The sequence below is a fragment of the Lolium rigidum genome, chromosome 4 (assembly GCF_022539505.1).
Source record: "Lolium rigidum isolate FL_2022 chromosome 4, APGP_CSIRO_Lrig_0.1, whole genome shotgun sequence".
Taxonomy (NCBI): domain Eukaryota; kingdom Viridiplantae; phylum Streptophyta; class Magnoliopsida; order Poales; family Poaceae; genus Lolium; species Lolium rigidum.
In genome coordinates this window covers 181,372,953-181,444,192 of record NC_061511.1, presented here as the reverse complement: position 1 = coordinate 181,444,192, position 71,240 = coordinate 181,372,953, and the positions used below count along the sequence as shown (strand labels likewise).

General features: G+C 47.5%; 4 protein-coding genes across 5 annotated transcripts; all 4 read right to left on the bottom strand.

Moving 5' to 3' along the window:
* Positions 1-26,956: 26,956 nt before the first annotated feature.
* On the bottom strand, positions 26,957-27,660 carry LOC124649648. The gene has a single exon (XM_047189244.1). It carries the CDS (start codon positions 27,567-27,569, stop codon positions 27,192-27,194), a length of 378 nt encoding a protein of 125 aa, XP_047045200.1. The 5' UTR covers positions 27,570-27,660; the 3' UTR covers positions 26,957-27,191.
* A 2,659-nt stretch (positions 27,661-30,319) lies between these two features.
* LOC124646541 (RPA-interacting protein A-like) lies at positions 30,320-33,149 on the bottom strand. Of its 2 annotated transcripts, none has more exons than XM_047186645.1 (6): positions 33,039-33,149; positions 32,595-32,687; positions 31,777-31,990; positions 31,442-31,515; positions 30,789-30,905; positions 30,320-30,690 (listed from the first exon to the last, which is right to left on the bottom strand). In XM_047186645.1, the coding sequence occupies exons 1-6, from the start codon at positions 33,099-33,101 to the stop codon at positions 30,529-30,531; spliced, it is 723 nt and encodes a 240-aa protein (XP_047042601.1). In that variant the 5' UTR covers positions 33,102-33,149; the 3' UTR covers positions 30,320-30,528. The 2 variants fall into 2 exon arrangements, with proteins under 2 accessions (XP_047042601.1, XP_047042602.1); XM_047186646.1 differs by having other exon boundaries at positions 31,442-31,509.
* Positions 33,150-34,661: 1,512 nt separating this feature from the next.
* Positions 34,662-36,273, bottom strand: LOC124646540 (thioredoxin-like fold domain-containing protein MRL7L homolog, chloroplastic). The gene is made up of 4 exons (XM_047186644.1): positions 35,583-36,273; positions 35,288-35,369; positions 35,081-35,192; positions 34,662-34,996 (listed from the first exon to the last, which is right to left on the bottom strand). Exons 1-4 carry the CDS (start codon positions 36,269-36,271, stop codon positions 34,875-34,877), a joined length of 1,005 nt encoding a protein of 334 aa, XP_047042600.1. The 5' UTR covers positions 36,272-36,273; the 3' UTR covers positions 34,662-34,874.
* A 1,316-nt stretch (positions 36,274-37,589) lies between these two features.
* Positions 37,590-41,983, bottom strand: LOC124646539 (protease Do-like 10, mitochondrial). The gene is made up of 9 exons (XM_047186643.1): positions 41,563-41,983; positions 40,622-40,867; positions 39,770-39,965; positions 39,426-39,685; positions 39,037-39,164; positions 38,285-38,488; positions 38,087-38,137; positions 37,777-37,993; positions 37,590-37,679 (listed from the first exon to the last, which is right to left on the bottom strand). Exons 1-9 carry the CDS (start codon positions 41,981-41,983, stop codon positions 37,612-37,614), a joined length of 1,791 nt encoding a protein of 596 aa, XP_047042599.1. The 3' UTR covers positions 37,590-37,611.
* Positions 41,984-71,240: the final 29,257 nt, after the last annotated feature.

Sequence of the window (71,240 nt, the reverse complement as noted above, 5' to 3'; positions counted from 1 at the left end):
GCGCTCGCCTCCCACTCCTACCACGCGCATCTGCGCCACATGTACTGAAACATCATTAGCACAAACATCATCAGTCTGTATACTGGAATCAACACAAACTGGAACTGTAGCACATGCTGCAACATCCACATCAATAACAAGTGTAGCTTCATCCGGCTTGTCACCAACAAGAACTGGCTTGTCATCTACAGGCATGGCTGAAACATCAACAACATTAATGCTCGGAACATCATGTACCTCATGTTGCACTTTAGACTTGTGCAACTTCTTCTTACGCACCACTAACTCCACATCGGACTTGATATGATCATCACCCATAGCCTTCAAAGTCCGTTGTTTGCCACCATGCATAAAAGAATATGTATTGGCTCTCCCAGCATGTGTCGCATTACGATCATACTGCCAAGGACGCCCAAGTAACAATCCACACACCTCCAATGGCAACACATCGCACTCTATCTCATCAACATACTCATCAACTGTAAATGGCACACACACCTTGTGAGTAATCTTCAGCATACCATAGCTATTCAACCACTCAAGACGCTTAGGTTCAGGAAGACGCCATGTAGACAACCCAATGCTGCCACCATCGCCTTGCTTATGCCATTAGTACAGCTACCACCATCAATCATCAACTTGCAAGCCTTGCCCTTGATAAAGCACTGATTCTGAAACAAAACTCCACCGCTGAACCTTGTCAACTGTCTTGCAAGCATCACCTTGTACCTTCTTGAGTTGCATATTCAGCCCGATCAATGGTACATCCTCCTCAAGAGTCACAGTAGTGCTCTTGGTATCAGAGCCAGGTTTCCTCTCCTCTGAAGATATCACCTCGCCTTTAGTGACTGTCGGTAGTGGAACAACCTCCTGAATAGGGACTATGCACTTGCCCACTTCCTGTATTGCATGCACAACTCCGGAAGGCTGCTCACTCTCCTCCATATACGGTAACACGAAACCATCACGAAGAAAAGTTTTGAAGTCCTCCCAAGTACAAGCAAATTCTCCTCTATCAACTGCATCACACCAATAATTGTCTAACTCCTCGTCCACACGCCGGTGAGCGAGAATATATGCATCATACCCAGTGAACTTCTTATTGTATGTGCGATAGCGATTGAAACCTAATTCCATGTTCTTCTCCCAATCTTCATACTCCTCAACAGTCACCCAATGGTGCAGATACCAACTAAGTTTGGATACATGACATTGTATTCGCAGCCTGATATCAAGATAATCATTGAAAATAGCACTGGACTTCTTGCCACGCGAACACCATATACCAAAAACATCGCCTGGAAACGAAACCGTCGCGGAAGACTGCTGAACTGCCAGGCTGAAAGCTGGTTGCGCTGGCCTAAAAACTGGACGGGCCGGCCCAGCAGCCGGTTTGACCGGGCGGGTGATCGGTTGGTCCGGCCTGTCATCCGGTTTGGCCGGGCCAGCGACCGGAGGGATGGGCGAAACCCCCTGGACATTGCCCCGGTTGGCACCAGTTGTAGGGCCGGTTTTGGCCGGGCTGAGCCGATCGGGAGCCCAGTCTGACCGGGTCTGGCACTGGTTCGGCCGATCCTGTGTCCGGTCGGCCGGTCCTGGAACCGGATCCTGTCGCGATCTGCCTTCTTCTTCCCAACTCCAAACACCAAAATTCTCCATTTTGATACCTGGAACAGCCATGGATGATGGGCAAACTGCACCACAACAATACCAAACTTCCTCCAACCAACCTCCTTCGACCGAGAGCCAATCTCCTCCGATCTAGAGCCAATCTCCTCCAATGCAAACCAATCCGAAGAGATCGATCAACAAAACCTCGCTGTGAGCAACCCAGTAATCTGATACCACATGATAAGGGGAATCCCAGCAGATCCTCCTAGGGTGTTGCCCGATCTTTCACAGCAAGAATCCGGGATAGTAGATACTCCCAACAACGCGATGAACGCAGCCTGGAGAAGGGGAACGAATCCAGCAAGCAACAGATCGATGAACGATGCGCCTCAAACCTAAGCTAGACAATCCTTGATGAACACAAGAACCTTCGCATCGGATATATTAGATAAACGGCAGCGCCGTACCCCCGGAGGGATGATACACGTGAACACACGCAATGGTTTGTAACCTAAACTTTAGTCTAAACATGTCTACCTAAACCCTAGCCGCACCATCTCCTTATATGAGGGGGGTGGTGGCCGGCCAGCCCTTGTGGGCCTCTCTAACTTGGTTTGGACATGCCCAAACTAAAACTGACTCAACTTATTAAAAACCCTAATTGGCCCACATATGACCATTAAATAAAATAAGTGGAGTCCTGAAATTAGGATCCACATAGGCCTCCATGCCCGTATCATCTCCTGCGACAGGAGCTACCAGATGCTCCAGCATAAGCACAATGCATCATCAGTCGCTCCAGGACTTATCAAATTATCAATGGTGAACTTTACAAACGAAGTATATCTGACATCCTACAGAGATGCATATCACCCAAAGACGGTAGAATTATCCTACTTGATATCCACGAGGGTATTTGTGGTCATCATGCTAGCAGTCGAGCGCTAGTGATTAAAGCTTTCAGGGTCAGGTTTTCTTGGCCCACGACCACGCAGGATACCAAATATCTTGTTAGTAAGTGTGACACTTGCCAACATTTTGCAACTAAGCCTCATGCACCCGCTGCAGAGTTAAACACAATCCCTCTCGCTTGGTCTTTTGCTCAATGGGAACTCTACATGGTAGGAAAGTTACAAAATTTCTCCCGCGGAAGTCATGTTTACTTGCTTGTTGTCGCAGACGGACAAGTTCACAAAGTGGATAGAAGCCATGTATGTTACCAATCAAGGTGCTACCGCATGAAATCAATAGTCTTCAAATTTGGCGTCCCTCACGTCATCATAAAAGACAATGGCTCTAACTTCACATCAAAATAACTTCAAGATTATTGCAACGAAATGGGGATTCAAGTTAGCTACGCATCAGTAGTGCACCATCAGACCAATGGTCAAGTCGAGAAAGCTAATGGCTTTGTTTGCAATGGCAACAAGAAAAGGCTTCTACGACCTCTAGAGCAAGAACCAAGTGCTTGCTCTGAAGAACTACCCTCTATCTTATGGAGTATGCCTACAACTCCAAACAGGTCAACAACCTTTACACCCTTCTTCATGGTCTATGGTGTTGAGGTTGTGCTTCCGTCAGAAGTACGCTACAATGCACCTAGAGTCACCGCTTACGAGGATAATTGATCATCAACTACACTCGAAGATGATGCTGATGTCCTTGACGAAGCTCGAGACATTTTTTGTCTTTCTCGGACCGCTGTATATCAGCAGGGACTACGCAATTATCACAGCCGGAGAACTCAGCCCAAATACTTTTCTAAGGGAGACCTTGTTTTGCGTCTTAAACAACAAGGACATTTGAATAAAGCTAAATGTTTCTCCATTATGATCTTACATTTCTTTAAAATGCCCTTTACCCCATAACACAAAAGCTTGATTAGTTGATTCTGTCTAATGATTAAAACCTTTGTAATCTCGATTCAGTTGCAATTCAACTGGCAGATCGATAAGGTATATGAATCACAGATATCAGGCCAACGAAACAGTTTTGCAGGGTGGTATTGTGTTACTAAATAGTTACTTCACAAACTTTCATAGGCAATCACATCAAAACATCCCATCGGGAGCGCACACAAATCATAAAAACAAGATAAATCTTTTCTCATTCATCCAGAACAAAAGGGGCATAAAACTATCAATTACATCAAATAACTTTACTACATATTCTAGAAATCAAAAGGTTCTCTATTTAAAAGAAAAATGGCTCTGAAACACTAGAGCTTGAAGACGACGAGATCTGTGTCGAAAAGGAGTTGATGGAGAAGTACGCGCTCGAGGTCGACGAGATCTGTGTCGATAAGGAGACCACATAGATGTAGACTACTCCTCCACAAGAAGATAAAAATCACGGCACATGAGGTTGTTGAAGATCTTAACAGTGAAGTTGTAGGTGCTCTAACGATGGAAAAACATCGGAAGGAAGCCAGCTCGTGTTTGTAGCTGAAGGCGAACTCCTTCCAACCATCGTGAAGAACATGTGCCCTTATCCGTCGAAGTGTGTGGTCATTCTCCGCGTCTTTTGGCCAGTGCTAGACTCCCTTAGAAAAGCATAGCCAGAATCTTGCTTAGCAACAACATTGATGAACTTGTTAGGAAGCTCTAGGCGCTCCAAGGTTTCTTCCCTCACAAAAGAGAAGAACTCGAAGCCAGGGAAGTTAGAAGGAGTCTTCCTTGGAGCAAAACCTGGAGTAGGGATGAGGATTGGGGCAGGATCTGGCCTAATAACGGAGTCTTCGGCGTGAAGAACTTGTGGTGGAGAAGCAAGGCGGCGCTCTGGTGCAGCTTCTTCTTCATGTCCGGCAACAACGGACGCTGGCTGACTCCTGCCACCACGAGGATGATCGCGGTTGCGCCTTTCAATGGTCTCTCTAATAAGACGAGGAGGAATGACCTTGGGCTTATTCTTGATCCCAAGGGGACGACCACGATCGTGCTTCACTGGCGCTGCTAGAGGGTTAAAAGTGCCATGAAGGATCTGATCTTCCTCCATGACAGTCGAAGGACAAAAAAATCTATGGGGTCTTTCTTGAATAATAAATGGATGAAGGAGGAAGGAGAGGAAGATTTGGCATGAAAAAGACAAAGGAAAAAACTTGAAGATTTCTTCCTATATATACTAGTGAGCAAGATGAGGAGCACCATTGGATTTATCTTGGGCAACCCATACCATTACATATAGGGATTTCTATTTTCGTGCCCTCGGGTCCTTAGTTGTACTCAGTTTTCCCCAGCTCCTTAGTTTTTCCTCAGTTTTCCCCAAGCCCTTGTCTGTAACCCGCAGAAGGAGCTCGGACGGAGGATTCCTGTTTAGTTGACGTTGGTTGGTGTCGGCAAGTGGGGCCACCGTTGGTGCCCCGCAGTGGACACGTCTCCACTTATCCGGATCATCGTGGGACCCACAACTTGTCCACATTAGCGCGCCGGACCCACAGCTTACCCGTGTGACCGTTGCAAAATGGGAGCCCGAGCTAGCCCCGCGCTCGTGCCCGTGCCATTGCTTCCCCTTTCTTTCTCCGCGCCCCATTGTTCTTCTTCTCCGCCGGCGGCAGCCCTTCTCCGGCACGCGGGTGATGTCTAGTTTCTCTTCGACCTCCCGTTCTTCATGGCCGCAGTATGGACCCGTGCCTTTGACAAGATGCCTCGATCGCCCACGCCAGGAGCCTCTGAAGCGGTCGATTTGTAAGACGGACGAGAACGGCAACCGTGGACGTGAGTTCGTTGCATGCGAGAGCTTGCCATATAGAGAGGGGGATAAGGTTAGATCTCGCTCCAATTTCTCTGTTTTCTCTCGATTTTCTTGTTATTCCCTCGAATTTGGGATTTAGGGTTCACGTTGTTGTTTTCAGATCTTGAAGAAATGCGGGCATTTCGAGTGGATCGATGTGTACGTTCGCAGGCTTCGATTGCGGGAATCATTTGGCGCTATTGGGGGGTGCAATTTGGGAGGGGGGGACTTGCTGTAGAGAATGCGGCGGAGAGAGGAGCCGTTCCGATTAGGGACCTTCCGATTATGCCTAATGCTCCCAATGCAGAACTGGTGGAAGTGAAGGGAGAACTGAAGAAAATGAACAAGCGAGTTAAGGCAGCTGATCGAGTTGAAGAAGCAAGCTAATCTGATGGCTGGTTGTTTTTTTTGTTGTATAATTACGATCGGATTCTTATCATTGCTCACCGGGCGCTAGAAGTTGTTACAAGGGATACCTTGTTACAAATCCATTATTCGATTACATGTACTTGTAGTTGTTTTCAAAGTTAGTGTGTGCATTCACCGAAATTACCAACTATATTCCCTAAAAGAAAAGGAAAGCTAAAGATAGTTGATAATTGTTAGAGGGGTGACAAATAATGCAATCACCGAAATCCGCAAATATGTATGCCTCATGTTTATACCAAAATTATACCACTTTTAGGCCTTTCCAAAATACCAATACCATATCCCAAACTATATTCCCTAAAAGAAAAGGACAGCTAAAGATAGTTGATAATTGTTAGAGGGGTGACAAATAATGCAATCGCCGAAATTCGCAAAAATGTATGTCTCATGTTTATAACAAAATTATACCACTTTTAGGCCGTTTCAAAATACCAATACTATATCCCAAACTATATTCCCTAAAAGAAAAGGACAGCTCAAGATAGTTGATAATTGTTAGAGGGGTGACAAATAATGCAATCCCCGAAATCCGCAAATATGTATGCCTCATGTTTATACCAAAATTATACCACTTTTAGGCCTTTCCAAAATACCAATACCATATCCCAAACTATATTCCCTAAAAGAAAAGGACAGCTAAAGATAGTTGATAATTGTTAGAGGGGTGACAAATAATGCAATCGCCGAAATCCGCAAAAATGTATGCCTCATGTTTATAACAAAATTATACCACTTTTAGGCCGTTTCAAAATACCAATACTATATCGCAAACTATATTCCCTAAAAGAAAAGGACAAGCTCAAGATAGTTGATAATTGTTAGAGGGCTGACAAATAATGCAATCACCGAAATCCGCAAATATGTATGCCTCATGTTTATACCAATACTATATCCCAAACTATATTAAGTGGCAAACTCGTTATTGCATTCTCCACCGACAGAGAGAGAGAGAGATGGGTGGCCACGAAGAGAGAGAGAGAGAGAGAGAGAGAGAGAGAGTGAAAGTATAGAGATGGTAAACCTAGAGGGGGGGGTGAATAGGTTTCTACAAATTTTAATTCTTTCTTTGCAATATTAGGCTTTGCGGAATATAAAGATGAGCCTAATGCAAACTAGGTGAAGCAACCTATATGAGGATATAACTAACTCAAGCACGAAGGCTTTCACGTGCAGTTAAATCACAAGTAAGGAGTTCGGTTAGAGATAACCGATAGCACGCGGAGACGAGGATGTATTCCCGTGTTCCCTTGCTTTGCAACAAGGTACGTCACGTTTGGAGGAGTGGAGGTCCCACGAAGGATTCCCCGCGCCACGAAGGCTCACCCTATTCTCCGGAGCCTATCCCACGAAGGAATAGCTCACTCACTTGTGGTAGACTTTGAGGTAGCCTCCAAACCTTCACAATCTTGCCCGGAGCAAATCCACAGCCCGGATGCTTCCGGACTCCTCTTGCCCACCTAGGGTTTCCAAGGAACCCTAGGAAGCAAGCTTCTCAATGAATACAAGGGGGAATGAGATTTGGCTTGGTAGAACAGTAGATCGGGTCCTCCTCTAGTGATTCCCCGGAGGGATTTGAGTTTGGGTGGAGGAGGAGGGAGATCTGAGGCTTTTGGTGTTTCTAGCAATGGAGTAAGAGAGAGAGAGCTCAAGAACAGCTTGTAGTGTAGTGCCTAACTGTTCAGAGGTAGGAGAAGACCTATTTATAGTGTTCTTCGAAATACGGCCGTTGGTCACTTGCCACATCAGCAGTTTCTTCGAGAAACCCGGTCAACCGGATTTGGCGCCGGACAGGCCGGTCCACAGCCCGGTCAGACCGGGCCACGAGTCGGGCCGGCCGGTTTGCAACCGGAGCTGGGACCGGGACTTGACCGGGCAGGCTTCTGGGCTTACTGGATGTCGCCCGGATGTCACAGGCGCAGAACCCGGTCGCTGACCGGGCCGCTCGGTCTGGCGCCCGGTCAGACCGGGCCGTGGACCGGAGCGGCCGGTTCGAAACCGGGCTGGTGACCGGAACTTGACCGCGCGAGGCTTCGGGCTTACTCGGAACCTGCCCGGATGGCACCGGTTCCGGGTCCGGTTGGTGACCGGGCTGCCCGGTGCCGAGGCCGGTCGAGCCGGATCCGTGACCGGCCTGGCTCGGAAAAACTAGCTGATTTTTCGTCGAATTGGGGGGTCTCCCGTTGCCTTTTGTTCCATTGCTACACCATCATACCTCTTTGGCTAATACCCGAAAGTCATCTTGTAGGCATGTATTAGTCCAAATACTCTAGCACGGTGTCATAGATACCAAAATAATGGATAAGGGTAAAATACCCTTACAATCTCCCCCTTTTTGGTATACGATGACAAACCGAGCTAGAGTAACACATAGATATTATGATAAGCTCTAAACCTTGATTCCATATAAGATATTACGACAGCTCCCCCATAATGTGTGCACTTGGAGAATTTGCGTTTGAATGCAAAGTACACCATTTGTGGAATATGAGAAGCTCCCCCAATATCTTTAGGAAACAAGCATGGTATGGACAAGTATATCAACATATATAAGCATAAAGCATGATTATCCATAAAGCATGATTATCCTAACATAGAGAAGCACACATAATAGTCGTCCATACATATCCATACATGAATTATTCAAAGTAGCAAATGGTTCTTGAGAAATCAAAGCAAATACGCACAAGCCATATAAGATCCAAATAAAGCAACTCCCATGGCTTGTGACAATCAAGGAACCCCGTAATTTCTAGGCTCTACTCTCTTCTCCCCCTTTGGCATCGGAACACCAAAAAGGCGAAGAAAAGGAGAAGAGATGCTAGCGTCCCATCAATAGAACTCGTGCCCCGCGGATGGAGAGCTGCCACCACCATCCTCATCGTCATCCTCTTCATCATCATCCTCGCCATTGTCATCCTCATCACCTTCATCCTCTTCATCATCAGCAGGAGGTGCAGGAGCATATCTAGGAGGAGGACCAGCAAAGTACAGAGAAGGATCAAAGTTCTGGAACATCTCATCAGTGAGAAGAGGCATCTCCCAGTCTTGTGCATGGACAGGCTCCAACTCAGGGCCAGGAGGAGGGATAGGCATATTCCTAGCAGCCATGAACTCATTTTGGCGCCTCCTTGTCTCTTGGTTCAAAGAGAGACTTTGATGTGCAACATCATGGGTAGTTTTGCACATCTGCCATAAGCGAGAGAAGAACCGTGCGACACCACGCTGTGGGCGACGAGAGGAGCTGGAGCTAGCATGGTCATGGCGTGCCTTGGACCGGCGCTCAGAAGGCATCATTTCAGGAACATCCGGGATATCACCTTGGGCAGGTACTTTGAACGCTTCCAACTTGACCCGCTCACCTACAGTATTGAGAGGTGCGGGCACAACCTTGTTGATGAGCAGCTGAACGTACTGGGCAAGATTAGGAGTCAACCTCTCGCGAACACAGCGCCGTAACTCGCAGTAGATGAGATCACAGCCATCAATAGGTTGCCGGTGCTCAGGGAGACAGTAGTACATCAAGTTCAGATGATATGCACGGCATTCACTTGTATCGCCGGACTTGCTGATGAGAGTCTCACGGAAGAGCTTGGCAAGTAAGAGGTAGGAGTAGTACATCCCGGAGATGGTGGGAGGTCCAGATGTGGGTTCCGGCGGATAGCAACCAGCAATGTCCCCACGGTTGAACTTCTGCTGAGAGTATATCTTGAAGCCAGAAGTACGCCCTCCACCAAACCCCAAGGCTTCACAGAAATCAAGATAGTTGCAAGTGTATTTCTGTTTGCCAGTCATCCAAGTCAAATCCCCACGATCTCCCAAACGAGCTTGAGAGGGACCAAATCCTTTGGTGAAGGTGCTTGAGAGATCCCGATCTATGGTTGTGTGAAGTTTGGGGAGAATCTAGTGGTGGGAAGTGCCTAGGGTGTGGTGGAGATGGTGGAGGCGGCGGCCATGGAGGTTTGAGAGGTGGGGGATAATGAGGAAGAAGATCCCCAAGGGGTATCTTCCTCAAAACATAACAGCCCGCAAGGCCGGTCGGGCGCCCGGTCGACCGGGCCAGTGACCGGACGAGCCGGCGCACAGGCCGGTCCGACCGGGCCAGTGACCGGCCAGAGTCAGTTTTTCCAAAAATGTGTCATTTTGCCTCGTTTTGCCCATATTCTTTGTGTAAATGTGTGTGAGTGCTCATATGATGACATGTACATATAGATAGATAGATGATGATGAGATGAGCATAGACATGGGGTTGGAAAACACAAAGTTCTCTAGGCATACCCATTGGAGTGAAAATGCAAACAAGATACAAATAGCTACAATGGGCATGATTCGAAGTATATCAAGAATCATAAGAGCATTTTGAAATAGTTTTTGCAATAAGATCATTTGGCCTTATATAGTCAAATCAAGTTGTAATGAAGGCTCAATGAGGGGCGGGGATTACTCCCCCTATGTGAAAGCGCAAATGTCATGAGACCTCGAAGAGACATGCTTGGGTCCATATAATGACATTGGGTCTATTTATATTGCACACATAGGTATGCATCATACCAAGACATGGTAAGATGACTATCCCCATATGTGCTATGCCTCTAAGCTAGATAGCAAGATAAATGCAAGAATATAGTGCAAGAAGTTAATCAACCCAAGTTTTTAGGATCAAGAATACCAAGTTCTCCTCTCAAGTTAACAAAGCGGGCTTCATCCAAAGGCTTAGTGAAAATATCCGCCAATTGGTAGGTTGTTCCCACATGAGTGAGATCAATATCCTTATTGGCAACATGATCACGTAGGAAGTGATGGCGAATGTCAATATGTTTGGTGCGACAATGTTGAACCGGGTTGTTGGCGATCTTTATTGCACTTTCATTGTCACAAAGAAGAGGCACCGTACCAAGAGACACACCATAGTCTTTCAAGGTTTGCTTCATCCATAACAATTGAGTGCAACAAGATGCCGCGGATATGTATTCGGCTTCGGCGGTGGATAGGGCGGTGGAGTTTTGTTTCTTGGATGACCAACTCACCAATGACCGGCCAATAAATTGGCAAGCCCCGGAGGTAGACTTCCGATCAACCTTATCACCGGCCCAATCGGAATCCGAATAGCCAATGAGTTCAAAGGTTGACCCCTTTGGATACCATAGCCCGAGAGTAGGAGTGAGAACAAGGTATCTTAGTATCCGTTTGACCGCCACTAAATGGCTCTCCTTGGGAGCGGATTGAAAACGAGCACACATCCCTACACTTAGCATGATATCCGGCCTAGAGGCACAAAGGTAGAGCAAGGATCCTATCATGGAGCGGTATACCTTTATGTCCACATCCTTCTCACCGTCACATGAACCAAGTTGCCCCTTTACGGGCATGGGTGTCTTCATTGGACTCGCATTGGTCATGTTGAATTTCTTGAGCATGTCCTTCACATACTTTTCTTGAGAGATGAAGGTGCCTTTTGCAAGTTGCCTCACTTGGAAGCCTAGAAAGAACTTCAACTCTCCCATCATGGACATCTCAAATTTCCTAGTCATTAATAGCTCAAAAGCTTTGTTATGATTGGGGTTAGTTCCACCAAAAATAATATCATCAACATATATTTGACATATAAAGAGGCCACCCCTTTAACCCGCTTGGTGAAAAGGGTGGAATCGACCGTACCCATGCAAAACCCATCATGTAGTAAGAAATCCCTAAGGAACTCATACCAAGCACGTGGAGCTTGCTTGAGACCGTAGAGTGCCTTATGGAGTAAATACACGTGGTTGGGTCGGCATGGGTCTTCGAAACCCGGGGGTTGAGCCACATATGCGGTTTCTTTTAGGGGACCATTCAAAAATGCACTTTTCACATCCATTTGATATAATTTGAAATTGTGGAAAGATGCAAATGCAAGCAAAAGACGAATAGCTTCAAGACGGGCTACAGGCGCAAAGGTATCCTCAAAGTCCATACCTTCTATTTGGGCAAACCCTTGCGCCACTAACCTTGCTTTGTTTCGTATAACAATGCCATTCTCATCTTGCTTGTTCTTGAATACCCATTTGGTCCCAATGACATTGATGCGATGATCCTTGGGTCTCTCAACTAGAGACCATACTTCATTACGAGTGAAACACTCCAATTCTTCTTGCATGGCAATTACCCAATCCGGATCAACCAAGGCTTCATGTACCTTGAGTGGTTCAAAACTAGACACAAAAGCATGATGTTGACAATAAGTGATAAGTAATGCATGGTGTCTACGAGTTACCACTCCTCTTGAGATGCTACCAAGGACTTGATCCACTTTCATGTCGCTTGCCCTTGTAGCGGCCTTGATCTTCCGGATGGTTCCTTCATGATCAATGAATTCATCTCTTGCTAGTACTTGATCATGAGGGACCATTTGAGCTTGATCATGAGTTGAGGATGTTTCTTGATCGTGATCATGATCTTGCTCCATGGAATGAGGATCTTCTTCTTGTTCTTCGGATTGTGACTCATCTTGAGTAGAGGATGGTTCTTGAGTTGCACATGATGGTTCGGCTTGAGTTGAGCTAGGCTCCACTTGTGGCGTGCTTGAAACATCTACTCCATCATCTTGATCATCATTATGAATCTCCATGGGCCGGATGTGTCCAATGCCCATATGCTTGATGGCACTAGATGGATCATCATCATTACCTGCAACACATGGAACAACTTGCTCCACTTGGGAGCTATTATCCTCCAAGAACACCACATCACAAGATACTTCAATGGTCCCGGAGGATCGGTTGTAGTATCTATAGGCGTGAGAGTTCTCCGCATATCCAACAAATATACCCTCTATGGTTCTAGTTTCAAATTTACCGAGCTTTCCTTTGTTGTTCTTAACAAGGCATGTGCATCCAAAGACACGAATATATGTGACATTAGGCTTGTTACCGGTAAGGAGCTCGTATGGGGTTTTGTTGTGGAGGGGACGGAGGAAGAGCCGGTTGGAGTAGTGGACGGCCGTAGAGATGGCTTCTCCCCAAAAGTTGTGGGGTGAGTTGAATTCACTCAACATGGTTCTTGCCATCTCAATGATAGTCCGGTTCTTCCTTTCAACAACACCGTTTTGTTGAGGGGTGTATGGCGCCGAAAACTCATGCTTGATGCCCTCATCATCAACAAACTCTTGCATAGTGTAGTTCTTGAACTCGGTGCCATTGTCGGTCCTAATTGCCTTGATCTCGGATTCATACATACGTTGAGCTTTCTTGGCGAAGGTGATGAACTCTCTATGGGTCTCGTCCTTAGTCTTGAGGAGAAAGACCCAAGAGTATCTTGAGTAATCATCAACAATGACAAGTCCATACTTGCTCCCACCAAGAGTATCATAATGTGATGGCCCAAAGAGATCCAAATGAAGGAGCTCCAAAGGCCTAGATGTGGAAACAATACTCTTGATGGGATGCTTCTTCTTGAGTTGCTTTCCGGCTACACATGCACTACAAACACGATCTTTCTCAAAAGAAACGCCGGTTAGTCCCACAATATGCTCACCCTTTAGGAGTTGTTTAAGATTTCTCATGTTAACATGACCAAGGCGGCGATGCCACAACCAACCTTCGTCATGCTTGGCCGCCATTAGACATGTGGAGAAGGAGGGGCTCTCTTTCGAGAGGTCAACCACGTAAAGGTTGTTCTCCACATATCCAACAAGGACCAATTTGAGATTGTCACTCCTAAAGACTTGCACATAATATTTAGTGAAATATGAATTGTAACCGGCATCGGCAAGATGATATATAGAAAGTAAGTTATAGCCAAGGTGTTCAACAAGCATAACCGTCTCAAGGCACAAGTCCTTAGAGATTGCTACCTTGCCATACCCAAGTACCTTTCCCTTTGAGTTGTCACCAAAGGTAATGCTTGACTTCTTGTTGATATCTTCAATGAATTGATCAAGCACACCTCTTCCTCCGGTCATATGATTGGTGCATCCACTATCAAACACCCATTTTGGACCACCTGGAGGAATACCCCTACAAAATCAAGTAGAGGATTTAGGAACCCATCGATTAATGGGTTCCTTTGCAATGGCAACAATATCTTTTGGTACCCAAATTGAGTACCCTCTATAAGCATAGCCATTAGGAGGGCCAACATAGTTAGCATAAACATCACCATAATAATCAACAAATAATGCATAGTGATCGTTTGGCCTCGTGCGGTCACCACTAGTGGCTTTGCCCCTTGAGGCTTTGCCATTATTAGTGACCTTCTTGTTCTTATCTTGAGCGGGTTTCTCCTTCTTGTAGTTGTTCTTCTTGTGAGACTTGGGAACATATCCAAGTCCATACTTTTGATTGTTTGACCTTTGCTTACTCAAGAGGTCATCCAATCCCATCTTGTTCTTGGCGGTGGTGAACTTTGCAAGTTCCTTTGTTAACCTAACATTTTCCTCAAGAATAGATGCATGCTCACAAGAGGATTCATTAGGATGATAGTTGAGACCATATTTAGTCACCAAGGATTCAAGATATGCATTGGTCTCAACATGCAAAGAGAGTTCCTCTTGTAAACGAACATGTTCCTCAACAAGCTTAGCATGCTCATTAGTAAAAGATGTAGGAGAACTAGCATGCTCTTCAACAACAATGGGATCCTTCATTGATTCAAGTGCTTTCATGTAGGTTTCTTGGAGTAGGTCATGGTTCTCTCCAAGTTTCTTGAGCTCATCCTTTACAAGCTTGTTAGCTCTTTCAAGGTGGTCAAGATCCCTAGTGAGAGAAGCATGAGCAACTTCAAGTTCCTCCTTTGAGGAATGGAGCACTTGAGTCAAAGATTGAGCCCTATCAATAGTTTCTAGATCCTTAACTTTATCAAGTTCATAGGTTTCAATTTGTTGCTTAAGGCCTTGAGATATGCACCTTTCGGTTTTTAGCTCTTGTCTTAGGAGATTGAATCTCCGTTCCTTTTCATCCAATTGATATTCTAATTCCTCAATGGACTCATCCTTTTCTTTGAGAGAGTCCATCAAGAAATCAAACTTGACAAGAGCTTTACCACGAAGGGTGCATCTAACATTGTAAAGTTCCTTAAGCACACTTAGTTCATCTTGATTTTCATTTTCATCATCAAGAACACTAGATAGGGAAGGTGGGGGTTCCATTACCTTGGTTTCCCTTGCCATAAGACAAGAGCCAACGATTGAAGAGGAGGAAGAGTCATCGGAGTCATCCTCTTGAGTGATTCTTGCCATGAAGGAGGAACCAACATCATTCTCCGTGGAGTAGTCCTTGGAGTAGTCATATGTGAAGAGTGACCCGGGCTTGGAGTAAGCCAAACCGGCCACCCCGACCTCCTTCTCCTCATCTTCTTCTTCATCATCGGACAAGTACTCGGCTCCAACAAAAGCTCTTCCCTTGTTCTTCTTGAATCGATCGTTGATTGGGTTTGGCTTCAATCTTGGCTTGACCCCTTTGATGAATCTTGGCTTGTCTACCCTTTTCTCATAAGGGCACTCATTTGCAAAGTGGCTATCTTCATCACAATTGTAGCAAGTTCTCTTCTTCTTCTTGTCATTGAGAAGCATAGGCAACTTTCCCTTGTACTTCTTGGCAAAGAAGGCAAAGTCGGTGGCGATGTCACTAGTTGAGGTCATCTCCTCATCTTCTTCAATTTCATATTCTTCTTCTCCTCCATGGTCAGCTCTAGCCTTGAGGGCAAGGTTGTGTGACGCTTCATGATTGTGTGAGGCTTCATCAACACGGTTCATTGCCTTGAGCCTCTTTCCGGCTTTGGCCATGTTTTCATTGGCGGCCACATAGGAGACTAGATCATCGGAGTTGAGATCGGCACTCTTGGTCATGATTTGCAAGTTGAGTCCAAGGTTGGTGTCTTCTTGTTTGACGGCAATCATAGCAATGACCTTGGATTTTATGAAGGCTTCGTTCATCTCGAATCCGTCATTGTACTTCTCAGCACCAAGACCCTTGATCCTTACTTTCAGAGCACCAAGCCTAGCATAGGCATCGAATACGGATTCTCCATCTCGAATCATGAACTGGTAGGCCTCTTGCTTTGTAGTCTCATAGAGAGATGATTGGATCAAATCGGTTCCCTCTTGGAGTACTACGATCCGATCCCACAACTCTTTAGCGGAGACAATGTCATCAACTTGATCTAGAAGCTTGCGATTGATGCCGCTTCTAATCTTGTCACGTGCGGATGCATTGAGTTGACGGTTGTAGAACTCGGTGGAGGTCAACCGAGTAGGATCTTGTGGCTCCCGATGTCCATGAACAATGAGCTCCCATAGCTCCACACTGCAGCTGCGAATATGAGATTCCATAGCAGATTTCCAATGAGGAAAGTGAGTTCCATCGTAATGGGGAACGGTCCCACTATGGTTTATATGAGGCATGGGTGAAGTGTTTCTGGGATAGCTATGTTCGACCTCATGGAAGGATTCTTTAGAAGCCGAAGCCCCACTAAGAGTTCCACCCGCAGTTAGGTTCTTAAGCATGGCAGTCATTTCTGTCATTTGGTTTTGTAGCTCATCCTCCTTTTTCTTCTTCTCGGCATCATATGCCAAGAATCTAGATTTCATCTCTTTAACCGAAAGGTTAGAGTCGTCATCTAGACCCTCGAAGAGTTTATCCATCTCACTCTTAAGGCGGTGAAGCCCTTAATAAGAGTCCAGGCTCGATACCAATTGAAAGTATAGAGATGGTAAACCTAGAGGGGGGGGTGAATAGGTTTCTACAAATTTTAATTCTTTCTTTGCAATATTAGGCTTTGCGGAATATAAAGATGAGCCTAATGCAAACTAGGTGAAGCAACCTATATGAGGATATAACTAACTCAAGCACGAAGGCTTTCACGTGCAGTTAAATCACAAGTAAGGAGTTCGGTTAGAGATAACCGATAGCACGCGGAGACGAGGATGTATTCCCGTGTTCCCTTGCTTTGCAACAAGGTACGTCACGTTTGGAGGAGTGGAGGTCCCACGAAGGATTCCCCGCGCCACGAAGGCTCACCCTATTCTCCGGAGCCTATCCCACGAAGGAATAGCTCACTCACTTGTGGTAGACTTTGAGGTAGCCTCCAAACCTTCACAATCTTGCCCGGAGCAAATCCACGGCCCGGATGCTTCCGGACTCCTCTTGCCCACCTAGGGTTTCCAAGGAACCCTAGGAAGCAAGCTTCTCAATGAATACAAGGGGAATGAGATTTGGCTTGGTAGAACAAGTAGATCGGGTCCTCCTCTAGTGATTCCCGGAGGGATTTGAGTTTGGGTGGAGGAGGAGGGAGATCCGAGGCTTTTGGTGTTTCTAGCAATGGAGTAAGAGAGAGAGGCTCAAGAACAGCTTGTAGTGTAGTGCCTAACTGTTCGGAGGTAGGAGAAGACCTATTTATAGTGTTCTTCGAAATACGGCCGTTGGTCACTTGCCACATCAGCAGTTTCTTCGAGAAACCCGGTCAACCGGATTTGGCGCCGGACAGGCCGGTCCACAGCCCGGTCAGACCGGGCCACAGACCGGGCCGGCCGGTTTGCAACCGGAGCTGGGACCGGGACTTGACCGGGCAGGCTTCTGGGCTTACTGGATGTCGCCCGGATGTCACAGGCGCAGAACCCGGTCGCTGACCGGGCCGCTCGGTCTGGCGCCCGGTCAGACCGGGCCGTGGACCGGAGCGGCCGGTTCGAAACCGGGCTGGTGACCGGAACTTGACCGCGCATGCTTCTGGGCTTACTGGAACCTGCCCGGATGGCACCGGTTCTGGGTCCGGTTGGTGACCGGGCTGCCCGGTGCCAGGGCCGGTCAGACCGGATCTGTGACCGGCCTGGCTCAGAAAAACTAGCTGATTTTTCGTCGAATTGGGGGGGTCTCCCGTTGCCTTTTGTTCCATTGCTACACCATCATACCTCTTTGGCTAATACCTGAAAGTCATCTTGTAGGCATGTATTAGTCCAAATACTCTAGCACGGTGTCATAGATACCAAAATAATGGATAAGGGTAAAATACCCTTACAGAGAGAGAGAGAGAGAGAGGTTGCCACGAAGAGACGGATAGGGGTATACTGCCCGTTAGATCAGTGGATCAACGGTTCGTGGAGTTGATCCGTGTGACAACGGCTCAACCAATCAGGATAAGTTTGGGCTTCTCGAGCATTTGTGACAGATACTTGAGGGCAAAGCCGAGTAGTACTAAGAATCCAAGGGCACATAAATAGTAAATAGACTAAGGGATTCAAACAAAAGAATTACAAAATGAAAAATGTGTGTTTTGTACAATATAATTCATATTGGGCTACATCAAATTATTTGCAATTCAAATATACATGAGTGTGACAATTATGGCATCATTTAGACAAACTATGTTTTGGGAAAGATGTTTTGCAAAGGGGTTTGGGTGGAAAACCATGCATCTTCATAGCTACACTAGTGATTCGAGAAGTGGCAATTTGTGGTAAAACTTGATTTATATATGTTTGTTAAGGTTTTCTAGGTGGCGAGGTTGCGTAGGAAGACTCCATGAGTAGTTGCCACTATGTTTTTATTTTTTGGATTTTTTGCGCATGAAATGACTCAATTAGCTATGTTAATCTCATTTGTTGACTCTCTGTTGACCAGCTACTTGAGGGTAAAACTGAGTATATTGCACTTGCCGGTCTAAGTCCTCGAGGGGAAAAGCGAGTACGGATAAAATTTCTGTACAAGGCCCGAGGTTATAACCGAGTACACCAAACGTCCCGGGGTTAGACTCGTGTAGCGGTGCACGCTGCAGCCGTGCATAGCGGACGCGTGTTGCGGTACACGCCACCTTCGTCTTTATAGAGCCCCTCTTTCTCTCCCTCGACGCACGTTCTCACCGGCTCACCGCAACCGCCTCTCCTGTCCCATCATCTTCTCCACAACCGAAGAAAAAACCCCGAAGAAAACCGCCGGCGATGGAGAAGAATGAGATGCCCTTTGTCGGCACATCGGCCGCCGCCCCCGTCCGAGCCCCCGTCGTCGCTTCCAACGCAGCGGCCGGCGCATCGGCCGCCGCCCCGTCCGAGCCCCTGACGCTGCTTCCAACGTAGCAGCCGGCGCATCGGCCGCCGCCACCATCCAGGCCCCTGTCGCTGCTTCCAACGTAGCAGCCGGCGCATCGGCCGCCGCCCCCGTCCAGGCCCCTATCGCTGCTTCCAACGTAGCAGCCGGCGCATCGGCCGCCGCCACCGTCCAGTCCCCCATCGATTGGGACCCGTACGAACCAGTGCGATGCACGACGCGCCGGAGAACCCCTACGACACCACCATCGTCGACAACGAGCCGGAGGTAACCCTTTGTTCCCTTGTTCTTATCTCATTTCAATCATTTTGTGTTAGATCTAGCGTTATTACGGTTCGTCTGTTCCTAGTTCAATCCTTTTTGTTAGATCTTGCGTTATTACTTGTTCGTCTGTTCCTAGTTCGATCCTTTTGTGTTAGATCTTGCGTTATTAGTGTTTGTGATTTGCTTTTGTTTAAGATTTGTGCCGATGATGATGAATATTTGGGCATAAATTGATTCGAGGGTTTGGTCGGTAAACAATTGGTGTGTACAAATTTGTTGTGCATGATCTTTGGTTTGCTGACTCAAATCCTGGATATAAGTGTGTCCAATGTAACCGAGGCTACCTCTTTTTTTCGAGCCCATATTATCATGCATGATTTTTGTTCACTCTCTGTTCCATCATCGTTGCAATTGACTCCGTGTTTTTGCACGATCTTTGGTGCTACGTGACGGATGCGGAGCGGCGACGTCGACAGCGACGACGAGTCCTTCCACACCAAGACTCGTCACGTCCTCGGGAGGCTCGCGGTCCGGCCATTACGATGGCCCCTTTGCTCGAGGCATTTACAAGTGCCCCTTCGCAACGGAAGCTCCGCGCCACCGACTTCAACTCCCTGGTGAACCATGCTGAATCCATTGGCAGTATGTGACGCTAGAGTTGGAAGGACCGTGAACGTGCATGCGTACATGGCCAAACACAAAGCACTTGGGATTCACTGCGCAACCTCCAAGCGAGTCACACGCGCTACCCGGAGGCGTTGAACGTGCCTACTGCACTCTCGTATGTGACTCGCTCTATCCGTAGAGCAGCTTAATTTCATGTAAAATGTAGCTTATGTTGGATCTATCGGTACTACTTTTGGATCTGTCCTGAATATATCTATGCTATGTTGGTTGCTTTGTATGCAGCTTATCCTATATTTTCTCTCCGGATTTGTGCCCTAGATTTCCTACCTGATTGGGTAAAAACGAAGGCATAAAGAAATGAATGGCGTTAAAAAACAGAAGGAGAAGCTGCTCTAGATTTGCTACCAATTTGGGCTATCAAATATGAATGAGATCGAGCGATAGAGAGGAAAAAGGTACATTGAAAACTGCTAATCTGGGTGAAAGAGACAGAAACCACTTGTGCCCCCGTCCCGGACTCACACGGCTCCACACGCTACGGCCCCACACGCTACGGCCACACAAACACGGCCTCGTCCTGTCCCACGCGGTCCCTTCCTACCAGCCCCACACGACGCGGTCCCACACGATGCGACCCCACAAACGACACGACCCCACTCGTCAGCACGGAACGGTCAACTTAACGGATTCCTTCCGTCCGAGCTCCTTCTGCGGTTCAGACAAGGGCTTGGGGAAAACTGAGGAAAAACTAAGAAGCTGAGGAAAACTGAGTACAACTAAGGACCTGAGGGCATGAAAATAGAAATCCCTTACATATATGGAAACACATTTCAGCACAAGAAATGGATCGTTTTTCATTAATCACGCCTCTGCAAAAATCGTGTATGCTCCATTTTCTGCAAGTCTTGTGCGGTCAAATCAGCTCAGTAATTGTGTGGCTTAAAGGGCCCCACAAAGGTCACATCCCATCAACTACGTAGGGCAGTACTCGATGCCTCGATGTCATCCCTGACGTCATCATCCACATATTTTGTTAGGAGTGAATAATCAATAGACTGCACCATAAGCTTGATTCGAGTTCCTCCTCGAGTGTTGTAAGATTGAGTCGAGTATCTCCTCGAGTGTCATAAGCTTGAGTCGAGTTTTACTCCTCGAGTGTTGTTGATTTGAGTCAAGCTCCTCTTTTTGTGATATATACTTGAGTCTATGCACAAATGCAAGCACTTTCCCACAAACTCGGAGACTGCTTCCATCGGGAGCGCTGGCCGCGCCGATAAAAACTAGCAGCTTTTTATAACTTGATGATTTCCTCTACAAAATTCTGAAACCTACGAGTGCACATAAGCTCGATACCTTACACATAATACAACATCGAGTATGTATCCTATAACTCCTCGACTACCCGCTGCGAGAACACATCTGGATGATGCGTCCACGACGTAAAGATAAGTCATTTACATCTTATTTATTATCCTGGCACTCGCCTCCGTGGCACTCTACCGGTTAATTACCATTCCTAAGGCATGATGAAAAATTCTGACGGACGCATTGGATGCCCTTACACTAGGAGGAGCTCAAATCGGTAAGACCTCCGCGACACGAGTTGAGTTAGACCTAGCATATACCAGACTCGAGTCCGGGGACTCGAGTTTGTGTAGATTGCGCTGTTTTTGCCCTACAACAATTAACTAGTCATGATCTGTCGGTTGTACCAGGCGTGTTAACCAATATCCCTACGACTCTAGAAATACACTAAGTGTTGACCTGTTGTGCATTCGATCGAGTCTCTACGCGAGTCTTCGACTCCCTTACACACTTAGGGGCTACTGATGTGGACACACTTATTGGGTACCCAATAGTATACCTGGTATGATCCAAAGAAGAATATACATGATGGGCCTTGAAGCCCAAGAGAGGAAACATCACTCACAAGGCACCCAAGGCCTAGGAGATGGACATGTCAAACCAAGGAAAGCTCATAGAAGGAAGAAACTAATATGTATACGACTAGAATAATGTGGTACCCGACACCTGGCCTCCGATACAAAGGCCAGGAGGGGCCTTCGAGCAAGGCTAAGCAATCCAGAAACATCCACCATACGTAACACAAACCCTAGTTTCACTAGAGCATAGCCAAACTCGGCGACTTTGTAATCTCATCATCAATACAAGCAACAAGCAACACGTAGGGTTTATCCTTGGGAGGCCTGAAGCTTGGTAAAACCTTGTTGTCCAATGTGTCTTGCCATGGGCGGGCACAGGATATTTGGAATGGGTATTCAAAGTCAAATAAAAAACCAATGCAAATCTGAAGGTTAATTTTTTTTTCAATATAGAGTACAGGCTACAGCACAACGATCGGCATATTGTTCAATATAAACCATGATTTAAACAGAAAGGTTCAATCACAACACCATCTCAACATAGTACATAAATTGCATGACAAAGTTTTCAATACTAAATAGAAAGGTTCTGAAATATTCTAGAACAATGGCATCATCTCAAACTAGAGAAATTACATAATAATAGACAAATTCAAATCACAACTTTGCGGCTCTCCAAGGCTTGGAAACATGATATGATTGCATCATCCTTAACTTGGAAAAAGAATTCTTTCTCAAGATATGTAACCAAGCAATCATTCAAGTATTGGCCTCCCATCTTGTTCCTCAATTTATTCTTCACATAGTTCATTGAAGAAAAAACTCTCTCAACAGTTGCAGTTGCAACAGGAAGAACAAGAACCAATTTAAGAAGCTTGTAAACGAGATTATAAGTCTGGTTCTTCTTCGTCTCAACAAGCTTAATGGAAAGATCTGCAATATTTTTTACTTCCATGAACCTTTCATCTCTACGCATGTCAGCTATGAAGTTTGTGAGTTGAAAGGGAAGACGCATTAATTCCATCTTTGAGAAATCTTTGGGATAAAAATGAGCAAGTTTAACCAACTTCTCCTTATCATAAGCAGAAAATGAGCCAGTAGGATTGAATGAAGCCATACAAACTAGTAACTCCGTGTTTACCTCATCAAATCGATCATTGAACTCTCGAATTTGTCTATCAACGACACCCAAGAACATATCCACATGGAAGCGATGCATATTTTTGACATTTTTGAAGAACCTTGCAGATCTCCCAACTGGCTTATAGAAAGCATCCATGTCAACAACTTTGACTCTATACTTCACACAAAAAGAATTTACCTCTTCAAGAAAATCTTTCCATCCACTATCATGTCGCAAGTTCTGAAGCTCTTGTTGTGTAAATTCAATGAGACCCATTGCATTGACAATGTCCTGGTCTCTCCTTTGCAAGGCTCTGCTCAAATCATCTGTGATGCCAAATATGGCCAACATCAATTTTGCCATGAAAATAAATTCATAAGACTCAAATGATGTTAACATAGTTTGTGCAGCTATAGCCTCCGTGCGCATTGTACTCTTCTCCGATTTTTATAAGAACTTTTCGAATTGAAGGGTACATGGCCATAACATGAGACACTGTCTTATAGTGAGAATTCCACCGAGTATCACAAGGCCTTGCCAAACCCATCTCTTGATTCAAACCTTGACCAGATTCAATTTCACCTAATTGCAATGCTTCAATAATACGCTCAGCTTGCGCCAATCGAAGCATTCTTATTTTTTTGCAAGACATGCCAAGAACATTGAGCAAATATCCAAGTTGTTGAAAGAACCAACCACAATCACCACATTGCTTAGCAACGGCAACAAGAGTTAGTTGAAGCTGATGAGTAAAGCAATGTACATAATAGGCCGAAGGAGACTCATCCATAATTAGCTTCTTCAAACCATTGACATGACCCTTCATGTTGCTCGCTCCATCGTACCCTTGCCCGCTTACCATGGAAAAGCTTAAAGAATGATCCATAAGTAGAGCCCCAATTGCTGTTTTAAGTGTCAAACATGTGGTGTCTTGAACTTCAACGATCCCAAGAAACCTCTCTACTACCCTTCCTTTCTTATCAACATACCGAATACAAAGAGCCAGTTGTTCTATTTGGCGTACATCACTAGATTCATCGGCAAGTATTGTAAAATAATCGCTCGCTCGTCGCCTCACGATCTTGTTTGTCGCTGGATCGGTGGAGCCTGACGAATACCAAACGACTGAACCGCTGAACAAATCTGTTGCTGCATTTGGGGCTTGGGCCTTGGCCTAGATGGTTTGGTGGGGTTTGGTTTTGGGGTCCGTTCGGTGGAGATGTTGTGAGCTCAACACGTTTGGACTTTGGAAGGCACGTTCCTGGAGAATAAACACGAATTGACCATTTGACCAGCCCATGCCACGTTCATGCATCCAACATACATACCTATGATATGTATACGATTTTTTTTGCCAAAAAAAGTGGGTATTCAGCTGAATACCCATGAATCTGTTTGTGCCCGCCCATGTGTCTTGCGTGTGTACACCGCCAAAATCACCATCATGCCTCTATCTATAAACCCAAGTCCATCACGTATGAACATTGCCATGCATGGTTACCCCACTCCACCGGGAAGGGATGCATGAGCCATGGATCAACCTTGACTATTTTATACATGGACCGGCTATGAGAGGACTGGACGGTGCAACATCGTATCTTTGTCGTCATGCGCGTGTTTATCACCACCGAGGCGCTCGCGTAAGCATGTCCATTACCATGTTTAAAGCAGGCCTAAGACCAGAGGGATACAGGGTTGTATCCTAGCCGTAGGCCGGTGCAAAGGGCCCCTAAGTGCCATGCCTTGCAAGGAAAGGACGTTCCCCGGGAAGAAAAGGAAGCTGGTCTCATGGACCAAGGTCAAAAGATGAGACTAGGCAATGCTAGATCCTTGTATCGCATGCCCTCTCTTTGTCCGTTATCATTTGCCACCCCCTGTGGCACGCATCAGAGGACTTCACCTCGTCACACTCCTAGGCAAGAGCACTTTGACAGCGCCTTGTTAGCCACTGTTGTATTGCCTTCAAGTTGGAGGAGGATTTAGTTCAAAATCTCCAAGTTTGAGAGCAGTAGCTTCCTCCACTACACCATGGAACAAACATAGAGGCACCCCTACTGCCGGGAAAAGTCACCTTAAAGGGCAATGTAACTGCCGCCATCGGAGCCAGAAGTGTAAGGAGAGCAGAGTGATTGGGTTTGGGGAAAGGACTATCAGAGGCGACGAGAGCGGCGCAGCCAACACGCCGCTACTAGATGGCGGCGCTGGACGGGGAAACCTATCCAGGTCGCCTCGGGTGAGGTGTATTTGGATAAGTAAAGGGTGGTTCTGAATTAACTCACATCTCTACGGAATTTTTTCCAGTATCCACGTCCCTTATGTTTACTCGCCTATATCCAAGTTCCACCGTTGGCCTAGCCACGTATGTACCCACAGATAAACTGCCCTCGAGAGTTTGCCTCGGCAGTCCGCTTGCCCAAGATGTTCTAGATCTTTCTCGGCAGGTTAATTTCCCTAGATTTTCCACTAATACCGGCAGTTTGGCTGCCTCAGTATACCTTTACCGGCAGTTTTGAGATCACCTGGATAGTCTCGCCCCGCGTCGTTCCCCAGGGCGACGCCTGGGCGAACCCTAGCGCCGCCAGCCGCGCCTACCCTCCGTACCCCTCCCTCCGCCGCTGCCGTCGGTGCTGGCCACGGCGGCGGCGGTCCCCGGCGCCAAAGGGAGTCGGGGGGTGGTCGTGGCGTCGATCTGTTGTGGCGGGCTGGGCGGCCGCTGCTGCGGGGAGGCGAGCACGGCATCGGGGGCGGCGATCCCCTGGTGTGCGGCGGCGGCTGCCCCTTCCATGGCTTCCGGCGATGGGGGGTGGTGGTGGGCTGCGGGTCTGGTTCCCACACGGATCCGCCGTCGGTTCTCCTGACGGCGCGAGGAGGGGGCAGTGACTTTGCGAGGTGTGGATGGTGTGGTACCGGCGTCCAAGACCGCGTGGCGTGGCAGGCCCGATCTTTGATATGGGTCGCGTGGGTCTCGGATGGTGCGTTCACCGATTCCTCCTTCGTTTTCGCTGGCTAGCAGATGACGGTGAGGGGGCCTGTTCATCTGTTTCGTAGTTTGAAGGTGGTGGTCCTAGGGTTTCTCTTGCGCGAAGATGGAGACCTCCTGAGGCCTGCTCTCCTTGATCTAGCCGGATTGTTGAGTTCCGGAAGGCGCCGCTGGCGAATGTAACAATGTTTTTTTGCCTGGAGTTTGCTGGATCGGGTGGTATTCGGTCGTGCGCACCCATGTTTTTATTCTAGCCATTTGGTTCTGGAGGGAGCGACGCGAAGCTCTGTTCTGTGTTGACACCAAGTGACATTTTGGTCCATGGTGAAGTCGAAGAAGAGAATATCATGAAGGCCGGATCGGAGGTCTAGCTAATGGGGAATTAAGTCTCCGCGTTGTTGAGGGACTTGCTTGGTGTTCCGGGCTTCGCAGCAGTGGTATGCAAGTGGGGGCGGCAACACAGGTGAAGTTCAGAGTCCTACCTTTCAGGGTGAAAATCCAAGATCTGGCCTTAACTGGTTGTGCTCGGCAATGACCTTGTTGGAGGCAATGTTTTGAGAGCGGGGACTATCTTCGGGGTGAAAACCTAAGATCTTTGATCGGGCGACGACGACGCCGGTGCACTTGTTTCCTTCTTGGAGGCGTCGCTTTTGGAGAGTCTGTATTTCGGGTGTTGTCTTGGTGGTGGATGTATTCTTGTTGCTAGGCGCTAGAATCTTGTAGCGGGACTTTTGTTTCTTAGTTTTCTTTTTCTTTTTTTTTGGCTGTGTGCATCCGTACTGCCATTAGGGTGTTGCGTTGTTGCAGAGGCTGGGTGTAATTGGTATCTTATGATATTAATATATTCCTTTTATCAAAAAAAAAAAATGTTTGGTCCATGGTGTAGTGCTCCTTTCTTAGGCACCCTAGCAAGGAGTGTTCTCCCGGTTCATATCTGTCGATTTCATCTCCCGAGCAATATTAAACGAGTAGAGATAATAGCCTCATGACGGCCTAAACGTTGGTGAAAATCCTTCGTGTGCATACTTGCCGTCCCCTTCACCGAACAAATAAAAAAAAGGGTAGTGGCCATGCTCGATCCACAGTCTTCTTCCTTCGCGGCTGGTTTTCTGCCTGATTGGGAGCGACGACAGAACGTGCATGTTCTGTTTGCTTTTCGCTTGTGTCCGATCGTTTCAATACATTTTTCCTTGATGGAGAATCATTAGAAGAAACACTTGGACGTGTATATGCCTTTGCTTGAAAGATGAAACCGACGGAGAAGATGAACTTTTACAAGCGATAACTAAACTAGGCTAGCAGCTAAGAGGGGTTAATTAGCTGTTGGAAAAAGCACGAGAAGATTACACACGCATATGTAACGCAGAACTGAATCGAGAAGCACATGTTCATTTTACAGTCTCCAACACCAGCCATATTACCGAATCAACCGTATGTACAGCAAAAACTTACACTGCACTTGAGTTCGCCAATCAACGTATACTACGTATACATCTACGTACGGCTACGCCTACACGCACGGGCGTGCGCGCGGTTGGTCACGCGGCGCCGATGCAGGAGAAGACGCGGACGCTCCTGGCCTTGGGCAGCGGCACGCGCAGCCGCCGGTCCGGCGTGCCCCCGACCTGGCCCGCCAGCTCCTCCAGCGACCGGTTCCGGCCGTGCCCCTCGGCCGCCGCTGCCGACGACGAGGAGGGCCCGGCGGCGCGGATCGGCGACCGCAGCTCCTGCTCCAGCCACCGCCGCCTCTGCTCCGTGTCGCCGAGGTCCACGGCGCCGTGGTCGTCCTCGTCCTCCGCCTGCGCGTTGTCCGCGCCGGCATGGAAGGCGGGCCGGCTGGTGCTGCTGCTCCGGCGGCGGTCCTTGATGGCCTTGTAGAGGAACGGGAGGAGGCCCTCCACCTGCGACGAGCTCATGGTCGAGCAGAGGTGGGAAGATGGGGTGGGGTTGGTGGGGAATGAAAGGACGATGGGTGCGTGTGCCGGTTCTGACCTCTTTGTCGGGGGATTCGTTGGGCGGGCCGTTTTATACCAAACTCCTCCGATGTCCGATCCATCTTCTTTCCATGCGTGTTGAAACGGTAAAATCTGAACCAAGGATATCTCCAATCTGGATTTTCTTTCGAAATGAGTTGTCCCAGCCTCTCCATCGCAATGATTCGTACGGCCGCTTTTATTGGATATAAGAAAACTCAGTCTTACAAACGAGAAATTGATATGATAGTAAAATCTTCTTTGCGATACATGATCATCAGTTCAGAATTTTCGGACTGACGGTGAAGAACAGATCTCGAGTACCTGTCACCGGCGTTTACTTTCAGAAAACATCAATGGCGGCTTCTGGCTCGCTTCTCTTAAAATACGAATTCGCGCGTATGTATGTCGTGTTCAATGCTCGCAACAACATGTAAATTCATCCGTATAATACAGAGCGTTATCTGCTCCATCACATCACAAGAACGCGTCGGCGCCCTAGTCCTCTTGCGTGTGACGATTTGCTTCTGAATGATGTCGCGTTCCAATAATTAGTACTCCGATGCGAACTGCGTAAATTCATTCGCATAATACAGAGCGTTTAGTGATTCCATCGCAGCGCAGCACGCAGGAACCCGTCCGCGCTGCGTGTGACGCTTTGCTTCTGAATTCTTTTTGGTTCGCTGACGCCGCCACTTGGACAAAAATGGTATGATTGTTATTATGGTTTTAGGTCGAAACCTGATTGTTATTATGGTTTTAGGTCGAAGCCAGCTGAAGCTTTCCTCCATGGTTTGGTGATTTGGTTGGACGACTTCTCCTCCAGAGAAGATGTCGTGAGATTGCTGAAGAAAATAATGGTTCTTTATTTTTTCTTAGCGTGCAGAGTAGAAGAGCATATCCATTGCTTGCCGTGGTAGGTTACAGCGCACTATGAGCTTCTCGTCCCCCACTTCTTTACATTCGTAATCACTTACCATTACAAAACGAACAAGTCGTGCGCTGAAATACAGTCCAGTTGCAAGGAAGGAAATAAGGTTTCAGAAACATTACTACTCCAAACACATAGAATCGAGATAGGACTCAGACAGTCAGATGTGCCTCGTTCAAGTTTTAGTTTGGAATCAAACGCCGAGGACAGGACAGAGTTCTGCTATATGCAGTACAGCTAACTTGGCTAGCGATAGCTCAGCTACTCCTTACTGATACATTTGTTACACAAAAAAAGTGTGGTCATTTCCAGATACAGCTCTACTACGGAGTAGATGACAAAATACATGTTGTAGTGCCACATGGTTGGTACCATGCTTAATTATGGTGCTATATGGACATGTATTAAACTATTAATACTTATGAGAGCTTTCTTTTTTTAATCTACTTGAGCGTGGCTTTTGTTACATGTTTACGTAAGATTTTTCATATTTGAAACATTAGAATGATTTGATGAATAGCGGCCATATCTATAGCTAGGCCTCACTGCGAAGCCGCGAAAAGCAATTAACTTTGGCCTCATGATCAAGATATACTACTTGCAAAGGTTGCCAACTCCATGTCTCCGACGACTTGCTCAACTGCTGCCTTCTTGAGTCTTTGAGTATAACGGAAAGGGGCAGATGATAATACCAAACTGACAGCTTTATATCAATTTAGATATGGAATCAGCACCAAGCCGGCAACGTTATGATCTGGTACCCAATTGCCATGGTGGGCGCTTGGAACATTGGAAAAGGACAAGGAAACATGCATCCTATTTTCATCTTTGTGTGGAAAATTGAACGACAATTCTGCGAAATTCTTCTGTTCCAAACAGCCACCAATGTCTCGCCGCATTCTGGGTGTAAAGCAGGATTTCAGCTCCCAGAAGATGACTAAGCTATTTGATGAGATTTTGGGATTGTCTGATGAACTCTGAAGGAATTGTATTCCATTGGCCTTTGCTCCGAATATTTTTTATTTTCTTGTCGATGATGCATTTACGCTTCAAGTTGTAAATAGCTTGCAGAGCGAAGTTGTTAGCCAACAGGGGACCTCAGCAGGTTTATCCTGTACACTGTACAGTCAGCAATGATAACCACTCTGAAGACCTATATGACAACCACTGTATAACAGAAGAAAAGTGGATCACACAAGATAATGGACATTATTATATACGTGGAAGTAATTTCCTGAACATATACCGCTATCTGCTTGATGCATCATCTTGTTTATATGAATCATCTTCTTTGTATTTTCCTCCCGGTGTGCCAGAAATTTATTTAACTGGATATTTTTTGTGTCAGCAAGATTATAACCTAATCATTTTTCACGCTATCATTCATCATTATGTATCCTTATATATAGAAACGGCTTTGGTGTTCTAGAATGAAATAGCTATTGTCAGACATCATGACATGCGCCAGAAAATTCTGTTATGGCCGCACTTATATGTGTCCCGTGGTTGTCAAAAAAGGACATTGCCTTGGGAGACAAAAGGAATACTGAGCAAGCCTTTCCAATAACAATATTATCATTGACCACAGCTGACAGGAAAAAAAAGTTTCAAAACTCAGCGAACTGGAAATATATTACTAGCTAGCAACAAACAGCTGGGTTCACACAGTACTCCATTCCATTACTACAAGGCGGCAAAATTCTATCAGTAGGACGATGTGGGTGTAGAAGTATCACGAAACAAACAAGGTGCCAACGAAATATTGACGAAAACTACCTGCCTAATCACACTGCATAGCAAGTCTTTACAAGGCAAAACAAGGTAGGCACACATGCAGTTACATTTTATGGCTCCTTATTGTTTGGACACCTCAGCATACCACAGGTACAGCAAATTTCTAATAGATAGCTCGAGAAAAACTACCACAACCTTCCTATAATGTGTGTCATCGCATTAGCTTCATCGCAATATTTACATCACCACCTCAAAAGTGCTGCACTTATCGCACTGTATGCAAAGTGCATTCAACCCAAACATGGTCTGTAAGCAGAACTTGGGTGACAATGTGCATCCTCTGTCTAAATGCTCAGTATGCACATTAGCCAACCGTTCCCGTAAGAAATCCAGGTCTACCTGATTAAGAAGATTGAATTGATCACGTTCAATAAGATGGTTTCACATAAGAGACTGAATGTGTCAGGGATAACTGCAAAGTTGCAAACGAAAACTACCTTATCTTCTCCAAGGTCAAGCCGTATCTTACAGAGAGTACAGTATATGAGATTATGAGCCTCTCGTAGCTCTCCTTGTTTGCATACTGGACACCAGAGCTTAGCATTTTCGGCACCCTGACATGATTATAACATACATGAAATCTTTTTTATTGACATTGAATTTTAATTGACATAATAAGCCGTGCTACATCTGTAATCCAAACAAAAAATCGATACAGAATCTACTCAGTAGTTAGTACTACTTGATGTTCAAACTTTGGTGGCAAGTTATGAGTAGTTTCGATATGATGTGAGTTATGATTTATGCCTGAGTCTAGTAACAACCAGAATAACAATACATTGACAAACTGCTTCAGTATACAATATGCTTTGGCTATCCAAAACTGAACAGGTCACCGGGAAATCTTCCCTACAAGTTTGCCATAAATTTTCACTGAAAATTTGGCAATTATGTAGTAGTTCCTCCCATAAACAGAAGTACAGAAGCAAGGAGGAAACAGTTTAATTCAACCATGTCCATAAAAAAAGTAATGGCATGAACAAACATATATTCTGCATAGAAAAAAAATCATGAGGGAATACAGGAAAAATATAAATAAGATTTTTTTTTCAAAATAAAGTGATGAACTAAACGTTGCAGAAATTCATACCTCATCATTTAATTGCAAATGATCAAAAGCAGCCTGAGCTAAGTATGCATCTTCCTCGTCAAGGGCCTCTATTTCTAGACAAAAGACAATGTTAGCAAAGAATTTTAGAATAATAAAAAAAATTGATTCACAAACTTTGAGCATCCATGGAAATTGAGGACATTCTCGGTAAGGTTGTAAAGATATAGGCATAGGGATGCGAGAAACAGTTGATTAGGTTGTTGTTGCAGTTAAAAGTTCCAGCGAAAGGTGAACAGAGCAAGTTGCTGGTCAGAACTTGAGCTGTTATTCAGCACATCAAAGAAAAAGTAGCAAAATTTGTACTAAAAAGTAACCTTTCCGAATTAATTCTTCCCGGAGATCCTCATAAAGAAGTCTTTCCATCTCAAGCAATATGTCTTCACTATCAAATTCAGCAGGCTCAGCTTCCTGTGGTCCTTGATATTCCCATATCATATCAACATCTTTGTCCTCTTTTCCATCCACACACTGTTTGAGTTTCTGTACCTCATCAGAGATAATGTTCCTGACTGCAGATTCGACCGTTTTCTGTCAGTCGACATATGTAGATAATCAGAGACAATGTATACATAAAAAGGAAGGAAATTTAAGACATGTATGTATTCGCCATATTTATCAATTGGGGTAGTCACACTGTACCCAATTTTATTATCGTGGCCAGCTCCAGTATGTCAACTTTTTAAGAAAGAAAAATATTCTAGAAAGTGATGATAACTAGTGGAACCAGAATAGACCTAGGTTGTCAATGAGGCATGCAGTGTATAATCAGGAAATGCTGTGTTACAAGTCAATACATCATATAAAAGTAGTAAACAATTTCAAATTTGAACAAGACAAGAAAGGGAAAAAGAGCTATACAAAAATTTAACAATATAATCGCCACAAAACTTTATAATTACCAATTATTCAATTCTATGGTTATACTGCAGGGTAAAACAAACTGTAAGCGTTCGCAATTGGTGCCATACTAAATTTCGATGAACCTTTCGAAATAGTAACTTAAACTTGGGCCTTGCACTAATGTGTAAAGGAACATACTTTGTATAACTTAAGTAGTACTAGACTAGAGAGGAGCATAAGCTGTACAAAGATGGACAGAATATGAAAAAGGAATGCACCACATTTAGGATACCTTGTCATTAGCAGGTAGCTGCCCTTGGATCCTGACCTTCCAGAGCAACTGGACTCTCTCATTTTTAACTCTTTCCAAGCAATTCGTCCTAAGCTGCGGGTAGCATAACAGGGTATAAGCACAAGTTCAGAATAATTCCAGTTGAAGAGCATAACAGTTAAATAATAGCATCCAGCACTCCAGTTCAATGAAACATTTCATGCAGATGGCACCCTACAGGCAGTTCAGCCAACAACCTAGTACATCACGATCCACAAAAGATAGCAGAAAAATCTTTAATTTTATGATACAGATGACACCCTGGATGCAGTTCTAGGGCACCGACCCAGTCCGGCAATCGACCGAGCACCATATGAGCAACATAACCCTTCAGACACACCGGTGTGGTATAACGACATAGAACAAACTGCCCCGCCGGCGAGACCAGCTGGGAGTGGAACGAACCTCCTCTCTCCACTCCGGGCGGCGGGATTTGTTGGGAACCCTTCTGTGCCGAGCCGAATCCATCGTCGAAGCTCGCGCCGACGATCGCTGCGAGACGAGGCGCCCGCTAGATCGACCCCCTCCCGCGTTGCTCTCTCCGTCGCGCCGGCGATGAAGCCGGAGACGCGCACGCGCGTGCGCCTCTCGTCGCGGCGCAGGCTCCGGCAACGCCTGAAGAAGATTTGCCTTCGCGACGAAGAACCAGAAATTCGCCAGGGATGGACGGAGACGAATTCTCTTCAGGCTCTTGGGCTCGTCCGGCGGTCCATGATTCGCTCTGCGTCTGAGAAAAATCCGGCCCAGTTGGTTTGCCAACACAATGCTAGCCCAAGTTGAAATAACTATTTTTACTGCTTAAAATGGTTTGATTTTTTTTGTATCAACAAGGAGGCCATCCCCGGTTCCATTGATAAATTAACGACTGCGCGAACACATGTGTTTCTGAAAAAGAAAAACATCTAGAAATTGGAGGGAAACAAAAAAAAAGTAGGATAAATTAAAAGAACATATACAAAACCCCTTTGGCTAGGAGATGGCATCACCGGCGGGACAAATGAAGGCAGTGGCGTAGCTATGTACAAGTCAGGGGGGCCCCCCCCCCCCCCCCAACTTTTAGAAAATTAGTGAAGAAAAAAATATTGCTTATAGTAGAAATTTTTGAGCTTTTTACCCACACACCACGATCATAGTTTTTTCTGGTTTGCCCCCCGTATTTCCTGGCAAGCTCCGCCACTGAAGGAAGGGTAGACTTCGGTTATTCCATGTACCCAGCATCACCACCTTCTTGGAGACGGGGAGGAGCTGTGATCATCTTTGTCAACAGACATTGGGCGAGGAGGATCCACTAGCCACTTGTTAGTTCGAAGTTCTTCTTCAAGAGCTGCAACACATTGCCAAAGAATCATGGTCCATGGCCATCGATGTGTTTTCCTTGAAGATAATTCGTCACCTTTTGAGTGAATTCGGCACCATTATCAAAATCTGATGCAAGTTTGGCCAAGGTTGCCCATTAAATATCATTTCTAAACTTTCAAATACACCAGCACAAACCGAATTTAAACTTGTATGTTTTTCATTTACTACCCAAAATTTAGCAATTGACATGAAATCATATCCTAAACTCATCCCAGAGAGACGACATGGCAAGATGAATTGGCTACCGACAGTGGACACCAAGCTGAAAACTTGGTGGATATCGAGATCATGTGCTATGCCAGATTGATGAGGTACGTGGACAGCAATCATACTGGTTTTCTGGTGCATTTGGCGGCATCAGAATGACATAGTTTGGCGGCATTGGAATGACATGGTTTCCACCGGCACTAGGCCAACAACAGATGTGATCAAGGCCAAGATAAAGGAAGAGCATGATGCATGATACGTGGCATTTAGTAGAAGTCATACGTGGTGTTGCGTTTAGCTTTCCTGAGCCGTTGCCCTTATGGTTGCAGGTAAGATACTACGGTTTATCTGAATTCGCTACCACCTCATGTTGGTAGCATAAACAGCCGGCCTCCTCCCTCCGGCATTGCTTTTGTCATCAACACTCGATTGATACACTTTTCAGAGTATATTCTCGAAGAAAAAAAAAAGCATCACTTAAGTACTGAACATAACAAGCAGATGGTGACGTGGGTATCCAGCATTACGAATAGAATCATCCCATAAACTCTTAGGGCATGCATGCCACATGTGAGACTCAGGATTCCTGCTAACAGTAACTCTACTGATGTATGTAAACTCGAAAGCTACACTGATGTAAGATACTAACACAAACTACCATGTTCCACTCTGTTTTCATGACATCAGAGGGACCTTCTCTTTCCCCTGGCCGTCTGATTCGCTCAAGCAAGGTGGTCTGGCCGCTTTGTAGTAGAAGAAGGCTATCATCCTCGCCAAAACCTCGGCCGAACGGACAGCTAGTACAAGTGATTTTGGATCAGCGAACTTGGCGAGGAAATTGACGTATTTAAGGAGTATTCATCTAAGAATGGACAAGGTACCTTTCTCTCGGTGTAGTATCCTCCCTGCATTGGTGAAGAGCAACTCAGGGAAAGTAGACACCTTCAGGGCGGCCACAAGGTCTGGCTCGGCGCAGGCATCCACTGCTACACACTGTGGGTGTAAAAAGAGCAACCGGAAGTCAGAACGTGACTCTGAAGAGCAGACGGTGAAAGATTTACGAAAGAAAGTCGTAAAGAACAATGTACTCTTGGTGAAGGCAGATCATGTTCCCAAAACGTCTCAATTGCTTTTACAAGCTCGTTTCTTGCCATCACATTCTCCTGTGGTCTACAAGAACGAAAAATATTATGGTAATTATCGAAGTAATACTGCACACTCTGAAAGTTTCATGGGCTATTGTTTGGCCAAAAGGATACTTGAAACATCAAGTGTGGCCAACTAAAGTATCTTGCACGAATTGACAGAAGCATACATTACATACGTAGAACACGTGTAACATTTTCAGCTTTAATCACTTGACTTGGGAAAAAGAAAGCATACCTCTTGTACCGGTTGTGCACAAGCACAATCAACGGGCCAAAGTCGGTGAACACGGTGTCGTCCCAATCCTTGGTCTTGACATCCCTGACCTGCGTGATGTAGTTATCGTCCTCCCAAACGATCTCCTTCTTGGTGCCATCCCCTGCATCATCGTCGTCAGCGGCGTCATCCCTCTTCTCGGCCTTGATGGTGATCTTGTCGAAGAACTGGCCGAGGCCGAAGCCCATCCCGTCGTCGGCATCCTCAGGCCACTCCGGGTCCTCCTCCTCGACGACCAGCTCGTACTTAGTCAGCAGCTCCCTCATCTTGGCCTTCTTCTCCTCGGGGTCGGTCAGCTCCTGCATCTCCGGCATCCGGTCCATCATCTCCCGTATCTTCCTCCGCAGCTTCTTACGCTCCTCGTCCGTCATGGGCGGAGGTTCGTCGTCGTCGTCGTCATCGGACTCGGAGTCGGAACTGGTGTCGTCTTTGCGCGGCCCGCCACCAATCACCAGACGACCGGCTGTCTTGGGTTCGCTCGCACGGAACTCCCAGGCGCTAGCGGCGAGCACGAGCCCCACGCGCGGCCTGGACCCTGGGCAAGAACCGAAGCTGACGAGGCGCACTGGGAGAGCGCGCGAATTGGGGTGCTCCGCTCCTTTGAGGCAAAACGTCGAACACGTCGCGGGCAGGGAGCAGCGAAGCGCCATTCTGTGCGTCAAGTGCGCTGCGGCTCCTTCTCTACTCTTCTTGGGTGGGAGACTCAAAGATGGCTTGCTGCCCCGCTGGTGTCGCGAGAACTAGCTTTCGAAACTAGCGCGGGAGCGTCGGAGGAGATTCTTACGGTGGTTTGGATGCCTAATCTGCTCCTCCGGCTTCTGTCCTCGGTGAGATATTTGTTTCGCCTGCTGGTTGAACCAACCGGTCGGGTGAACTGAACTAGACTATGAGAGGGGCGGCCGGCCCCACGCCACTGCAGTTTTGCACTCAACAGGATGAATCTATGCAGTCTTGTCACTTTTGCGCACGACAAACCTGTAGATTAACATTTTTGGGTGAATTTTTTATTGCTATAATCTCGTAGCATTCACAATGTTTTTGAATTTTGCAAAATTTCTAAAAAAATCTAAAATGATAAATAGGTACTACACAGAACTATACTAGGAACTGTTTCACAGATTCAGAGTTTAATATGAGCAGGTTTGTAGTTCATTGTTCTCACATCATATCATCGTTTAAGGTCTATGACGGTTCTTATCATTCGTTTCACGGAGCGAAGAACACAACACTGCTACACACTCGTGTCCTGAATCCAAGGAACGAAAGGAGTACTGAAGATGCACATCCTTCTGCGGCCCTAATAATGACCAAAAACGCCAAATGAAGCACAATGAGCTGCAAGACACAAAGCACGGCCAGAAATCGCTCATAAAGCTATCATCGGCCATGATGCTAACGAACCAGGCTAGCAGTTCATCCTTGAAAATTTCCAAACTATGGCGACATTTTACATGAACAAACAAATATGTACGCACTAAAGACCGAAGTTCTCAACTACTGCAACTAGGGCTGCAGGGTAGAAAACGTGAAAGCGCTGGGCTGGGCTGTGAAATTTCTGTCCTCCCGCATCCTGTTCCCCGTTGCAAGTCTAACTGGAACACTTAAATACAGGATTCAGATAGAATATTAAGAACATGGAACAGATCCAAAGAAACTGTTAGAACATTATACCAACCTGGCAGGAGTCAAACACTCAGGTTTTCCTTTCTCTGCTAAAATTTTCTATAAATTGTCTCAACATGTCAGCAAAACTTGTACAGTTTGGAACAAAGTGCCTTCGACTACTGAAACTCGTGCTTCCTATGCTACGTTTTCATGATGATACATAATATGAATTCAACACAGGGTACCGCAACCCTTACAGTGAAAAAAGAAAGAATGATAAATAGTTGGGGGGAGCAAAGAATGATAGTGTTACATCTTAGGCTGAAGAACTTGGATTCTTCTTATTTGCTGAAGACCCCCCCTTCTTCCTTCCGTCAAAATTGAGTCAGCCAAACAGGAGCCGCCGCAGCCAGAGGAGAGCTCCAGGCAGTCCTCGTCCTTCCGCATCTGCCTCTGGAAAAACAACCGAGCTAATATCGGTTCTTCCGCAGGAAGCTGTGTAGCTACGTCTACAAAATGTGTCAGTTAGTGCCGGACGCTTCAGTCTCACCATTGCTTCCTTGTTCATCGAAAAGGTCACTCGACATGGCTGATGGAATCCTGTGCCGCTTCAGGATCCGAGATGTGGCAAGCTTCGCGTTCTGAAATTTTAGAACGATGACCCGCTCATCATCCAAATCAAATCTCAAGTTTTCTTCAGTGCAGCCCTCCACAATACTGCACAGATGTTTCAAGTTCTCAACCTCAACACCATTCACCTTCTTCACCTGATAATATCATGAAGCCTCGTCAGCTGAGATAACTTTAACTATCATTAAGGGTGCGGTGTGTGCTAAAGGATGTGTCTAATAGAAAAATACCTGCAGTTCAGCCAGCCTTTCGTAACCGACATTAATATCATCCATGAGGACCTGATACACAGATTTGAGTAGTAGATCAATTATCATGAAAATATACAGGGTAAGTGACTGATGGAGTCTGCTATATTTTCCGCACCTTAAATGGGGTAAATGGGGTAAACTGAGGCATGAGGAGATAGTGAGTTAGTGCAGTAGTACCTGCGAGAGTATTACTAACTGTTGGCCAGCCTTCTTTGGAAGCTCTCTCAATGCCCGTTCACAAAGTCGGCGTGGCGAAGTGTTGTACCAGTCTTCTCCAAATTCATGGAGATAAGGCTGGGACAGCGGGATAAAAACAAAACCAGCAAAGATGTAGTAGCTGGGTACTTTATCAAATTGATGTACAGGGACTAGAGGTTGCAGCTGCATAAGAAGAAATGCATGTATAAGATCACTTCACTGTCTACATAGAGAACGAAGATCAAGATAGGAAAAAGTGCCAGCAAATGATGGATGCAAAGCCTAAGCCTGGGGGTTAGTGTGTAACAAATGAATCTACTTTTTTGGGCTACTATTTAACCTGCACAAGTATGAGTTTGGGCAGTCCATAAATCCAGTCAGACCCAGACACCAAGTCCTGTTCAATTAGCTGTAGAAAAGGTCTACAGGCTCAACTCGCTGGGCTAATATAGTGAATTCGGTGTGTTACAGACTTTTGTGGGATGAGTCCTAAAATAGGTAATAACTGATTGGATGGATGCTACTTCTGTAGGTTTGTTTTAGAGTTTATTTCGATCAAGGTTCAGTCCATTGAAATGTTTGACACTGTGGAAACTAAGTACTAACAAACACTAAACAGGGAGAACATCCCATCCCATCAATCACTTAGTATCCACAACCCCTCAAACAAGATGCACCCTGGTCAATCAAAAGCTCAGATAAAATGTATAAGTAGCATTTCATGGTCTTACAGGTCTGAGTGTCACAGTCAATTCATGCTCTTTGCCATCTCTTAGCACTTTGATAACTGATGTTTCTTCAGGCTTCTTCATGGACACAAGATGATCAAAGGTGATTCTCTCTCTATTACGAAATGGAACTGCAAGCATTAAAAGAGATTATGATCATCGGTTATTGAAGCTGAGATGCTAGTATGCTTCATATTTCAGAGTGGCACATGCATAGACTCATCAATCAGCAATGCAAAAATATGTAGCATAGTATGCCAAATGACGATACTTAAATAATATTATAAACAGAATGGTAAGATAATTAATGCATCCAAATATATAAACATATAGAAAACAAAAATTTGCAACACAAAATACCGACCAATGCATATTGGGAAGTTTAAGCTCACCTGTCCCGTCATTCGCAATAGGCACGCCATCAAACTCAAGAAGGATATCGTCTTTCTTCAAAACTTTGTAAGCATCAGATAGAGGATTTATTCTACTCACTAACACTCCAGTCATTTCAGGCCGCATACCAAAGCACTCTCTTATTTGGATGTTTTCAGTGGCCTGGCAAGATATTCCAAGAGAACAAAACCCGGAATATTTACCACTCTCTTCCACTCCAGAAATGAAACGGTTAATTATGGGCACAGGTATAATATACCTGCCAAAAAAAGGTTAAGCACAGAATTCGGGATAAAATAAAGATTCAATTGGTGCAAAGACAAAAAAAAAGTGGAGTGCTCACCCAATATTTTCCGCTCCTGACAGATTTTGGAAAGCAACTCCAGCCACTTTATCGCCCATGATTGCAGGCCCTCCACTATTGCCTGGATTAATAGCTGCATCTATTTGTATAGCCATGAGCTGAGTCGCACCATGGGCATATTGTGTTGGTTCAACTCTAGAAACAACCCCCTTGGTGACAGAGATATTGTCTCCACCTGCACCATCAAAACTCCAGAATAATTAAGTTGTCCACATTTTTATATGTTTCAAGTGTCTAAGTAGATGACCAGTTAATGCTAGCAGCAGCAGTACAGCATCGGAACCAAGCTGAGCTGAACAAATTGAAGTAATAGCGAACCTTTCTGAAACGGCAGAAACTAGGGTTACAGTTTTTTAGATTAGGTACCGGCTCAAAACAGAGATATCCCAACAACATTGCAATCTAGGATCAAGTAGTAGAATCTAAGACCCTCAACCCTTAAACCATGAATCTAAGACCCCACCTGATTCTAACAAAGGTACTTTTCTTAAATGTAAAGTGTATTTCAGCTAGTTTCAATTAACAGCTTTATTCCAAATATAAAGTCCAATCAAACATCTTTTCATCATATGATAAGAGCTTTATAACTAAAAGACCTATTTGCAGTTAATAATTAGGATCGGTAGAATTGGTACGATCATATATAAATTACATTTGTTACCCAACTACGTTTTAGAACCATTACAATATTAAGATCCCACAATATGACTAATCCCTAATGCACAGTCCTAACTGGATACTTGTGGATAAAATCATACAGCTAAGAAGTTTGAGGACTAACTATATACTACTGCAAAAAAAGATATCAGAATGTCAATGTCAAACTCATACCCTGAGGGTAGCCAACCACAGCGACGGCTTCCTGCAAAAACGGAATGTCTCCAAGATCCAAGCTGTTCATCCCCTCCCAAAACTCCTCACTCTCAACTGTCAGAAGAGCCAAATCACACTCGTGGCCAACAGCCTGAACTTCGGCCTTGTACTTTGTAGGTGACCCATGCTTCCTCACAAGAACAAAAGTATGATCAGCTACCACATGAGCATTTGTGACGATCCTTCTTCCAGATATTACAAAGCCTACAATGGGGATGGAAGATTAGGAGATGAACCACAGAACAAACTCCATTCCAATGTCATTGGAGGCCCAAAAACAACCAACCTTTCACATTATGTCATTTTCTGAAGTCGTTTTCTATGTTCTATGTTTTTTCTTATATCGTGTATATTTTAACAGTATACAATACAATCCAGTAGTATAGTGGGAAATCCATGTACAGTGACTTCTCATTAAATCAAATTCTCCAGTTTCCCCATTCTATAACATTTACTTAGTGCATACACCTTATACAATTAGGAATAACACCAGAAATTTGCATACAAGATACTCTTTTTGTCTGACTGAATCAGCAAACTAAGTCAATCCCACAGCAAATTGACACTATCTATCTGTAAAATAAAAAATTATATTCTATTATCCATGTCCATCACTCCTAGCCACCTACCACAGTAATGGGATTCAGTTATCCAAACATGCTCCTCCGACTCACTCCAGAGGGCAAATTGCATACAAGATACTCCCTTTGTCCGAATGAATCAGCAAAGTAAGCTGATCCCACAGCAAATTGAAACTATCTATCTGTAAAATAAAAAATTATATTCTATTCTCAATGTCCATCACACCTGGCAAACTACCACAGTGGCGGGATCCAATTATCCAGACATACTCCTCCGACTCACTCCACAGGGCTAAACTGCCAAGATCGGTTGCTTACCGGAGCCCATGCTCTCGCGCTGGGACTTGTTCTGCCACGGCAGGAAGTAGTTTGGACCGCTTGACACCGTGAACACCTTGACCACCGAGTCCAGCGCCAGCTCCACCGCCGCGAACGCGTCCGTGTCATGCCGCGCCGCCGCAGAATCCACCTCCTCCTCTCCCTCGGATTTCTCCACCTCCGGTATGGCCGGAGTGCCTAGAGCGCCGCATTCCCCTAGGCGGACAGAGGGTGTGGATGCGCAGGAGATGGTGGACAAGCGGCGGCCAGCGAGGCGGGGGAGGGGGGCCCGGGTTCGGAGGATTGGCAGAGGAAGTGGATGTGGAGACGGCAGGGGCGAGGGGTGGAAGGGGAGGCGGCGGAGCGAGCGGGAGGAGGAAGAAGAGGAGAGACGGCGGAGCAAGCGGACGGAGGCGTGCATGGCGGCGACGCCGGGTACTGCCGGCGAGGGTTCGGAGATTTTTGGTCCGCGGGTTTTGGGTTTGTTAGGTTTGAGTTTGGGCTCGGGTTGGGCTCAAACGCCCACTTCTCTTCTTCCTGCTTTAATGTTAGAATATGATGATGAATTTATCTTCTAATTTCCCCATTTGAGTTTCGGAATTGCTCCACACACGACAACACACATACGAACCACGTACGATGTTTCTCCACAGTACTAATTTTACTCTGGCAAACCAAGCTAATCAACATCAGCCCCGCTACCCTACGCCAAGTCCCAGCCCGATACAAAAAAAACACTCGTAATACTTCCTGTCTTGGCTTCTTCACAGCATCTCCTGCCCCTGCGCGCCAGACAAAGTTTCGTTCCCACCCGTCTCAAAGCCCCTTTTCGTCCGGCGCGGTATAATACGGTGTTCGGCGTCCGAGCCCGTTCCCGCTACACGAGCGACGCCGGGCACGCCGGACACAACGAAGCGAGACGAGGAGACGCAGGAGCGGACGCGCCAGCCAAACAATGGCGGGTGGAGGATGGTCGTCAACGGCGTCGGCGTCCCGCCGCCGCCGCCGGGACACGGAGCACTGGAGGGACACGATCAGGGCCCGACGGGCTTGCCTCACTGTCGAGAAGCGGGCCGATCCAACCTGGGCGGCCACTGTCAACGACGCCTGGTGGGTCGACTACTTCCAGGCGTAGCACGACGTCGAGATGAACAACACCGCCCGTTAATCCGAGGCGCGGCGGCAACAGCGGCGCCCTCAAACGATAAATCCGGCGCCGTTTGGGGACGCTTTGGGGGACGCGGCTGGAGATGATCTCAGCATCGTTGTATCCAGCTCCAGCCCGACACACTGAATATCTTGGTGGTTTTTAGGGTATGTTCAGCGGGTCGACACAAACCGGCGATCCAAATAATCCGATTCTATATGTTTGGGTCGCTTCACGGATAGATTTTCGATGGTTGTTCGGTCTGCCAGACATGCCTGCATAGCGGCGGCGCGACCTATTCGGTCCATGCTGACCATTTCTGACCCAGACATAAAGAAGACTGAATTCAAATGAAGTTCAAAATCCCGTGAAAAATTCATAAATATTTCATTCATTCTAACAAAATTTAGTTAGAAAATAATTTTGAAAAATCCTAAAAAACCTAACTCAAATTTCCGACGTCTTCTTCGTCATTAGAGACGAGGTCGATGAACCGTCGGCAGTGGTCAACGACGGCTTTGATGGTCGTGCCTGCTACCGCCAGTCAGCTTTCTGTTGACGGGTCGCTTCCATGTGGGCCCACGTCACTCGTAGGAGGACACACGCGTTGTCCGCGACCTGTCCGTGTAGACGCATCGGCTTTCTAAATTTGGTGAACTGATGGGTCACGCCGGACGGGTATGGGTGACCGGTCTGTTTGTCCGCGTGAACCGATTCGAAAAGCCCAAAACATTATGGATCGCTCCACTGAAGATGCCCTTGCGAAGCTGATGATTAAGGAGCTACCGAATTCTCATGGAACAAATGAACAAACTTTTTCATATATACACACTTTGATCTTAGACTTGGTGGTGTAGCTTGGCCGGCTTTAATTCTGAGTAGGAGTAGGCAAATAGCAAAGGAAGGCACATGGTCTTGTTCGCCCGCGTGAAGTGAGCTTGCTGTCAGGCTGATCGTACAAGGTTCGTACAGGTATTGTCGTACGTATAGCAGGGCTCTTTGAGTTTTAAACATTGAAGAAGTTTCTTCAGATACACAATCACACATTCGATGTTCATCGCATAAAGTGCATATATGTTCAGCGATATAGATGTAATGGTTTAGTATACTTCTGAATGTTTAATATTCAAGGCCATTATACTACAAAATAGAAATAAAGACTAAGCCTAGTATTATGAACTGTTATAAAATACTAAGTTCATTAACCATAAATTAAGTAAAAAATATATCCTATAGGGTTTTAAAATGAAAAGTGTCCTTGCCTCCCGAGCTTCAGTGCTTTTTTCGTTTTAAAAAATTAAAATAATATTTATAAGTTTCAAGAAAATATAAAAAATGATATAGCCTAATAATGAAAAAATCTAATAAAAATGAAGATTTGGAAATATACATAGCCAGATCCACACTTTTTCATTTCTGTACAAGTCGGAATGTAAAGTATTTGCAGTTCACATTTTTTTCACGTTGTGAAATTAATCCTTGCCTAAAGCCAGAGTTTTAAAAAAAATGAAACTTGTAAATTCGATTTTTGAATTTTAAAAATCAATAGATCATTGGTGTTCTAGTGCCAAAGATTCATTCGTGTGATAAATCTTGGGCTACATCCGAAGTTTTATACAATTTTGAAAACCTGTAAATGCAATTTTTGAAATTCTAAAATTAATAGATCATTGGTGCCCAGGAGTCAAAGATCTCCACTTGTTTTTCTCTTTTTTTTTTTGACAAAAAAAGTATCATGTGGGGATGTGGGTGAAGACTGGAAAACCTATCCGTCACACGTCACAAATTTGGGCCAAGTTTTTTTGATAGTTTATCATGTGGGGATGTAGCAGGTGAAGATTGAAAAGGATATTCGTCACACCTCACAAGTTTAGGCCCAAATCTTTTATAGCTTAAAAAAATAAGCCACCCTCTCCCCAACTTCTTCCACCATAAAGGCATGTACATTAAGGGAGCTTAACGAAGGGCTTAGATTTCGGTTTTTGTCTAAGTGTCGTTGCTTATTTGTACTAGAAAATGCCTAACTAAGCACCTCATAGCCTCATCTACAAATAAACCCTAGTGCTTAACAAAAAAGGTTGGTTTATTTTCCTAAGTACACCTCTCATTGTACATGGCCTAAGCGGCTAAGCCGCCCTAACTTATTAGTTGGAGCTTCTAAACTAGATATCCCATAATGAATTTAGAAGCCCCAGGTAATAGGCTAGGTGGCTTAGAGAGAAGCTGGAGAGAGGGTAACCTATTTTTTAAGCCGGTAAAAGAATTGTGCCCTAATTGGACATGTCATTTTTTGCACCTGAGAGCACATGCTCCTGATTTTTGAAATGAATTTTGAACTTATTATAAAATGTCAAAATAAAATATGAAAATAAATGTCGCGAATACATCTTGATATTCCGTGTGTTCACAAAATCGTTTCGTGAAAAACTGATATTTTTTGTGTCATGTGTAAAAGAAAAAATTGGTGTTAAAAATAAGCTCTTCTCAAGACATCTTCTTGTCTTTTTACACCGGACACAAAAAATATCGGTTTTCCACGGAACTTGATATGCGAACATAGAATATCGATATATACACGATTTTTTTTGTTCCGAACTTTTTTAATATATTTTGAAATGGTTTTTCTGGAGTAGGATCATAGGGACCCAAGATCAAAAGCGCATTTCCGGCTTTAATGGGCTTCCTTTGCTCTACCAAAGGATGAGTCCATCCCCAGCCCAAGAGCCCGAGCCTTTCCTGTTCGTTCGCTAATGTTTCTCGTTCAAGTCACCTCCTCTCAGCAATGTTCCTTTGGTTCCCCTACACGAAAGCAACATTCCATTGGCAAGACGGAAGTCTCCTCAGTGTTCAGCTTGTACCTAAGGCTACAGCTAGTTCAGAACTTCACACATCTAGGATCTAGCCAAACATCCATGCGGCCGGCAGCTCAAACAGTTTTAGCTGGTGCCGATGCAGCTGCAGATCGGCTTCTGACTTTCATAGTTTTTCGACTCGAGAGGGCGAAAACTTCGCCGGGCATTATTGTTCCCCAGGAAAGGAAAGCCAGATACTTCCATGGATGTTTGCTCGACCGACCGAGGCGTCGTCTCCGATCAATCGAGCACCACACATGTGTGGGCAGCAAGCAGGCAGGCACCCCGATAGTCCGATGGCGATGGCACGGAAGTACACTTGTTCGATGTGTGCTACCGGAGCCGCAGCCCATCCTACTTTCTGGAAGGCTATCATTGCGTTCGAGTTTCATTCAACGAGTTGGTTTTCTCTGGGATAGCGTTAGCATATGTGACGATCAAATCAAATGACCAAGGATGTACATGTCTGTACATTAATTATGTACCATCATTACTGCTTGACAGATTTCGTGAGGTGGTATGGAGTAATCGTTTAGATTGGCAGGCCTCCTTTTAGCATAAAATTGTTAGGTGTTTTTGTTTTTGTTTTTTGTTTGTTTTTGTTTTTGTGGAATTTGGTTTGAGAGAGAGAGAGAGAGTGTGTGTGTGTGTGTGTCTTTGTGTGATATGTTTTGTTATGCTTCATCTGTTTTTTTTTTCTTGACAACTTTATGCTTCAACTGTTTACGTTAAACCAGATCAAAGATGCTCACAATGTCATGATTCCACAAACGACACGACTAATCTTCAAAGTCAATGCAAATGGAACCTGACCTCGCGTCGCTCCGCACGGGGCGGCTCGGGGAACCCTAGCCGCCGCCGCCACCGGGGCTCCCCTCAGCTCGGCCCCCTTCGCCGCCGCTGCCGCTGGCCGTCGCCGCGGTGGCGGCGGGCGCCCTCGCCGCCAAAGGTGTCAGGGCGGGATCTCGCCGTGGAGGCGTGGGTGGAGACGCGCGGCGCTGGCGTCGACCGCGGGGCGCGTGCTGCGCAGAGGTGTCGCGGTGCGCCGGGGCGGCGGCCTCGGGGCGAGGTCGCCGTGGACCTCGCGGCGGGACGGGCGGAGGCCGGCGGCATGGTGCGTGGCTGCTGGCGGCGGCTCGGCGGGCCCGATCTAGGCTTGGCCTGGGCCGGTCGGGCAGTGGCCGTTGCGGGCGCTGCGTGGCCGGTGCTGGGGAAGGTGGTGGCGCGTGGCCATGTGGGGGCGGCGGCGCTGAGGGTGGCGGGGCGCCGCCGGGCCGGATCTGGGCCTTGCGGGCCGGCTCCGGGCGTGGGTGGTCTGGGCGTCGCGGCTGGCTGGCGCGGGAGGCCCTGGCCGTGGTGGTGCTGCAATGGTGCAGTGGTAGGTGCTGGTGGAGTTCCGGGGGCGGCTGCCCCGACAGCGGCGAGGTGTTGGTGGGCATGGTGGAAGAAGGTGGTCCGGTCTTGGGCACGAAGCGAGGATGGCGCGACAAGTCCCGAGCTAACGCCTTGTCTCGGTTGCTGGCCGGCCGGCGGCTGGCCGAGGCCGGCGATGGCGGCGGGCTCGGGCGCCGCTCCCTTCTTGAAGGCATCGCCGAGGTGACGTTGTGGCTTCTTGTCTGGGTTTGCTCCGGGGAAATCCCTAGATCCGTCGTGATCGGTCGATGGCGGCATTCTTGTGTCGTCTTCCCTTTTGAGGGCATCGATTTGGAGCTGCTTAGGCCAGAGGGACCCGTGGAAGTTGGATGGTGTTGGCGTCATGGGTTGCGTGGCGACGATGACAATGGTGAGCGGATCGGAGTTGCGGCATGTTCTTCGTCACCCCTGCCGTGATGGTGAAGTCGGAGCTGCGAGGCGACTTGTGGCAACGATGCCACTTGATTGGTGCTTGCGTCGGTGCAAGACGTGCAACTTCTCCTATGAAGGTCACAGTTGAAGTCGGAGCTGCCTCCTCCTCGGCGTGCTTGGGGGTCGACTGTTTGGCACAGGCTCACTTGGGTTCCGTTGTCGTTTGCGGCGAGGGTCTCGATGGCGGATGTCTAAAGTGAAGTCGGAATCGCTATCTCGTGGAGGAGTGACGACGATGACGCTCGATGACATCCTCAACGGGTCTTTCTCCTCGATGGCGTCTGTGCTTCGTGTGGGTAGCCAGGTTGGCGGGGTGCTAAGTGTGTGTTGTTGGTTTTCGCCCGATTTTCTCCAAAAAATTGGGCACTTTCTTCTTAATTAATAGATTGAGGCAAAGCTTTTGCCTCCGTTTCAAAAAAAAAAAAAAAAAACAAACGACACGACTTACTTTATTCTAGGCTGCAGAAAAATGACTAAATGGTTGGGCCTCAATATAGCTGTGTTCATCTGCAATTAATCCCAAGCATTATGTTAAAAGTAAAATTCAAAAAGCATTCCATGTTCTCAAAACAATATACACAAGTTTATTTAGAGTGTGTTCATGATTGACGTTTAGTTAAACAATAATTGTGCACTCCCACTTAGTAAACGAATAACCCTCAAAAATTGGTTGAGGTGATTCAAGATCCGTGAATAAATTATTTTCATTGATGTGGACATCACTGATGACAAATATCTCAACCGGTATGCCAACTTGCCAATTACAGCACCATGTAATTCTTGCTCATCTTTCAACAACTCGTTCCGAGTTCATGACAATCACACCTCAACGTCAAGACAATTAGGTGTCGCTCGTAGCCGTCTCATGCACGATAAATCGTTCATTCCCATGTGGGCATGGCGCACCCCAAATTATTGTGCACGTAGTCGTGCTACACTCGGGAGAACACTAATAACTTGATATTTTTATGAGGATTACACCGTATTGAAACAAATATTGCGCAAAAAAAGTTCATGCATAAAAGGAATTAACATCACATGTAATTTATAATTGTCGGATATCTTCTGCATCTGCGTAGAACTCCTTCTTCGTAATGGTGCATAACTTGTTCTTCACCTACAGCGGGGAACTCCTTCACCTCGTATGGCAAGACCACCGCCCACCGGGGACCTCCGATGAATGATCATCATCTCCATGCCACCAAGACTAGTGCACCGACATCTCTCTTTTGTCACTTGACCAGGGTTTTCCCTTTTTATTCTTGGTATGTGCACGTACTAATTTCGCCCCAAAAGTGGAGAGAGGGGAGGCTGTCAATTGAGTGTGTACGTGAGCGATTGAAACCAAGACAGCGATTCAGCAAGTACATGAGTACATGCTCGGGACATTTTAACACGGGCCCGGGGAACAGGAACTAACAAGGGATGGGGAGATGGGACGGCACATCGCCTCGCGCATGCAGTACATATGACACATCCGATCGCCGATCGGCCATTCATTCATTCCGATCTCGGCCCCCAACAGGTGAGAGAAGAGACATGTTTGAACAGTCAGAGACAGGGAGGGCATGGGCGTATGCACTGCAGCGAAAGAGATGGAGAGAGAATGGCGAGCTCAGGGCATCTCCAACGGGCCGACCCATCCCGCGCCCGCGCGTCCGGATGGGTCCAGCCGGACAAAAACCCGGCACAACGCGGGGACGCACCGCAAAAGCGGACGGCCGCGGCGTCCGGAACGACGCAAACCCGGCCCAAATCTGGGCCGGGTTTGCGTGGCCGCGGATGGCACGCGGCGTCCTCGCGTGTCCGCCCTTTCCGCGTGGCCGGCCCACTGTCGCGTGCCCGGTCCTATTAAATGTGGACCGGGGAAGGGACGGCCCCTATCCGGTCCCCACTTTCCACTCCGGCCGCACGCGCGAGCTCGAAGCTTCCGCGCCGCCATGGCCCCGAAGCGCGAGTTCGAGCCTTCCGCCAACGACCACGAGGCCGGCAGCAGCCGGCAAGTCGCGCCGCCGGCGTTCGCAATGGGGCCGCCGGCGCCTCCCAGACGCGAGCGGATCTACGTCACCGTAGCGGTGGCGCGGATGTTCGGGACGCCGGCGTCCCAATGCCGTGGGGGACGTGCACCTCCCCACGGCCGGCACCCGAGCCCGGATCGGGTTCCGGTGCCGCCCATCCCGGCGTCGAGCCGCGCCCGCTACGCCGAGATCCGGAGGCGCCGCGCTCGGCTGCCGGCGGACCTCCGGCAGGACCCCGCGTACGGCGACGCAAGTCCCAAGCCGGGACTTGTGGTTCGAGGTGGAGCACGATGCGCGGCGGCGCACATGCTTCACATCCGCGACGGCGCGGCCTCGCGCGCAGCCAGGCACAGCTGCTAGGCGGGCTGGCCGCCGCCCCGGCGGCCTCTACATCAACGAACCCGCGCCCCAGCCGCAGCCGCAGCCGCAGCCCCAGGAGGAGGAGAACGACCCGGAGCTGCAGGCGGCGCTCGCGGCGTCCCGCGAGCAGCAGGACCTCGACGAGCTGGCCAAATGGCCGCACCTCGCCCGAGACGCTGCGCACCTCCGCGCCGGAGGAGGCGGCCGGGAAGGCCCAGGAGGACGCCCAGGCGGACGCGTGGGCCTTCCTCGAGCTGGCGCGCCGTCAGGAGGAGGCTACGCGTCAGGCGGCGCTCCGGGAGGAGGAGGAGCGCCGGGCCGCGCGCCTGGCGGAGGAGGAGCGCCTGGCGGAGGAGCAGCTCCGACAGGAGTCCGCGCGGAGGGCACGGCTGCGCAGGCCGGCGAGCCCGCCGAACGCGCACTCCGCCTGGGAAAGGGCGCAGTGGGAGCCCTGGCCGGAGTCCCCGGTGCCCTCCGGCGTGTCGAGCCGGAACAGCGCGTCGCCGCCGGGGCGTCGTCGTCATCGACGCCGACGATGACGAGTACTACTGGGGGTAGTACTGCCGGCGGCCACCGTGCTCGCAAACCCTGTCTAGGGTTTTTTTTTTAGTTTAAAGCCCATATAGGGCTTTCTTTTGTGTAAAAATTGCCCAAAATAGGGCTAAGTTTAATTACCCACTAGTTTAATTTTAATTTTGGCTGTTTTCCTTTTTTATTTTCATATGCGGTGCGTCCGCGCGTTGGGCGCACCGTGTGACCCAAACGGACACGCGGACGCGGGGCGCTGTCCGGGTGTCCGTTCGGCCACCCAAACGGCCTAAAACGGACGGCCCAGCGCGTCCGTTTGGGTCGCCCGGTTGGAGATGCCCTCAGAGCAGGTAATAATGGATCTCTCTCTCTCTCTCGCTCGCCAAGTCATCTCTCGTCTCGCCGGCCCGCCATGCCTCCCTCCGTTTTGTCCCCCGCCGCCGTACGTACGCCGCGCGCCTCCCGAAGTCCGAGGGGTCGGGGCCATGGCATGGGGGAGAAGAGATGCAGTGTTTCTGCTATAGTAGGACGTTGACGAGTCAAGTCATCGTCGATCGTCTTCTTCCTGTGGATGTACGCGTACGCTGTTGCGCGCCCAGGCTCAGCACGAGCATGACACAGGCACGATTTCCGTCCATGGGCGACAGCGATCCGTCACCTGTACATGTTTGAAATCAAACCGGACGAGACCCACAAGCATATGAATAACGGCGTCTTCAACGGCTGGATGTATTTAGGGCATCTCCAACGCGGGGACCCAAACCCAAAAACGGACTCCGGATTGGTCCGGATGGGTCAAAACTGCACCCAGCGGGGCAACCCATCTTAAAAGCGGATACTCTCAGCGTCCGGTTTGACCCAAAACTGACGCAAATCTTGGAGCGATTTGGGTCGACGCGGACGCGAGCGCGCGTCCATCTGTGGTCGTTCTGTCCGGCCGGACACGCGTTCTGGCCCATTTGACAGGGAGACAAAGGCAAGCCAGTAGACCCCGCAGCATTCTCTCTCCTCTGTCCTCCTTTCTTCCATGGAAACCTTCGAGATATTCGCCGGAGTTTGGCTCGCCTCATGGACTGCCGCCGTCGCCCACGCATGGAGGCACCCGTCGCCGCAACCTCTCTTTTTTTCACACCTGCCGGAAGTCGCCGGAGGCGAAACGAGCTCTGGGCCGCCGGACTCGACACCGACGAGGAAGACGACGGTGGAGGCCTGGACGGAGCGGAAGAAGGCGAGGAGATCGGCGACCGCGGCTCAGAGCTTGGGGACGAACTCGTGTGCACCCTGCCAGACCGCCACGCGTGCGTGAAGAGGCGTCCCGCGCCGCCCGCGCCGCTGCAGAGCCGGCCGGCCGCGCCCAGGCCAAGACGCAAGCCGCCCCGCGCGCCCAGGCCAAGACGCGAGACGCCCCGCGCCATCTCGCGCCGAGGCAACCGCCGCGACCACCGCCCGCGCCGCTGCAGAGCCGGCCGCCCCCCGCGCGCCCAGGCCAAGACGGAGCCGCCCCCCCGCGCCATCTCGCGCTGCGGCAACCGCCGCGACCACCGCCCGCGCCGCTGCAGAGCCGGCCGCGCCCGCGCGCCCGAGGCCAAGACGGAGCGGCCCCGCGCGCCCAGGGCCGCGCCACCTCGCGCCGTCCCGTGCGCCTCGCAGCTCCTCAAGATGGCGCGGCCCAGCTGCACGCCTCGCCTCCCAGGCCTCGTGCGCCACCGGCGGCGCACGCCCCTCGCCACGACGCCGGCCGCGAGGCCCTCCTCTTCTCAGTCGCCATCGCCACACTCCTTCCATGGCCCGCGCCCGCGGCAGCGAACGAGGGCGGCGCCCACGACGACGAACGGGGCCGCGCCCGGGGCGGCGAACGGGCCTGCGTTGAGCGCTGAAGCTGCCGTGCCGGGGCGAGCCGTGGGGCGGCGGGGCGTAGCTCGCCGGGCCGTGGCGGGGTGGGGGCGCAGGTCGCCGGGGCGGGAACAGAGGACGCCGGGCCGGGGCTCGATGGGGCGGCGCTAGAGCTCTGGTTCTTGGCCTAGTAGTAGTATGAACAGGGAAATTGTGATTTGGGTCTGACACTGCGTTGGGGAACAAAAAATACCACGGACATCCTGGACTATCCGCGTGTCCGGAGGCTGACCCAAACGACCAAAACTAGACGTCCCAGCGCGTCCGTTTGGGTCGTAGGGTTGGAGATGCCCTTAGAACACCAAATATATATATCCGTTTGAGTCAGGGCATGGACATGGCATTGGGGGTGTTCCTCTGTCCGTTTGGGCCGGGGGCGGTCCGATGCTTTTTTTCCCACCCACCGTCAGGATGCCACTATGATCAATGTCCGTGTCGGCTTCCCGCGTGGACGCTCGTTTTCCGCGCATCGGATTTGGGTTTCCTGCGTGCATTCCCCGCGGTTTCCACCCTGGCCGTGGCTATAAGAGGGCTGCCGCCACCGTGGGGAGGGAAAACCCTAAACAGAGCACAACATCCATGGCCGACCATATCGCTACCTGAGCGAGGACCAACCAGATGGCGCGTGAGCACTACCCCAACGATGCCGACGTGGCGGCGCTCACTATCCAAGAGGCGTTCGAGGAGGAGGAAACCGCCTCCTACACCACCGCTAAGGCCCGCGAGGAGTAGTTTGGGCCGTACGTCGAGGGGATGGGGGGAAGGTGGAGGTCGTGGTGCTCAATGCCTTGGCCGAGGCATATGAAGAGGCGAAGGCAGAGCACGGGTGGGCGGAGAGGGAGGCGGTCGAGGCGGAGTTTGCGGCGATGACTCGGATGATCACCGTGGCGTATGATCGCAAAGCGGTGGCCGAGGCCCAGATCATGTTGGCTGAGCACATTCCCCGCTAGAGGCGGCGCAGGACGAGATCACGGGGATCACGGTGCATCCGCCCGTGGCCATCGATTGGGAGAATGATGAGCTCCACAACGACGGTGACGCTCCAGATATGAGCGACGAGCAGCGGGTTTTCACTAGTACAAACTCTCTACTTAGAGACGGCCCGTCGAGGCGGTTTGGCTCGGTTTTAAAATACACCGCCTCCGCTTTAAATCCGTCTTCGAAAATTTAACCTTTAACCTGGGGCGATTGCGTTAAAAAATCGTCTCTACATCAAATAATCTTGGAGACGATGGGTTTACTACTCCGTCTCAACATGTAGAGACGGTTACATAAAATAACCGCTTGCAACCGGAAATATCTTTGAGACTGTTCGCAGTAAGTAACGTCTCCGCATCTAGGCGTATTGGAGATGTCCGTAGTGAACACGAACACCGTCTCAGGATGTTCGGCGGTTGGAGACGACTTTCAATAGGAACCGTCTCAGGTCATCATACTTTTCGAGATGGGTCAAAAAAGGAGCCGTCTCAGGTCCTCAAACTTTTTGAGACACTTTGGATTTCTACCCGTCTAAGGGTGCTAGTCTTTGAGCCGCTAAGGAAACTGTCTTAGGGTGGCACGCTATTAGAGACCGACGGGTTGAGCCACAGAGCAAAACCGTCTGAGGACTATAGACGAGAACCGGCTCTAAGTACTGAGTTTGTACTATTGTTTGCTCCAGTCGTTCTGCACCACCAAACATGATGAGGCCGCTCGGCCGGCAAGCCGCAACAAACATGAGGACGGAAAGGCTCAATGCCGCCCAAGGGTCCCTAGCGGCGGGACACCGCGCGACACGAGAGGCGGCGGTGGAGGCGAGGCTAAGCCACCATCCACGGGTGAACCTAGGAACCCGAGAGTTGGAGCAGACAGCCTCGGCGATCACGCGTGCGGCAGAGGTGGTGGTGAGGGACTAGGTTGCCTCAACGCCGACATGGAGGCGGCGCTTCTAGCGGAGAGAGTCGGTTGGGACACCGCCATGGTAGAGGGCCACACGTGCCGGAGGTGGGACGACTTCCATTGTGGCCGCGACAAGCAAGAGACCGTGTCCATCGTCAGGGCGATCGCTACGACGGCGGGAGGGCGCGCCGCTGCATGAAGAATGAGCGCGAGGTTTGGGGCTCAGATCGAGCACCCGATGGTGTTGGCCCCTTCGGCCACGCCGGCGGTCAGTAGGTCGCGCCACTACGAGTAGATATGGCTATCATTACCTTTTTCGATAAAGGACGCTTTATTACTCAAAAGTTTTAATCATTACACCCGGTCTCTGCATAACCAAGATGCACACATTCATCCAACAAACCATAGTTCTATAGGCAATAAAAAGAGTCGATACAAGGAACATGGGCTTAGCTAGGTTGTCCTTGGTAAGGACATCCCCACGACAAAGGTACCATGAAAAAACCTTCAGGTCTAATGTATCTATATCTTCCAAATTGTCTTATTATTAACTACCGGTTGTAAAGATGAAATCAATGCTCTATACATAGAATTGTCATTCTGCATTCCAATTCGACAAGGTCCATTCCAAACGACACACTTGGTGGGGATACCTCCATAACCTTAGCTAAGGTTTCACCTTCTTGTCGAATAATATTATACAAAGCTATCCTCAAAGAGTGTCATTTCCAAGCCATTAATTTTTCCTTCCGTAACATAATCTTAGATCCATCCTTATAATAGAGAAAGAACCAAAAGGGAAAACATATTTTTATGTCGTCCCGAGGCTAGTCCAGAAGTGGGAATCTACAGGTTTCCAGTAGATAGGAGAGATCATTTTTGAACCAACATATTTTCTCCTTAGTAATGTCTGCCAAACTCCATCTTTAGGTAGCAATTTGCCAAACTGGTTCCTCAGTAGAGCCGTGTTCTCTATCAAGATCAATAATTTTTGCAAAGTATTAGTTTAACCCCTAATTATATTTTCTGAGCCGGGTGGACCCGGGGCAGAAGGGGGGACACTTGGGCAGTCCGCACCACTATCCGCGTCAATGCATTTGCGGCATAATTTTAGGTTTAGAATGGATCACCACAGACACGTTGACCTGTTTGCGTTCGGCTGCCCCTTGCGTCGGGCCGTTGAAGATGCCCTAACTGCCATTGAAGGTGTGACTGTTTTACGGCCCGCCGGTGAACGCACCGCTGTTATTTCTGCTTAGATCATCTCTAATAGAGCCCGTAAACACGCAGACTGAAAACTCGGAGTTCAGTTCACCGAACTCGTGTTTATGGGTCGGAAAATCGCTGGCGCAGAATAGAGCTCGTAAATCAAAACTGTAATACATAATATTCTGTTTTACAATTTAGGTTTACGGGCTTTGTTCCGCGACAGCGGCTTCCGAACCCGTAAAGGCAGGGGTTTTCATATAATTCATATGCAACACGTACAACAATCGTAATCAATCAAATAATCATCCAAATTATTACAACAGATAAACAAATAAATGTCCGAACCAAATTATTACAATAGTTTTGGGAAAATTGAACAATGAAAATGACTCAACCAAATTACAACAATTTTTGGAAAATTGAACAAATGAATAAATGTCTCAACAATGATACATCTCACACATAAATGAATGGAATGGTAGGATCAAAGACGACGGCCGTGTCGCTGCCAGTGTTGCATTTTCAGATCATAAACAAGCTAAGCATGGGTACTGGCATTCTCAATCCGTCGATGTGTTTTAAGGAAAGCTTGAGTGCGATCCGGATTGCGTTGGGATTGCACTCGGGTGCCAACGATTTTCATAGAGTAACTCTTTTTCATCCTCCATGATCATGTTGTGAAGAATCACACAACATGTCATGATGTTCAGAAGGGTTTTTTTTGTCCCAAACTGGGCTAGGCCACGAACAATGGCAAATCTTGCTTGCAAAACACCGAAAGCTCTCTCAATATCCTTGCAATCCGCTTCTCTAGTTTTGGCAAATTCACCTTCTATTCTGTCTTGGGAATCCTTCATAGACTTCACAAAAGTTACCCAATCGGGATAGATGTCATCGGCTAGGTAATATCCCATTGTATATTCATTGTTCATGACCTTGTAGTTGCAAGTGGGTGCTTCCCCATTTGCTAGTTTCGTAAATAAAGGGGATCTTTACAACACGTTGATGTCATTGAGTGTTCCCGCCTAACCAAAAAACAATAATGCCAAATCCAAAAATCTTGTGATGCGACGACCTCAAGTACAATGGTAGCATCTTTGCTCTTGCCATAGTACTGTCCATGCCATGCCTTGGGACAATTCTTTCATGTCCAATGCATACAATCAAGACTACCAAGCATGCCAGGATAACCTCTTTTCTCAATTATCTCCATCAATCTTTTTGTGTCATCCTCATTGGGAGCTCGGAGATAAGTTGGCCCAAACAACCTGATAATCATGCGAGCAAACCTACGCACGGACTTCGTGGTTGTATCTTCGGCAATTCGAAGATACTCATCGGTGTAATCCGCAGGGATGCCATACGCTATCACTCTCATGGCAGCCGAGATTTTTTGAAAGGGGCTGAAACCCATCATGCCGGCAGCATTTCTACGTTGCTTGAAGTAATTCGAATTGGCTTCGTAGGCCTTGACGATTTTAACGAACAAACTACGGCGCATGCGATACCTCCTACGGAATAGATGCAGCGGATAGGTAGGTACCTCGGCGAAGTAGTCCTCCATCAGTTGCTCGTGGCCAAGGAGGCAATTCCGTTGGATGTGGTTCTGGCCAATCACCGAGCCGCGCCTCCAATTTAGCAGCTTCGCGCGTCCTCCAGCTCCTTGACGGAGAGGAGGATGGTGGCCTCCACCTCGTCATCCTGGAGAAGCTCGTCGAGGTTGGTTGATAAGGGGTGGCCCGATCTTCTCAGTAAGCAACGGTGGTGATGATGATCACGGGGTGATGGCAGCGGAGAAACACGACGATGAAGTGGATGATAACTTGTATGACGCAACGAGATCTCTCGATTGGTCCCTGTCGCCAATGCAACAGCTCTCAACCCTGCAAGATATTCGCAACTCCACACACTTGCGTACGTAGCCGCCGACCACGAAGCGGTAAGTTGCAATCGTCTAATTCCCAATGGAACAGCAGATCACACAAGACTTTTTCAGGATCTACACAATATCAAGCAATATAGTGTTGGGATTCAATAGTTTTGCTAGAGAAAACAACTAAGAACTAGGGTTTATCTTAAACATGGTCTGAAGCAGCTAGGGGGGGCGTCCTGGGCACTTATATAGGTGTCCGGGACGAGTTCTGGTCGAAAAGATACAAGAATAACCGACCCAGAATAGATCTGGTCGAGACAGACTCGGACAGGTCCGGTCTGGGATCCGGTCGACCGGGCTGTGGACCGGCCGGTCCGGTCGGTGGTCCGGTCAACCGGGCGGCAACCGGAAAACTGCGAAGTTTCCGGTTTCTGCCCGGTACGATGCACTCCCTCCGGTTGGCGGCCGGTTGACCGGGCCAGGAACCGGGCGACCCGGCGTGAGGGCCGGTCTGACCGGGCGCTGGACCGGCCTGGACTTCTTCTTCTCCTCTCGCGCATTCCTCCCGCTCCTCCCTCACGCGTCCATGAGATATCTTCATGTCCAGCTCCTTGTCCAGCCTTCACGTCCATCTTCACGTCCAGCTGCTCCTTTCCTCCTCGTGCGATGCTTGTCTCCTCTTCATACCCGATGATACATAAGTAATAGGACTTAGGCGGTATAAAGTTCTCATCAATCAAGGTATCGTTTAGGAACAAGTTCACCTGTTGTTTAAGTAGCTTCGCACGAGCTCGTGTCATTGGTCCAATCCTGACTTCATTGGACTTGAGCTTCACAGCAGGTTCATCTTCAATTGGTAATGACGGAGGTAGTAGTGAAGTAGGGATGTCCTCATCATCTCCCCCCCCCTTCAAAAGGCGTCGACCCCGACGCTCCAAGATCTTCTCCGTCATATGGTGTCAAATCAGCAACATTAAAAGAATTACTGACAACAAACTCATCCTCTGGAAGATCTATCGAGTAGGCATTATCATTGATCTTGGCAAGCACTTTGTAAGGACCAGTGATGTCTACGGGTGCTTCTATTCTTGTAGACATTGTTGGGCCTCCAAGAGCAGAGGTTTGTAGAACAGCAGCAAGTTTCCCTTAAGTGGATCACCCAAGGTTTATCGAACTCAGGGAGGAAGAGGTCAAAGATATCCCTCTCATGCAGCCCTGCAACCACAAAGCAAGAAGTCTCTTGTGTCCCCAACACACCTAATAGGTGCACTAGTTCGGCGAAGAGATAGTGAAATACAGGTGGTATGAATAAATATAAGCAGTAGTAACAGCGCCAGAAAAGTGCTTGCTGGAGTGTAGTTGATGGTGGTAATATTGCGGGAAGTAAAGATGCAGTAAAACAGTAAACAAGCAGCGATAGCAGTATTTAGGAACAAGGCCTAGGGATCATACTTTCACTAGTGGACATTCTCAACTTTGATCACATAACAGAATAAATAAATAGATACTAGACTCTACACCCTCTTGTTGGATGATGAACTCCACTAACTGTGTAGGATTACACGAACCCTCAATGCCGGAGTTAACAAGCTCCACAGTATTCAATATTCATATTTAAATAACCTTAGAGTGCATGACAGATCAACATAACCAAACCAAGTACTAACATAGCATGCACACTGTCACCTTCACACTACGAAAGGAGGAATAGATCACATCAATACCATCATAGCAATAGTTAACTTCATAATCTACAAGAGATCACAATCATAGCCTACGCCAAGTACTACACGATGCACACACTTGTCACCATTACACCGTGCGGGAGGAATAAACTACTTTAATAACATCACTAGAGTAGCACGCGAGATAAATTGTGATACAAAACACATTGCAATCATAAAGAGATATAAATAAGCACTTCACTATGCCATTCATAACAGGTGAATAAGTATTCCGTGAAATATAGCCTAAGAGACCCACACGGTGCACACACTCGTCACCTTTACACACGTGGGACAAGGAGTCTCCGTGAGATCACATAAGTAAAACCCACTTGACTAGCATAATGACATCTAGATTACAAGCATCATCATATGAATCTCAATCATGTAAGGAAGCTCATGAGATTATTGTATTGAAGCACATAGGAGAGAGATGAACCACATAGCTACCGGTACAGCCCCGAGCCTCGATGGAGAACTACTCCCTCCTCATGGGAGACAGCAGCGTTGATGAAGATGGCGGTGGTGTAGATGGAGGAGCCTTCCGGGGGCACTTCCCCGTCCCGGCAGAGTGCCGGAACAGAGACTCCTGTCCCCCAGATCTTGGCTTCGCGATGGCGGCGGCTCTGGAAGGTTTTCTCTGGTTTCGTCGAACGTGATAGGGTTTTCGTCGAACGTGTGACCAGAAGGCTTTGCGGGCCGTCGCTCTGAGGGACCGGGGCCAGCCGCAGCCCTGAGTTGTTCCCGGCTCTACGGTGTTGCCAGTCGCTACCCGCCGGTGGGTTTCTGACCGCAACACATTACGGCACGCCCGGTGGGACCATCTTCGACATCCACCGCATCGCCATCTACATCCGAGATGGCGGAAGGCACTCCGGTCAAGTACGAGGATCCGGCCGACGAGCTCAAGAAGAAACATGACGAGATCAAGGCAGTCCTCGAAGCCGACCTCATCGGCTCTTTCCACGAACCCGCTCCCATGGCATCGGGTGGAAGGGGTTCTCACCTGAAGGCGCGCTCGATGGAGTGGACCTGTCCTCCCCGTCAAAAGAACGCACCAGGTCGCTGCGTCGGGAGATCAACTTCATGGTGGCTCATTCGCTGCACCGCCACTCTGAGAGCCTGGTGAACACTTTGGAGCGTGTCGCTCTGCGCGTGATCCAGGAAATCATGAGCCATCGGTATTCTCCGTCAAGACCAGCTCTGGGGACTTGCCAAGGAGAGGTGTCACTCCAGTCCCGTCCGCTGCTGCCGTTCGCGTTGGCAGCACCAGAAGTGCCGATTTCACCGGCATCCGCCGTTAACATGGTGGGGCACACTTACCCTGGAGGGTGCCAGCCAAGATTCTCGTTCGACATCAACATGATAGGGCTCGGGCACCACCCTGGTAAGGACAGAGACGAGGGCAGCTGCTCTCACAGCGAAGACACGGAGGAAGCCGCTCCACGCGATCGGCTCCGCCACGACGGCAAGCGCTACGTCACAGAGGGAGAAGTGAAGAACATAAGATATCAGCGACCTCTCTCTGATCACCTCCTCAACAAGTATGTGAGTCGGTATGACCAACGCCGACGATACAACGACAATGATGAAAAGGATCGTCTGGCTAGGGACGACAGGAGACGTCGTCGGCATGATCGCGACGAGGAGCGATATGAGCGCCACGCCAAGGAAAAGTCAAGGGAGCAAGACGACGAGGATAGGCACTGGGACTGCCCCTTCTTCAGACACTGCTGGGATTCAGGAATGAGCCGATTGCCAACAATCGGCAACTGCCCAGAATGCAAACAAAAGAAGAAGGATGCGGCTAACGTGTCCGTGTTCAAGCGTCTAGGGCCTCTCCCGCCTCGAAGAAAACGCGCTGAGTCCCCTCGGATGGAAGATCTTGAGGATTTGGAAGACGAGGGAGAAGAATAAGAAGACAGGTACCACCGGCCAAGGTGGTTCCCTGATGGACTCAGCCGTTCCCAAAAGCGTAGGGTTCGGCGATTGCGCGGCTTGGAGGAAGCCGAAAGGTTATACCTGCACACGCTAAGGAAGGCGCGACCTGATCTGGCCGCAAAGATCCAGCGAACCCTGGATGAAGAGGGTCGACCACGAAAAATGGAGTGGCGCCCCAAGCAAAGGAAAGCCGATGATGAAACATCGGCTGGCACAAACATGGTGCTCATCCTCCCAACGGAGTTTAGTGCTCGAGGATTAAACGATGCACTCAAGGTGGACGACGGCGAGCGCATCGACATGACAAAGGATGAAGTTAGGCTGGTCTTATCCACTGGCCTGACCATGTAGCTGGAGCAAATCAATGAGCAAACGTGGCGAGGCTGATCCTTGTGATCGGCCCCAAAAATCTATGAAGGAAAATTACAAAACCTTCATTGAGCGCTTCGATCAATATGGAGGCCGATTTCAGCAATCGGCCAAAATTATCCCCATCACATGTTCTGCTTGTGTTCAACATCGATCCACTGGGCAGCGGTTACGTCGGCAGATGAGAGTCAACACGAATCTTAACGGAGCCGACGTACAAATACAGTGCCTTGGCTAACCACAAAGCCGATATCTGCAGTCACCTGCCAGATTCGGCTCGGGGGGCATCTAGTCAGAGTACATGTGCAGATGAACATGTGTGCAGCGAAATGTTGGGGGCCGATAGAAAAAAATCGGCCAGCAAAAAAAAATTCATAATAATATACAGCCGATGCATGGCCATCGACTCAAGAGGTACAGCTGATATAAGCAGAAGATGGAGCAGTTGTTGAGTTACAAGGAGAGGCTCTACTGGATAAACTCCTTCTGCAAGACTTCAAGTTCAGCGGTGCCAGTGTAAACATGTAGATCAGGTTAAGGATGAATCCAACAAAGGGAGCGTACCTATCCTAGGAGCATGAGCACAGCCGATGACGAATCAAGCGGCTATGACAGTTTGCCTGGCATGGACTAAGGTGGCGGCTTGGTCGATGGCACTTTCAGAGGTTGTTACGTCCAGAGTCTTGAAGGGCATCAGAAATTCAAAACATCCTCACTGGAAGTTGCATCAGTCTGCCAAAGATGATGAGCCGATCTGATCAGCAAGGCGCAAAGGATTGAACTAGGAGGAGTTGGAAAGCCATTATATTTGAGGCTTCTTAGTTCAAGGAACAGATTGCTAAATCTTTCCGAAACCTTTTAGTGCGTCGGTTCTTTGGGCGTAAGTTTCCCTGCCACGTTTTGATGGGAGCTGAGGAGGCTCGGGGGGGCAGTTTGCCCTGAAATATCTTTGCTCTGGAGAGCCGATTTTGTTGGAATCGGCTGGTTCTGCATTATAATTTGGAAGCCGATGGCGACACATTTGGCTGATTCATTACTGTTCTCACTTAGATGAGGCTTGGGGGGCAACTAGCCCGAAAGGTTCTTGGCTCTGGGAGCCGATTTTGTTGGAATCAGCTGGCTCTACATCGCAACTGTTCTGGAGAGTGGTGCTTTTGTTACAGAGTTATCAGTTTCAGCATCCAAGCTGATTCAGCAACAGTTCCAGGGCTCTTTTAAAATACGCCTGCTCAAGGCCAAATCGCCGGCCTGCTGTGATCGGCTGTACCAAGTACTATTGTCATCAGCAGAGCTGGCTAACTTGGAGGGATGACTGAATTCGCCTGTTCGCAGATTATCGTGAAAGACCGATGCGTGGCCATCAGTCATTGAGCATTGATTAGGCTAACAGTCGACAAAGTCAGATGAGGAAAAATCGGCTAAATCAGCATAAAGGACATCGGCAAAATCAAAGGAAGTTTTTCATTGATAATAAATTTCTTACAAAGAGAAGCCGATTGTTCAACAAAAAGAGAGCAGGTTACTACTGCTATTCCTATGCTAGTAGGTCCCTACTCTAAGGGCTGTTGCTGTCTTCGCCGTCGCTGGGGTAGCTGCCGTCATTGCTGCTGTCGACGAGTTCCTCGTTGCTGCCTATCGTAACCTTCAGCAGAGGCTTCTTCCTCGTCATCATCATCATCGTCCTCATCTGACCAAGCCCAGCCACGGATGCGCTTTGGCGGCGGTTCGTCGGAGGAGGTGTCGTCCTCCTGTTCCTTCTTCGTGTCGGAGGAGATGTCTTCGTCTTCATCATCCTCTGTTTCTTCTTTGGTGACGGAGGTGAATTTACCACGGAAGAGAGGGTCGTTGTCGTTGCTCTCTGTCTCCAGTGCTCCGTCAATCAAGAATCGGAGGTCATCTTCCCCGTCAGTCAGGGGCATGGCCCCATCTGACCAGACGAGGTCCTCTGGTTGGCCCTCTGGCACGAAGTCGAAGTCCCACTCCCGCTCGTCCCAATGCTTGGGAGCGCGCCTGTTGTACGCCTCCATCTGGTTGTGCCCTGGGATCGATTCGCTTGAGGAAGAGGATTGGAGAGAAACGGAAGAAGAGGAAGAGGACGACATGGCTATGGAAGGAGAAGGTTTTTGGTCGGCGGCTAATTTGGAGCAGGGGGATGAAGAGGTGAACTGTTCGATGCTGTAGATAAAGGGGATGGAATAGAGATTTATTGCTCGAGCAGTTTCCGAGGAGGTGGGGCCAAAATTGTCAAATCGTGCAGAGAAGTTGAGGAGGCGAGTCATCATGATAAAGAATACTGCGACGGTTCTGATCTGCCACGGCATGACCCTTCGAAGGAAAAACAGAGTGGTTTTGGAATTATCATTGCCAAAACCAGGGGGCATGTGTTATCACCAGATTTTGGCCAAATCAGGAGATGGGCCGTAAGGGAGATGGGCTTGGAAGATTACATATGGAAGATCTCTGAAGCGGCCTTGCACGAAGAGTTTGGGCTAGATTGCCCGTATATCTGTAATATAGTAGATCGCATCTTAGATTAGAAGATAGAGTTTGACCCGTGCACGGTTAGGTGCACGCCTAAATTAGAAAGTCCCCTGGACTATAAATATGTATCTAGGGTTTATGAAAAACAACAACCAACGTTCAACACAAATCAATCTCGGCGCATCGCCAACTCCTTCGTCTCGAGGGTTTCTCCTGGTAAGCACCATGCTGCCTAGATCGCATCTTGCGATCTAGGCAGCACAAGCTTATTTACGTTGTTCATGCGTTGCTCGTGCTTGAAGCCTTTTTGATGGCGATCAACGTAGTTATCTTAGATGTGTTAGGGTTAGCATTGTTCTTCGTATCATATGCTGTCGTAGTGCAACCCTTATACATCTAGCCGCCCTTACACCTATCTTAGGTGTAGGGGCGTCACCCCGCTTGATCATTGTTTAGTAGATCCGATCCGTTACGGTTGCTCCTTGTTCTTCAAGGATTAGTTTAATATCCGCAATAGTTAGGCCTTACAAAGGATTGGAGGATCCATCGGCGTGTAGGGTGTAGTTTGCTAGCCCTAGACAGGATGTTCCGGGGATCAACCTCGTGTTGGTTTTTAGGCCCTGTCTAGGATCGGCTTACGATCATCGTACGCGAGCGCGAGGCCCAATCGTGAGTAGGATGATCCGATTATGCGGTGAAAACCCTAAATCGTCGTAGATCGCTTTAGCTTTATCTTGATCAAGCATGACCACCATATATTCGTACACCTCGTACGAATCATGGGTGGATCGGCTCTTTGAGCCGATTCACAGGACAACCTGAGAGCCGATCGAGGCTCGTATTTAATGTTTACGTGTATGCCATGCAGGAAACTAAGCGAGGCATCATCCAACACCTTCCTGACCAGGTATAGGTCAGGTGGCACGCCCTTGCGACAGCATCGGACGTGTGACCAGAAGGCTTTGCGGGCCGTCGCTCTGAGGGACCGGGGCCAGCCGCAGCCCTGAGTTGTTCCCGGCTCTACGGTGTTGCCAGTCGCTGCCCGCCGGTGGGTTTCTGACCGCAACAGCTAGCAAGGTTTATTTGAAACAAACACAAGGATGAACCGGTGCAGCAAAACTCACATAAAATACATATTGTAAACATTATAAGACTCTACACCGTCTTCCTTGTTGTTCAAACTCTTTACTAGAAACTATCTAGACCTTAGAGGGACCAATTATGCAAACCAAATTTTAGCAAGCTCTATGTATTTCTTCATTAATAGGTGCAAAGTATATGATGCAAGAGCTTAAACATGAGCACAACAATTGCCAAGTATCAAATCATTCAAGACATTCTACCAATTACTACATGTAGCATTTTCCGTTTCCAACCATATAACAATTAACGAAGCAGTTTCAACCTTCGCCATGAAAAATAAAAGCTAAGAACACATGTGTTCATATGAACCAGCGGAGCGTGTCTCTCTCCCACACAAGCATGATAGATCATATTTTATTCAAACAAAAACAAAAACAAACATACGCTCCAAGTAAAGTACATAAGATGTGACCGAATAAAAATATAGTTTCAAGAGAAGTGACCTGATAAGTTGTCGATGAAGAAGGGGATGCCTTGGGCATCCCCAAGCTTAGATGCTTGAGTCTTCTTGAAATATGCAGGGATGAACCACGGGGGCATCCCCAAGCTTAGACTTTTCACTCTTCTTGATCATATTGTATCATCCTCCTCTCTTGATCCTTGAAAACTTCCTCCACACCAAACTCAAAGCAAACTCATTAGAGGGTTAGTGCATAATCAAAAACTCACATGTTCAGAGGTGACACAATCATTTTTAACACTTCTGGACATTGCTCAAAGCTACTGGAAGTTAATGGAACAAAGAAATCCATCCAACATAGCAAAAGAAGCAATGCGAAATAAAAGGCAGAATCTGTCAAAACAGAACAGTCCGTAAAGACGAATTTTATTGAGGCACCAGACTTGCTCAAATGAAAATGCTCAAATTGAATGAAAGTTGCGTACATATCTGAGGATCACTCACGTAAATTGGCATAATTTTCTGAGTTACCTACAGAGAATTAGGCCCAGATTCGTGACGACAAGAAATCTGTTTCGCGCGAGTAATCCAAATCTAGTATGAACCTTACTATCAAAGACTTTACTTGGCACAACAATGCAATAAAACTAAGATAAGGAGAGGTTGCTACAGTAGTAACAACTTCCAAGACTCAAAATAAAAAACAAAATTACTGTAGTAAAATAAACACATGGGTTATCTCCCAAGAAGTTCTTTCTTTATAGCCATTAAGATGGGCTAAGCAGTTTTAATGATGCACTCGCAAGAGATAGTATTTGAAGCAAAAGAGAGCATCAAGAGGCAAATTCAAAACACATTTAAGCCTAACATGCTTCCTATGAAAAGGAATCTTGTAAATAAACAAATTCATGAAGCATGATGCAACAAGCATAGAAAGATAAAACAAGTGTAACTTCAAAAATTTCAGCATATAGAGAGGCATTTTAGTAACATGAAAATTTCTACAACCATATTTTCCTCTCTCATAATAACTTTCAGTAGCATCATGAGCAAACTCAACAATATAACTATCACATAAAGCATTCTTATCATGAGTCTCATGCATAAAATTATTACTCTCCACATAACATAATCAATTTTATTAGTAATAGTGGGAGCAAATTCAACAAAGTAGCTATCATTATTATTCTCATCATCAAATATAGGAGGCATATTGTAATCATAATCAAATTTATCCTCCATAACAGGCGGTACTAAAAGAGTACTATCATTATAATCATCATAAATAGGAGGCAAAGTATCACCAAAGTAAATTTTCTCCTCAATGCTTGGGGGACTAAAAAGATCATGCTCATCAGAACCAGCTTCCCCAAGCTTAGAACTTTCTATATCATTAGCAACAATGGTATTCAAAGTGTTCATACTAATATGTTCCATGGGTTTTTTAATTTTCGCATCAAACCATCCATGTCTTAAATCAGGAAATAGAATAAGAAGCTCATTGTTGTCCATTATGCCAAACTAGTGTAAACAAGAAACAAAAAGATGCAATTGCAGGATCTAAAGGAAATAGCTTCGAGTACTTACAACGGTGCCTGGAAAAGTGCTTAGTAGCCGAGATCCGGAGTGTGAGTACCTTTTACCTTTCCTCCTCGGCAACGGCGCCGTGAAAAGTGCTTGATGTCTACGGGTGCTTGTATTCTTGTAGACGGTGTTGGGCCTCCAAGAGCGAGAGGTTTGTAGAACGAGCATCAAGTTTCCCTTAAGTGGATCACCCAAGGTTTATCGAACTCGGGGAGGAAGAGGTCAAAGATATCCCTCTCATGCAACCCTGCAACCACAAAGCAAGAAGTCTCTTGTGTCCCCAACACACCTAATAGGTGCACTAGTTCGGCGAAGAGATAGTGAAATACAGGTGGTATGAATAAATATAAGCAGTAGTAACGGCGCCAGAAAAGTGCTTGCTGGCGTGTAGTTGATGGTGGTAATACTGCGGGAAGTAAAGATGCAGTAAAACAGTAAACAAGCAGCGATAGCAGTATTTAGGAACAAGGCCTAGGGATCATACTTTCACTAGTGGACACTCTCAACTTTGATCACATAACAGAATAAATAAATAGATACTAGACTCTACACCCTCTTGTTGGATGATGAACACCACTAACTGTGTAGGATTACACGAACCCTCAATGCCGGAGTTAACAAGCTCCACAATATTCAATGTTCATATTTAAATAACCTTAGAGTGCATGACAGATCAACATAACCAATCCAAGTACTAACATAACATGCACACTGTCACCTTCACACTACGAAAGGAGGAATAGATCACATCAATACCATCATAGCAATAGTTAACTTCATAATCTACAAGAGATCACAATCATAGCCTACGCCAAGTACTACACGATGCACACACTGTCACCATTACACCGTGCAGGAGGAATAAACTACTTTAATAACATCACTAGAGTAGCACGCAGATAAATTGTGATACAAAACACATTGCAATCATAAAGAGATATAAATAAGCACTTCACTATGCCATTCATAACTTTGAATAAGTATTCTCGTGAAATATAGCCTAAGAGACCCACACGGTGCACACACTGTCACCTTTACACACGTGGGACAAGGAGTCTCCGGAGATCACATAAGTAAAACCCACTTGACTAGCATAATGACATCTAGATTACAAGCATCATCATATGAATCTCAATCATGTAAGGCAGCTCATGAGATTATTGTATTGAAACACATAGGAGAGAGATGAACCACATAGCTACCGGTACAGCCCCGAGCCTCGATGGAGAACTACTCCCTCCTCATGGGAGACAACAGCGTTGATGAAGATGGCGGTGGTGTCGATGGAGGAGCCTTCCGGGGGCACTTCCCCGTCCCGGCGAGTGCCGGAACGGAGACTCCTGTCCCCCGGATCTTGGCTTCGCGATGGCGGCGGCTCTGGAAGGTTTTCTCTGGTTTCGTCGAACGTGATAGGGTTTTCGCGACGGAGACCTTAAGTAGGCGGAAGGGAAGCCTCGGAGGGGGCCTGGTGGGCCCACACACTAGGGGGGCGCGCCCCCCCCTCTGGCCGCGCCAGGGTGGCGTGTGGGGCCCCCAAGGCTCCTCTCCGATACTTCTTCGATGCTCTGGAACCTTCCGGAAAAAATAGGATGCTGGGCGTTGATTTCGTCCGATTCCGAGAATATTTCCTTACTAGGATTTCTGGAACCAAAAACAGCAGAAAACAGGAACTGGCACTTCGGCATCTCGTCAATAGGTTAGTTCTGGAAAACGCATAAATATGACATAAAGTATGCATAAAACATGTAGATATCATCAATAATGTGGCATGGAACATAAGAAATTATCGATACGTCGGAGACGTATCAACCAGCACCACGAGGCTTTAACTTAGACTTTCTCAGCTTCGGGAACCTATCCTTGCGAAAATGTACCCAGACCAAATCACCAGGCTTGAACAACATCTCCTTGTGCTTCTTGTTCATCCTTGCAGCATTGCTCTTGCCTTTCTTCTCGATCAACTCTTTAGTCTTCACATGGATCTTACGCACAAAATCTGCCCTCTTGGATGCCTCCATATTAACTCTCTCATGTATGGGCAAAGGCAACAAGTCAAGTGGAGTAATGGGTTTAAAACCATACACCACCTCAAAAGGACAAAGCTCCGTGGTAGAATGTACCGCCCTGTTGTAAGCAAACTCTACATGCGGCAAACACTCTTCCCACTCCTTCGGAGTTCTTCTTGATCATGGATCTCAACAGTTGTGACAAGGTTCGATTCACCACCTCGGTTTGACCATCGGCTTGGGGATGACAAGTAGTACCGAACAGTAGCTTCGTCCCTAGCTTTCCCCAAAGTGTCTTCCAGAAGTAGCTCATGAACTTCACATCACGATCAGAAACAATAGTCTTCGGAACTCCATGTAGTCGAACAATCTCCCTGAAAAGCAGGTTAGCAATATGCGACGCATCGTCGCTTTTGTGGCAGGCAATAAAGTGGGACATCTTAGAAAATCTATCCACTACCACAAATATAGAATCATGGCCTCTCTTAGTACGCGGCAAACCCAACACAAAATTCATACTAATATCCTCCCATGGGGTAGTAGGTGCCGGTAAAGGAGTATACAAACCGTGAGGCTTCAGCTTGGACTTGGATTTGTTGCAAGTAATGCATCTCCTCACATATCTATCTACGTCCCGCCTCATCTTTGGCCAATAAAAGTGGTCAGCTAGCATGAGTAGCGTCTTCTCACGCCCAAAGTGATTCCTGCAATAAGAGCAAACGCACAGACGATTCTGGAACACATAGTTTGTTAGCTCTAAACAAGAACCCATCGTGTATGTGATACTTTTCCCATGCTTTACCCATAACACACAAGCGGTACGGCTCAGCAAAATCATGATCAGTCGCATATAAATCACATAACACCTCTAATCCAGGAATTTTAACATCAAGATGGGTTAATAGCATAGTCTTCCTAGATAGAGCATCAACAACAATATTATCTTTTCCCTTCTTATGCTTAATAATGTATGGAAAAGACTCAATGAACTCAACCCACTTAGCAAGACGCCTATGCAAAGTAGATTGGGCTTTCATATATTTCAAAGCTTCATGATCAGAATGTATGATAAATTCTTTTGGCCACAAATAATGTTGCCAAACCTCAAGAACTCTAATTAAAGCATACAATTCTTTATCATATATTGGATAGTTCAACTTTGCACCGTAAAGTTTCTCGGAAAAATATGCAATTGGGCGACCCTCTTGCATCAACACACCACCAATTCCAATACCACTAGCATCACATTCAATCTCAAATTGCTTATTGAAATCAGGAAGTGCAAGCAACAGTGCAGAAGTTAACAATCGTTTCAGTTCATCAAAAGCCTGATCTTGGGCAACGCCCCACTCAAAAGCAACACCCTTTTTAGCCAATTCATTCAAAGGTGCAACAATAGTAGAAAAATTGGGCACAAAACGGCGATAAAACCCAGCTAGACCATGAAAACTTCTTACTTGACTCACATTCATGGGAGTAGGCCAATTTTGAATAGCTATAATTTTAGACACATCTACTTCTACTCCATGCTTAGAGACTGTTATCACCAGAATTTGACCGGATCAGAGGTGGGCCGCGATTACAGATGGGCTTGAAGAATATACATAGAAGAAATACATGAATCAGCCTTGTATACAAAGTTTGGGCTAGTTTGCCCGTGTATCTGTAACATAGTAGGATACGTGTCGGTTAGATAGAGTTTGGCTCGTGCACGGTTGGGATTATTCCCACGTTAGAAAGTCTACGGACTATAAATATGTATCTAGGGTTTATGAAATAGACAACAATCACGTTCACCACAAACCAATCTAGGCGCATCGCCAACTCCCTTGTCTCGAGGGTTTCTTCCGGGTAAGCATCATGTCTGCCTAGATCGCATCTTGCGATCTAGGCGATACACGTTATTCGCTGTTCATGCGTTGCTCGTGCTCGAAGCCTTGTTGATGGCGAGCAACATAGTTATCATAGATGTTTTAGGGTTAGCATTGTTCATCGTATCATATGCTGTCGTCGTGCAACCCTTGGACGTCTAGCCGCCCTTACACCTATCTTGGGTGTAAGGGAGGCACCCCGCTTAATCATTATTTAGTAGATCCGATCCGTTATGATTGCTCCTTGTTCTTCAAGGATTAGTTTAATATCTGCATAGTTAGGCCTTACAAACGGGTTGAAGGATCCAGTGGCGCGTAGGGTGTAGTTTGCTAGCCCTAGACGAGGATGTTCCGGGGATCAACTTCGTGTTGGTTTTTAGGCCTTGTCTAGGGTCGGTTTACGATCACCGTGCGTGGCCGCCGGGCTCAATCACGAGTAGGATGTTCCGATTATGCGGTGAAAACCCTAAATCGTAGTAGGTCGTTTTAGCTTTATTTTGATCAAGCAGGACCACCATCCGATCGTACACCTCGTACGGATCATGGGTGGATCGGC

Coding starts and splice junctions, on each gene's coding strand:
- LOC124649648 (XM_047189244.1), bottom strand. CDS start 27,569: ATGAGCTCGTCGCAGGTGGAGGGCCTCCTCCCGTTCCTCTACAAGGCC.
- LOC124646541 (XM_047186645.1), bottom strand. CDS start 33,101: ATGGATTCGGCTCGGCACAGAAGGGTTCCCAACAAATCCCGCCGCCCG. Junction 31,991..32,594: donor AGCTACCTGCTAATGACAAG/GTATCCTAAATG, acceptor GTCGACTGACAG/AAAACGGTCGAATCTGCAGT. Junction 30,691..30,788: donor TTGACCTTGGAGAAGATAAG/GTAGTTTTCGTT, acceptor CTTCTTAATCAG/GTAGACCTGGATTTCTTACG.
- LOC124646540 (XM_047186644.1), bottom strand. CDS start 36,271: ATGGCGCTTCGCTGCTCCCTGCCCGCGACGTGTTCGACGTTTTGCCTC. Junction 35,370..35,582: donor GTGCACAACCGGTACAAGAG/GTATGCTTTCTT, acceptor TCGTTCTTGTAG/ACCACAGGAGAATGTGATGG. Junction 34,997..35,080: donor GATACTACACCGAGAGAAAG/GTACCTTGTCCA, acceptor CACTTGTACTAG/CTGTCCGTTCGGCCGAGGTT.
- LOC124646539 (XM_047186643.1), bottom strand. CDS start 41,983: ATGCACGCCTCCGTCCGCTTGCTCCGCCGTCTCTCCTCTTCTTCCTCC. Junction 37,994..38,086: donor AAAGGCTGGCTGAACTGCAG/GTATTTTTCTAT, acceptor TGATATTATCAG/GTGAAGAAGGTGAATGGTGT. Junction 37,680..37,776: donor CGATGAACAAGGAAGCAATG/GTGAGACTGAAG, acceptor TTGTTTTTCCAG/AGGCAGATGCGGAAGGACGA.